General features: G+C 34.2%; 4 protein-coding genes across 4 annotated transcripts; 1 reads left to right on the top strand and 3 right to left on the bottom strand.

Moving 5' to 3' along the window:
- Nucleotides 1–14706: 14706 nt before the first annotated feature.
- On the bottom strand, nt 14707–23801 carry LOC146164657 (cytochrome P450 2H1-like). Its single transcript, XM_083381823.1, has 9 exons — nt 23634–23801; nt 23102–23247; nt 20770–20872; nt 20515–20624; nt 20118–20239; nt 19074–19189; nt 18082–18226; nt 17843–18006; nt 14707–15148 (listed from the first exon to the last, which is right to left on the bottom strand). The coding sequence occupies exons 1-9, from the start codon at nt 23694–23696 to the stop codon at nt 14828–14830; spliced, it is 1290 nt and encodes a 429-aa protein (XP_083237949.1). The 5' UTR covers nt 23697–23801; the 3' UTR covers nt 14707–14827.
- Nucleotides 23802–37668: 13867 nt separating this feature from the next.
- On the bottom strand, nt 37669–45260 carry LOC146164656 (cytochrome P450 2H1-like). Its single transcript, XM_083380784.1, has 9 exons — nt 44991–45260; nt 44459–44604; nt 42687–42789; nt 42432–42541; nt 42035–42162; nt 40991–41106; nt 39992–40136; nt 39753–39916; nt 37669–38155 (listed from the first exon to the last, which is right to left on the bottom strand). Exons 1-9 carry the CDS (start codon nt 45258–45260, stop codon nt 37835–37837), a joined length of 1503 nt encoding a protein of 500 aa, XP_083236910.1. The 3' UTR covers nt 37669–37834.
- A 6462-nt stretch (nt 45261–51722) lies between these two features.
- On the top strand, nt 51723–55255 carry LOC146164655 (cytochrome P450 2U1-like). The gene is made up of 5 exons (XM_083380783.1): nt 51723–51792; nt 53680–53795; nt 53960–54104; nt 54399–54562; nt 54938–55255. Exons 1-5 carry the CDS (start codon nt 51723–51725, stop codon nt 55253–55255), a joined length of 813 nt encoding a protein of 270 aa, XP_083236909.1.
- Nucleotides 55256–60736: 5481 nt separating this feature from the next.
- Nucleotides 60737–69548, bottom strand: LOC146164654 (cytochrome P450 2H1-like). The gene is made up of 9 exons (XM_083381535.1): nt 69002–69548; nt 68470–68615; nt 66144–66246; nt 65889–65998; nt 65492–65613; nt 64448–64563; nt 63515–63659; nt 63276–63439; nt 60737–61674 (listed from the first exon to the last, which is right to left on the bottom strand). The coding sequence occupies exons 1-9, from the start codon at nt 69269–69271 to the stop codon at nt 61354–61356; spliced, it is 1497 nt and encodes a 498-aa protein (XP_083237661.1). The 5' UTR covers nt 69272–69548; the 3' UTR covers nt 60737–61353.
- Between the last annotated feature and the right edge of the window lie 2541 nt (nt 69549–72089).

The following is a 72089-nucleotide window of genomic DNA, read 5'->3' as shown; positions in this document are numbered from 1 at the left end:
ACAATATTTGGGTTAGGGTGCGAGTTAGCGTTTGGGTGGGTCAAGTATTATTATATCTATTATTTAATACTTGACCCACCCTAATCCAAAATGCTAACCCGCACCCTAACCCAAATATTGTGCACTGTGGTAGGATTCTAGACCAGTGCCTGCAATTGCCCACAGAGGTAATAGAGCTTGTTTTTCTATGTTAGATGAAAATTAGTGGAGGCTTTGAAGTCATTTATTCAGTAAATTATTTTGTTTCCTACTTAAAATAAAAGTTATAAATAAAACTACAAATACAGCTTAGACTATTTAACCTGAAAATATATTTGATAACAAAGCCTAATCTTTTTATGTAACCCTAATCTTCATGGTTTAAGGAAAACAACCTAAATATCTAACAAGCACTCTAGCGCTGAGCTGCCAAAACTTATTTTGAATTCCAATGTCCTGATACCCAGTCAAAAATTTATCTTGGGCCCTTACTTCATTTACGATTGATTACCTACTAAATACATATGGCCCAAGTACCACATTATTACGTTATGCCTGCATATATATCGGGCGTATATGTTTCAAATGTTACAAGGGCCCATATATATGCGCCACACATAAAACTTCTTACTTGATTCCTGTGTGATCAAGTGTGGTTCTTGTAATATTCTAACACTACTTATCTCACAAACTTCTACACTTTGCCACAAAAATCACTTTAGCACAGTTGGTTTTATTGATACACAATAAACACTCAATGTTGGTCAGTAGCTCGAAGTTGTCGGCCACCATCCCAATCCCTAACACCGTTGAATACTCTTTTTATTGCAAGGGCAATCTCTTCATATTTAGTACTCTTGTGGGCAGTGAACTGCAACAATTCTAAACAACGCAAGAGTAAAACGTGTTAAATTATTTTTTTTTTTTTTGATTTTTCACTGTAGTCTGTAATATACTTAAAAAACTTATTACATAAAAAAATACTAGTGCAACGTAACAATTCTTAAATTATTTTTAGTCACTTTATTATAAGCTAACTTTTATAGAGGTGAATTGTTAAATTGAGTTTGACATAAGGTGTATAAACAGACGACCATTTATTGGAACTACAAGAAAAATCAATTGGTTATATGGTATAATTTGTTGCTAGTATGCATGTGGGTGTGTTATACATTATAGTTAATCTACTCTTATTTAACTATCCGACTACTACTATAATTGTACATGGAAGTTATCTTAGGACAATTAATTGAGCAACCTATTAGCGGGCAACAGTATGATAGGTAGTTTAACAATTATTTTAAAACAACTAGCCAATTTAACTATTTGTTCCTTTGAAAGGTGTAACGCTTTAAAACTAACTTTGCCAGGAACACCAAAGTGATTAGTGTATTAATAAACCTTGCTAACCATAAAAAGCAAAGCTTTGTCACAATACACAATCAGTCCAGAAATTTTTGTAAAAATTGAAATGAAATATTGCACCAGTAGAGCATTATTTGTTTAATTAGAATAAATAATTTGATAGACATTGCTTACCATGAAACATTAAATGGAGTTGGTGCTGTTTAAATGAGGCTTTCACAGCCTTTCTCCCATTTCCGAGCCCAGACCAGGAAAATTTTTCTGCTAGATCCTTTGTCATAAAAGTCCTTAAAAAGTTTTTGAAAGTGCCTCTCAAACATCGCACTTCTACCTTTCTTGCAAGAGCTTTAAGATCCTATGAAAAGAAACAACATTTAAACTTAAAGAGAAACACACAACAGGAACTACAAATCAACAAAATCCTTAGTATTAAAATCATCAAATATTATGGCTTTAGTATTTCTATTGAAGACAGAACATCTAAACTTGTCTAAATAAGACCTAAACCTGTCGGAATACTTTCTAAATTCATCGAAATAAGGCCTAAATGGACAAAATAATGCCTAACACTGTAGGGAGAGGGTATGGGACGATTGGGGGACACCTGTCTGGCATTGGCCGCTTTGGTTTCAACATACGGGTGCCCTAGTTTGAATGGGGGCGTTTGCCTCTGTTTGGGATTAGGGACAGTTAATGGGTGAGGATGAAGATTGTGTTTGGGTTGAAATTGAGTATTATTATTAATATTATTCTGATTTAGACACTAATAAAACTTATTAGGTATTAGACCTATTTTGGTCTTTTCCTAAATTGTGTTTTATCCGAGATTATTGTTGTTTAAAATCTTATGGCCGGAGTCCCTTACAGAGCCACTAATATACAAGACTTACAAAATTATTCTTTAGGTTTTCATTTAATTGATCTGTACTGTTTGCTTGTTGGATTTCCCATCGATCACTTGAGGATACAGTGCTGATGGATTGGTTTAGGTCTGATAATTTGTCCAATTTTTCATTTAGTGCACTAAACTCCTTTCGAATAAATGAATAACCCTTGCGTATTTCTAGAAGTAAAACCTCATGATCTGCTGTGGATTGATTTGGCCCTTTTGTTCGGTAATCTATACTGTTGGAACTCTTCCTGCATAATAAAAATGGTCTGAAACCTATTCTATAAAATATATTACAAGAAACAAACCTTTTCTGGCTTGGAGCACTTTTTACATTCTGAATGTAAATGCTATCACTATCTGTTCTGACAAGTGGTGGTGGATTCCAATCTTCATCACCAGAAGTATCACTTAATAGGCATGATTTATATGCTCTATCTTCACACTTTTTGTATTTACCTTAAAAAATGAAGTTAATTTGCTTAATTGCTCTGTAAATTAACTTCACATAAAAATAAAACTTACTTGATTGGCATACAACAGTACATGAACTAATTGTCCAATTTTCTTCTGGGTCACTTTCTTGCAATGCAATCTGTTGCACGTTCGCTGATAAAGGAGGCCACTTACAACTCTCAAGGCTCAGCATCCATGATCGAGGTACAATATCAGTTGTACCATCTTGAAATTTAACACACAAAAACCTCTTCATTCTTAATTAGCTATATATTTCTAAATGCACATAAATATACATTAGTGAAGCATAAGACACACAACAAAAACATCTTCATATGGAAAAATAACATACTTTTTAACATTATTTTCAATCTGCACAACACTATATTCAGCATCAAGGACTGAAACTTTCCAAATTCCAACTTCTGTAGAGCATATCGGCTCTTCAAAAAAAGGTTCCATCTTTAGGAATTTTCGAACAATGAAAAACAAAACAGCTCCTTGTTTGACAATATCAAAAACTTTGTAAAATACACTGTTCAGAAAAATTGTTGAATCGGCACAAGTGTTTGGTTTAATGACACACTTATTGGATAAAAAAATTTCTTTTACGATTGAAACTGTTTGATTTTTAAATAATTGCTCAATTATGCTGCATGCAACTCTTGTTTTTTTTAAAGGCAACACTTCAAAATTCCTATCAAAATTTTGAACATGAATGTTTCTGTGATAAGCAAACCATGCACACTGCTGCAATGGTCGAAACCCTGATTTTATATGATTCTTTAACATGCCAAGATAACTTTCAAACGGAAAACAGGACACATTATCCAAATTACCATATCTAATACAATCATAGATAATATGAATAAGCGAGTGCACATTATAACTTACAAAAGCTTTTCCATACAATAAAGTAGAGTCTCTAACAAATCTATACAAGCAATCGGATGACATTTGCAATTTTGCAGTTGAAGAACTAGTCGAAAGTAGAATTCTAAATGCACAGCATAACTTTAAAAAATGCAAATATTTAGTATTACATAAAGCAGTTTTGCTTTTTAGCACAACAGGTCCAACATAAAGCATAAACAAACGAAATTCCATTGCCTTCCAGTGTAAAATATCCTTAAGAGGGCGCAATTTTCTGTTAAACTCTTTAGGTATATATTTCTGGTAATGTAATATTTTTAGAGATATAAAATTTAATGCATTTAGAGACAATTTTGCCTGTAATTGTTGTCGGACACCTTTCCACCACAACAACAAACGTCTCATTACCCCTAAGCAAGCCAAATGCATGTAATCTAATACAAAATTGGACACCATGTAGATATTTCTTTTTGCTAAAATTGATAATCCAGTGTGATGTGTTTTATCGTTTTGTGCCTTGAAATCCTCATCGGTTCGAGATGTACAATCTATTTTCGGAAAACAAACTCGGTGGCAATGATATTCCCCTTTCACTGTACATCTCTCACAGCTGTAATAGCCTGAATGAGACTTAATCAGTTTAAGGCTTGCACGAGCAGGAGCATCACATACATAAATTCCATTATTGCCCAATTTATAAGTAGTAGTATTATTCACAATCGGATGTTGAAAGAGGGCGTCAAGATCACTGAGAAAATTCTTAAGATAAATATCGGGCAATGGGAGTTCTCTGTCAGTAGACTTGTCTGTGCAATAAATTCCAGCACAAAGGCAGTTCATTTCTGTCAAATACACCTTTACTAAAATAGGATACAGCTTATAGTCTGGGGATGATTTAAATAATGGAAGCCCATCAATGTTAATAACCAAGTAATAAGTAAGTTCATGGTCTTCTGTGTCATCCATTGAGATCAATATTTTTTTTAATCCATCTAACCAATTAGGGAAGTGTACATAAGTTCCTTCATTCATTTTATAAAAGTTTAACTTTGGTTGTGGCAATAAAGTGGAAAATGAAACAGGCAAATCATCATGAAATGTTTGGAGTCGTTTCAGTAAATTCGAAATTGCGCTCTTTGGAACATTTGGTTCAGAGAGAGTCCATGCCTGTAAAGAATTATACAAAGTGTTTCTAGCTGTATGCTGCATAACTTGTCTTGAACAAACTAAATGAGAATCCTCATCATACTCAGGTGAAAATGATTCCAGTAAATGTGGGGAATTACTCGCAATACTTGAAATCATATTTTTGTAATTATACTCATAATTAAATTCTTCTTTAGAATCACTATGGTTTGACGATTGTAAAGTGTTAGTCATTTGCAAATTTTCAACTAATACTTTATGCTTTCTCTTTTTCCTCCATTTTTGTTGTCTCGAGAGTTTGGAATATGGCTTATATTCTCGTCTTGGCATTTGAACATACACAAATTAAATAAAGTAACTACGTTTATTCAATGTCAAAAAAGTTCTGAATTTTACGACAGGTTTCGTCTAGGATCCGAATTTTTTTTTCACCGCACTTCAAAAATCAAACGACCACGTGGTTACGCATGAGTAATTATTAAACATTTTGAATATAAAAACGGTTCCGATAAATTTAAACACAAAAAATATAAAAGTCATGGAACTATGGTATGATTATTAAACACATTAGAAAATTATATATACTAAATAATATTTATTTTTATCATTTTAAAGTTGAACTGTCGATCTAAAAAAAAATAGAACAATTTTAGAAGTCGATGCTCCAGTGCACTCCCCGGTCATTTCTTAAACATAGAACATTATATTTCAAATGTTCAAGAATATTTTGTGAAAAAACTTTTTTTCTACATGTTAACTAGGTGGTATGGAGGGCAAGATTACACTTCAAATATAAAGGAATGGCCATACAAGGGCCCAACTTGCAATGTATGGCATATGATGGTTTTATCAACACAGGGCCCTACCTGAGATAAGCCAATGATAAATGACATATGGGCCAAAGATAATCTGTCTAAATTTTTGACTGGGTAGCAAATGTTCAAACTGGACTGTGATGTCATCCGCATATTGGCCAATCACGAGTTTACGCGCCGTTCGAAATCCGCGAAAAAAAAGCAGCAGGGAGCGACATTCTTGTCTATCCAGGAAACTGCGTCTGTAGCGGTCGCTGCGCTAAGTACTTTTTTATGCGATTTGTTTCATGTAAAGACAATGTTACTAAAATGCTATCTTAAATTAAGTCACATATCTATTTTATGTAAGCATAACTAAGTATACTTCTTTACATTTTCTAAAAAAGTTAATCAAAACACATTACAGAAAAAAACAAATATTTTGTACATAGGCTACATAATCCCGACGCATTCCTTAAAAGAGAGCATTTCTATTTAACGAAAATTAAAACTTGGAAAGTTAGTTTTGACGTCAGTAAACAACGTTTTTTATACGACACGTATGACATTTTGATTCGATTGTACTTCAGCTCAGTCGAAAAAACTGTGTATGACACGGAAATTCGTCTAAAATCAGTTACCTTCAACGTAAGTAGGCTAATTGATGTTGTTTCTACCTCACGTTTAACGTTTTAATAGGGTTCCTTTGACGTTTGTAACAACGCTAAACAATATTAATGAAATGTTTTAATTTATGTATAAAATAGTCTAAAACAAGTTGACCTCGATGTCAGGTATATACCTTGTTGTATACGTCACGTTTAACGTTTTAATCCGGTTGCATTGTGGTTTGCCGTAACCTTCGAAATGACTACGATCATTCAAGATGTTGCAAATTTGGTCGCGTTTTAGTTTTTTGTAATGTCAAGAAATAAAGTTATTGGAACTTTTGAAAATAGCATTTAAAATGGTTTCAAATAAGTTATCTTCAGCGACAGTTATCATTGCTTTTTGCATATAGGCAAAGTATGATGTTTTGAATTGGTTATATTGAAGATTGTAATAACGTTGAAAAATAACGTCATATTAACGTTAAAAATGACGTATAAAATAGTCTCATTCTAAACACAAGTAAGCTTCGATGTCAGTATTTACCGTAGTTTTTACGTCACGTGAAGTTCTAATTAGATTGCATTGTTGTTAGTTACAAACCAAAAAATAACGTTGTTAAAACGCTTAAAATAACGTCCAAAATGCTGTCAAAGAAGTTAGCTTTGACCTTGGAATTCAACGTCATTTATACTTCACGCGTGACGTTGTCAGTTAGTTGGATCTTAGTTTGTCGCAACGTCACAGAAATAACGTTATTAAAACGTTTAAAATTACATCCAAAACGGTCTTAAATAAGTTAGCTTTGACGTCAGAAATCACCGTTGATTGTACGTCACGTAGGATTTAATAAATTGGGTCCATTGTGGTTTCTCACGACAACCTATGAAATGAAATCAAGTTTACTTTGACGTGAGTAATTAACGTTGCATGTACGTCACCTATGACATTCTAAATTGGTTACATTAAGGTTTGCAATAAGGTTGAGAAATGACGTTATTAAAACGTTAGAAATGATGTATAAAATAGTCATAAAAAAATTATCCTTGTTACAAAAGGTAACGTTGTTGTTACGTCACGTTTTACGTTTTAATTATATAACATTGTAGTTAGTCAAAACGGTAAAATGACGTTATTATAACGCTTAAAATGGCGTCCTGGTCTCCAAGAAATTAGCTTTGATGTCAGAATTTAATGTTGTTTGTACGTCACGTATCACGTTGTAAATTAGTTACATCAATGGTGGTCACAAAGTTCAAAAATAATGTTAGCAAAATGTTCGCTCTGACGTACAAAATAGCCTAAAACAAGTTATTAGCCTCGAAGTAAGTAATTAACCTTGTTCGTACGTCACCTTTGACGTTATAATCAGGTTACATTGTGGTGCGCCACAATATTTTTAAAGAATACCATTGAATTGAAAAAAAAAAAAAAGATGTTAGTTTTGACGTCAGTAAACAATGTTTTTAGTACGTGATTTATGACGTTTTAAAATAAGTTGTATTTGGTTTGTTTCAACGTTACGAAAGAACGTTAATCAAACGTTTGAAGTTACGTTAAAATTTGTCTATAACAAGTTAATTGTGACGTCAGAAATGAACGTGAATTCTACGTCACGTATGACGTTCTAAGCTGGTTGCGTTATAGTTTTACGGAACGTTAAATATACAGCGTTAATTAAACGTGTAAAAGACGTCTAAACCGGTCTAAAAATGTTAGATTTTACGTCAGTAATAAACGTTATTTGCATGTCACCTATGACGTTGTAAATTTGTTTCATTGTGGTTCGTCAAAACGTTAAAAAATAACGTTCAACAAACGTTCGAAGTGACGTCCAAAATGATGTAAAACATGTTAAGATCGACGTCTGTAATCAACGTTGTTTATACGTTACAAATGACGTTGAAATTTGGTCGCATTGCGGTTTTTCTTAACGTTAATTTTGACGTTAGTGCAACGTTTTACATTACGTTTTGATAACACGGCCTCGACGTATTTTCTTAACGTTCGTTTGGACACATTCCCACAACGTTTACTTAGTTTAAAAAAAAGATCCGAACGTCGAAAAAACGTTGTGTGTTAGCTGGGCGCGCGTCCTTTAAAATACAGACAACTCAAACTATTCAAGAGCACTTTTTTGGTGTATTTTATAAAAAAGACGTCACTTCTGACGTAACTCACGCCCTCGCGATTTGAGGTTGCTTTATGACGTCCTTCCTGATTTTTATTCATGCCCCCCCCCCAAACAAAATGCCTGATACACCCCTGGCCGTAGGCCACATGTTTTTAATCTGAGGTCCGCGAACTATACTCGTCCCTGGCGTAACGTACAGAAAAGTACACTATTATTTTCTTTTCGTAGACAAATTGTTTTAAAATATTTTTTTGTGGATGATATGTTTTAAAACTATTTTTTTGTGGATACGTTTTTATATTCAACACCTTTCAGAGTCAACTTAAAAACGCTGTGTCCAACAACACAAGCAGTGCTGTCTTCGGGCAACGTTACGAGTACAGCGACAAGGAATTTGACAAAGCCGTTAAAAATTCGGATTTTGGTTTACCAAGTTATTGTTTATTTTATTTCCTAAAACTTAGAAAAAAGCAGTTATGTCTAAAAAGCGTGGAATGAAAGACTATGTGAAATATGGGTTCACTTGCTTGACGGAAAAAATGGAACTGAGAGACCGCAGTACATTTTATGCAGAAAAGTATTCGCAAATGCAAATCTCAAACCTTCAAGGCTTAATGAGCATTTCGATAATCGACATGGGGGTGAAAAGTCAGGAAATAATTTAAGTACTTTGAAGATCATAAGGGCACGTTTTCATCAGAGTTGTACCTTAGTAAAGCATGGATTTTTACCGATTGAAAAGCCATTGTTGCTAGCATCTTATCAAGTTGCGTTTTTGTGTGCCAAAAATAATAAGTCACATACAGAAGCAGAAGAGTTAGTGAAACCATGCGCAATGAAAATGGCAGAAATAGTACTGGGGACTGAGGCAGAAAAAAAACTAAGTTTAGTGCCATTGTCAAATGACATCATTAGTTCCAGGATTCGTGATATGAGCGAAGATATTTTGCAACAGGTGATGATTGCTGACATCAAATCCAGTCCTATCAAAGTGAGTCTACAGTTGGATGAGTCAGTGTTGTAATGACTTAAGTCATTGACTTGACTTAAGTGCACTTAAGTCACTGTTTTCAAATGACTTGACTTGACTTAAGTCTTTTGACCAAAATGACTTGACTTGACTTAAGTCTTTTGGACAAATGACTTGACTTGGACTTAAGTCATTATGTCAAATAACTTGGGATTAAATTAAGTGTTTTTCATTAAAATTTATTTTAAGTTTTGCACATTAAACACTTTAAGTGCTGTATATTGCGTTTGTGTTAGTTTTTTAGTTAAATTGTTGCTTATGATCGGACAATTTTACCAATTTCAATAGTTTAACAATTTACTTTTACGTCAAGACATGACTTGAAATTGACTTGCTCTCATAATGACTTGACTGGGACTTGACTTGTGCAACCGATGACTTGAGTTATTTTTCAAATGACTTGACTGGGACTTTAGTTATTTCAAAATGACTTGTTTACAACACTGGGATGAGTCAACAGACGTCATTTGTTATAGTCAGTTATTAGTTTTTGTGCGGTATGTGATAGAGAAAGAAGTTCTGGAAGAATTTTTATTTTGTGAACCATTGACAACAACCACAAAGGCAATTGACGTATTCAATATCGTCAAGGAGTTCTTTTTGAAAAATAAAATGACTTTTGACATGTGTGGTTCACTCTGCACCGATGGTGCACCTGCCATGCTTGGAAATAAATCAGGCTTCGCTGCCCTCGTGAAAAATGAGGTATCTTACATCACAGTCACACACTGTATGCTACATCGTCATGCACTTGTAGCCAAGTCATTACCAGACCAACTTAAAAATGTGTTATCAATTTCTGTGAGTACAGTCAAATACATCTGAGGAAATGCCTCCAATCATCGTCTGTTTAAAGTTTTTTGTAACGAGCTTGGGGCTAAGCACAGCGTACTTCTATACCACACCGAGGTGAGGTGACTTTCCCGTGGCAGAGTGCTTACTAGTGTGTTTGAACTCCACAAAGAAATTGAGCTTTTTCTTGGACAGAAGGGCTGTAGCATTGTAAAACATTTTAAAAAGGAGGATTTCATTTTGTCCCTGGCCTACTTGGCAGATATATTCAGCCACCTAAACGACTTAAACACCTCCATCCAGGGTACAGGGGTAAACATGATCATTGCCAGAGAAAGGGTATCTGCCTTTACTAACAAACTTCCAATCTGGAAACATCGAATTACATGTGGGAACTATGCAAATATTCCGAATCTTGATAAACTTTCCAATTCAACAAATTCATTTCCTGAACATTTTGTGACTCAAATAAAAGAACACTTGCAGGGGCTCAGAGAATCTTTCCAGGGATACTTTCATCATGGAGAGGTTTCTGTTTCTCAAGAATGGATACAAGACCCATTTATTTTCAACCTATGTTTTATGGGTGATAATGACCAAATGAAAGATGACCTCATTGAAATGAAAGCTAGTAGTAAAATCAAAATGGAGTTTGATATAATGCAGTTAGATGCCTTCTGGTGTGCACAACTTGACTCATTTCCCCAGTTAGCAAAAAAAGCTTTAGAAATTCTTGTGCCTTTTGCGACAATCTACCTATGTGATACGGGGTTCCCAACTCTTTTAAACATCAAAACTAAGCCGAGAAACCGATTGGATCCAAGAGATGATATGCGTGTGTCTATCTCAAAGAAAGAACCTCGATTAAATATGATCATTTACGAAAAGCAACAGCAAAAAAACCATTAGTAAATTGACTGATTGTTTGTGTGTTGTAAATATTCTTGAACATTACAAGACTGTTTTTAATGCATTTATTCAACACGTTTTATAAAATACACTTAGTTTAATTTTTATTATTTTATTTACTTTCGACGTCGATTGTAGACAGGGGGTACGAAAAAATTTCATAAACGCTCAAGGGGTACGAGCGCCAAAAAGGTTAAGAACGACTGCTGGGAAAGGGTATGGGATGATTGGGGACACCTGTCTGGCATTTTGGGCGCCGCTGTTTTGGCCCTGGATTTTTTGCTCCTGTTTGGGCTAGTGGGCGGGTAGTTTGTAGTGTTAGCAATTGGGTTAGGTTTGAAAATATTTGGGGAGTAATAGTTATGGGTGGGGTTAGATAAAAAGTTGTATAGGCCTTTTGGCCATTTAGGTATGATTCCGATTTCGTCATTATCGCTACTGTTAGGTATTACTCCATTTTTGCCTTATTCCAAAATCTTTTGTTCCGAAGTTGATATTGCTTTTATTTTGGTCTCAAGGGTGAAGTCCCTTTAAAGACATGCAACTAGAAAGCCTATATAACAACAAATGCAAGCAATTTAAGAGAAATATAGGTAAACCTAAAAAAAAATTTCGCGCTCGAAGGTGCGGCGCCACTTTTTCAAATGTCTTTAGGTACGCCCAAGTAAAAAAGGTTGAGAAACACTGTTATAGAAGTTAATAGGAGTAAATTAATTTCCGAAAAAGGACGTTTATAGCGGTCTCATGCCTGATAAACTTTTCCACTGCCTATTTAATTATATACAGTTCAAGCTTCAACGATAGTCATTTATTGTTGACAAAAACAATACACACACATTTTATTTGAGATTTTTTATTCGGGCGTTTATCTAGAATGAAATAAACGCTGAACTGATTCTTTCCATTGCCACTGACAATCGAAAACAAATAGAAAAAATGTTAGTGATAATAAATTTTTTAAGTTCCAAAAGTTTACCGCAGATAAATTAACTTTATTTTATTTTTATTATTTATATAACAGCAGAAAACAAAAAAATCACTTTCGACAAGGTATATTGCTTTTCAAACATAAGCATTAGTAGCCTAATATTTTTTTATTTTTACATACAAGAGGAATGCTTCACCTACTATTCTTCGTTTCCATCTAGATATTTCTCATTGAGATCTGAAACAAACACTTGTTTAACAAACTTTGAATTACAGACAAGGTAAAGCGTGGCATTGTTATTTGAGCACCATATATAATTGTAAATTTAATAAAAAAAAAACAGAGCATACCAAAGTCATTATTTTCGGCGAAATCTTCCATTATTTCAGGAATCAGTAGTTGGCTTAAAAAGTAAAAAAGGATGTTAAAAATAGGCCTAATATTGGTGCCACGCCATAATACAGATGGTTAAGAACATTGATTGGCGAAATAAGTTGGTCAAATCAGGATTGTAGTGTAAACATGCAAGGCTTAAGTCTGTCCTGCGGTAAAATTGCAGTAAGATTTAACACAAAAACTAAATAATACATTTGTAGAGTTTCAATAAAACTCAATCTTACAACAGTATACAAAGCAGTTTACACTTACGCAGAACAAGTTTAACGACTCTATCCCACGCTACTAACAATGGTTTCAGGGTTGCCAGATGAAAAAAATAAAAAAAGCCAAACTTACTCTAAAAAAAGGCCAAAAAAAAACAAATCTACTACAAACTCTAACAACCCTATGTTTTTCGTTAAATAAATAAAAAATGCATTAAATGGCCATGCTGGTACATTGAATTTCTCTTTTTGTGGCAAATTTTCTTAATTTTTTTCTCTTTTTGGAATTTTCTATTGGCAATTTTTTTTGTTTCCGCAAATTTTTCTTAGCAATTTTTCTCTTTTCGTGATATTTTTTGGAAATTTTTTCTCTTTTTGTTAGTTTGATCTCTTCTTAACATAACACTCATGACATTTTGAAATAAAACGAAAAAAACCTAAAAAGCCAAATTTCATTAAGATTTTTTTTTGAAAAAATAAAATCCAAACAGGTTAAAAAAAAGCCTAAATTTTCAAATTTGGCTTTAAAAAATCCTAACTGGCAACCATGAATGGTTTATTTTTTGGCAATTTGTTGAATTTGGCATATTTTACGAGGCGGCTCGCATGATTCTATATTGTGTTTTTTGTTTGGCTCGGGCAGTTTTAAAGTTTGGCAACTTATCGTATTTTTCGTGTGTGCGCGATTTTTTTCCTGTTTTTGTTAAAAATCAAAGCGGTCATTTTTTTAAACATACAAATGTTAAATGAAGAGCGTTTTTAAACATTATATTAGATAATAATATTTTTATACTAACAATGCAATTTATCCAGCCTTAACTTTTTTCTCCACTTTACTGTGACCACTCCATATCCTAACGCCTATACGTGACTCCTTCGAAATAGAAACTTCAAACAAATTTATCTGGTCAAAGCGCAAATCAATAACATCTTTACATCATTCTAATGTACCCTTTGGATAATTGTAAATAACACATATCAAACAAATAATTTAACAATTACACCGTATATGTTTTTTTTTTTGTTTTTTTTTTATCACCTGTTTGCTACGCCATGTTTTGACTCGTATCAAATAAAGGCACTTAAATATTTATAGTATATATAAATGCATGTGACCACTGATTAACTTTCACAGACAAGTGCTACTTTGTGGTTCTAAAGTTTACCTTATTTACCATCAGGGCGCAACACGACAGGGTGGTGAATGTTGGGAGTAATTTCCCTAAACTTGCTTCTTTGGTGTGCTGCCTTAATATACCACTTGATTAAGATTTTGGGTAGGGGCGGGAATAAAGAAAAACCACAATGCCCAACTCGGCTATCATTTCAACTTTTTTGGCAAAGAGTATACTGGAGCAGGGTGTTCCGGTGTTTTCTTTACTTCTACTATGACTACCTGCATTTTTCGCTAACCTATTTAAATATCCCTGCATCAGTTTTATCAACACGAAAATATATACCGTTATATATTTTTCGATTTATGTTTACCTTACATCGTCCAATACAAACCACATTTATAACGTTCGTTATATGCGCAGAACGCTATATGAGGCTAAATTCTTGTAGCGAAACGCGGCTCCTATTTCAGCCTCTTAAACAACAACACACAGTTTGAATTTGAAACTTGTTGTTGAACTGAAGAAAGAATCAAAGAAGGAGACGGTTTCTATACAAAAGGCAATGTGTCAAAAACAATTAACTCGTGGTACAAATATTATGCTCACCAACTATTTGGAGAACCGGGGAATGTGAAGCAAACAGCGTCAGTTTGAAAAATAACATTTCAAACGCCTAAATAAAACAAGCAATTTAACAAACAATGCTTCATTATGACGTCACACGCACACACTTACCAAGAGTTAAGGCAAATGCAGTCAACAAAGAGCAAATTTACACTCTTTTAAAGTTCACAAGAAAAGGCACTGCAAAACAAGAGCAGCGTAAATACTACATAAAGGATGTTATTATATACACAAGGCAAATAATGCTGGGCGAACTGACTACTTGTGTCATCGTAGAAACATTAGCAAAGGTTACATTTACATAATATAGACATATTACCAGGGCTGCAAACTCATATTTTTCACAACGCAACTCACCAAGAATAATCTTTCGAGTGACAAATTCGTCCTGCTACACAAAAAACAGCAATACAAACTTGCGCCACCACAGTCAGGCGAAAATGAAAGACCACATGTATCAAAAAGTTAGTTCACAACGGTACAGCATCAATGTCTCATAGAAATCGGTAATTACTGGCAAATACGATGTAACAACATTGTTTAGGAATCCAAGTAAACTTGTTTAAAAAAACCAAAAATTCATGATCTTTCTTTTGCGACCACTGAATATGGATGTGGAACAAAAACCCGACTGCCAACCCCATCTACAATTTCCGGGAGCTGCTCAATGGCTGGGTCGGGATAAAAATCAAATTTCTGGACGAGAGAAACGATAAAAATAAAGATTTCCATCCGGGCAAGTTGCTCTCCGAGACAGTGACGTGGCCCCAACGAGAAGGGAATGACGTGTTTCGATTTGACGAACTGTCCCTTTTCGTTCAGATAACGACCTGGATTGAACATGTCAGGTTCGGGAAATACACTGGGATCGTTATGTACGGCCCAAATGTTCGGGACAATCTGCGAGGAAAAAAGAAGTAAAGATAGACAAACGATGCCTATATGGGGCCAAATTAAATTTACTAAAGTTATGCCCCAAACAGAAAACCTGGATCCTGCAATTTTATCTGTAGAAATTTGTTAAATACAGTTCGCGAGCGTAAGCTACATCAACGATTTACGAAGATTTGCTAAAGGGCTTCTAATTTTTTTTTTTGAAAACTTACCCAACTATAGGCAGGATATAGGCTATAAAAACAGACCACGGAAAGACTTGACGCGCAAGTTTGACTTTAACAAACAAATTGCATTTGTATATTTACATTTACCTAAATCCCTATATTTACGCAATAGTTTATATATTCTTAGCAAATTTTCAGATTGCTGTGTCCGCACACACTTGTGAAAAAAGATTATAAGTGGGCCTGTGTGTAGAAAACCACCGTACATTGTAGCTTGCAAAAGTGGTTTATACTGCAAGTGTAAAGTGAAACGATTTTTTCAAGTTATCGAATATCCATTATAGATGTCGTCATTAAATCATGTTTTACCCTAATATAGGTCTGTAGCTGAGACGATATCTAACAACGTAATGTTTTTTTGAAAATGCCGAAGCGTATCCTTTTTCAGCAAGGGCTGAAAGTAAGCCGAAATGGTCCGGAACGGCGTTTCGGTAAAGTAAGTATTGTCAGGTCGCCTTACCGGGCAACAAATATAGGCACTTTTATACTATAGTTCAAGGGTCTCAAACTTAAATTGCTCTGAGGGCCAAATGAGGACGTGTAAAATGCCCACGGGCCGCAATTCACAATAAAATTTCAACCATTAAGAACCCATAATAAGAACACAATAAAATATAAACAAATGTAGGCTGATTTTAGGCTATAGTTATTTGTTCTCGTTACTTTACTGGCAGAGTTTTTCAAGGACAAGGACCTCGATATTGGGCTTCAAATTGTCAGCAGAAACAAATCTTAGAGTTGCTTACAGATGTAGACTGCCTAATATTTGCAAAGAAACTTCTTTGTTTGCAAAATGCTGGTTTCAGTTGTTTAACTTTTTATTTTCTTACTTTGCCCTGGTAAGCATCTTATTTATCGCGGTGCATTGTTTCGAAGTGCAACCCCTTGTTATACTTCTTCATAACAGTTATTTTCTGCCGGCAAAGAAGGCAATAACTAGTATCTCTGACCGCGGTGACAAAATATAACTCTTCCCACTTATCTTGAAAAACGTTTCTTTCGTCTGTGATTTTTCTCATTTTTGAAGCAAAAGACGTAATTTAGCGTAGCTTTTTGAAGTACAGCAATTTGTTCAATACTAGGCTAGCCTACAACTCGACAAATCAATTTATACATTATGAGCAGGGCTGCCACTCTGATTTTCAATTTATCCCAAGGTTTCATGTCTAAAAATCCCAAGAATTGAAAAAAAATCCCAAGATTAAAAAAGTTGACTGTGGCGGACTTTGTGGTGTGCATCCATGTGTATTGAAGCTCTAACACAGGTTTTGGCAACCTTTTTTCTAGTCGCGGGCCAATACCAAACTGATAAAGGTCTCTGCGGGCCGCAAACAAAGTTAACGAAGAAGCGTGATATTAAAATGTTAGAACAACTGTGAATCAGGCGGGCCTCAATTTTTTGCACTTGAGGACGTGTTTGATTACATTCAAGGAGGCAGTAAATTGTTTTTCCGAGTTCACACCTCGTCATCATACTACTAATGAAAAGTGTAATAAACCTACTTCGAAGAAACTCAATACCTCTAGCGAAGCGAGCTTGACCTCTAGCAAAGCAAGCTTGATTTTTTTTTAGATATACCGGTATTTTTCATAAATTTCTTGTAAGTTTTTTATTACATTGCCAAAAATACTAAAATGTTGATATTTTAGAATCCGTTTTTCGTTTGTCCGCAACGCAATTGCCAGCCTTCCACGTCGCAACGATAAAGAAGCGCTGTGTTCTATAGTTTAAAAGACAGCATCAAAGCATAAACAAACCGAATGCACAAAGATCATTCGCGCGAAGCGCGACACTTTTTTGCACTAACGTATAGTTAAAATAGTCAAAAAGTAAAATTGACTCGTGTTTAGTTTGTCAAATAGACGGCGGGACGGATGAATTACATTTGCGGGCCGGATCCGGCGGTAGGTTGCCGACCCCTTCTCTAATAGCTCTCATTATTATCGTCGATTGGGTCTGTTGCATTAACGTCACACAAGCTAGTAAATGAACAGTTTCGTCTAACAAGCAAGTAATAGCATTGTTACGTCACATAAGAAATGTATGCGTACGCCAACAAGCCAGGCAAATAGCTACTTCCTTATTTATATTAGGAAATTAGTCCTTAACTACAAGCAAAAAAATATTTGCAATTTCAACCTGCTAATGAATTAAAATTCCCAAGATATGGAACAGATATCGCCAGATCCCAAGGTCTAGGCTGAAATCCCAAGATCTTGGGAAAAATCCCGAGGAGTGGCAGCCCTGATTATGAGATGACCAAATCAGCGTTATTGTGACAACTGTACAGAGTTGAATAGGCAATGTGACGTAATAGTAGATCTTTTACCGCATAAGTAGTAGCGTTTGAAAGTAATACGACAGTGGAGTTTGATGAGTAGTTCCCGCACAAAATTCGCGGGCCGCATGCGCCTGCTTGTTATAGACACGTGTAAACAGAGCCAAACTACAAACGTCTACAAATGAGTTCACCCTTGTATTTCGCGGAATGAAGTATCCGTTGAGATTGGCATCTTCAGTCGTTTTATGGTGAAGGGAAAGCGGGGACATCGTCCGAAATCGAAAGACCTCTTCAATAAACGCGGAAGTATAAGGCATATTAGCCTTGTCAGACATTGTGGCAGGTCGGTCAATTCCTAAAATGAAGTGAAGAACAATAATTGGGAAAAACAAGTTTAAACTTGGAAAATGAATTTACTATAATCGCATACCGATGACCGTTCTTATTTCCTCAAATAATCTGATTTGGGTTTCAGGATAGTGTAGAAAGACTAAAATTGCCCAGCGAATCGTATTAGTTGATGTTTCTGTTCCTGCCACGAAAAGGTCACGCACGCATTGCAGAAGTTGCTTGTCCTGTTAAAATAAATCGCACTTTTACTTACTTGTGGTGTAAGCATTGACAGACATAATTAGCCGTCGGTGTAAAACCACAAATGAGAACGTTCTTTTAAAAGTACTGATAAATTTACACGGAATTAATTTTTCGGCACAAGATGGCACGAAACTGGATAAAATAAGCGTTTGGCTGTGTTAAGTTAGTACTCTGACCAGTGTTGCAAACAAGCCATTTTAAAATGACTTAAGTCCAAGTCAAGTCATTTGTAAAACAACTTAAGTCCAAGTCAAGTCTTTTTGAATAAATAACAAGTCAAGTCCCAGTCCAAGTCATCACTTTCGCAAGTCAAGTCCCTGCCAAGTCTTAATTAGAGCAGTTAACTTCAATGTCTTTGTCAAACAATAAAATGTTAAACTATATTTTTAAACTCGTTCGATTATGAACAATAACTGAACTAAAAAATAAGAAAAAACGCTACATATAGCAAGCAATTTGTTTTACGTTCAAAAATTTGGATAAATAGCTCAATTTTATAAAACAATACTTCAAGAAAACGCTTCATGTTAACCCAAGTCATTTGTCCAAATGACTTAGGCCAAGTCAAGTCATTTGTCTAAAAGACTTAAGTCAAATCAAGTCTTTTTTTCACAAATGACTTAAGTCAAGTCATTTCAAAACAGTGACTTAAGTGCACTTAAGTCAAGTCATTGACTTTAGTCGATCATTACAACACTGACTCCGACGCCTATACAACATCACTGCAATGGCCACAATATAAACATGTAAAAGAAAAAACATTAGTTAAAACAAATTAACCAACTATAGGTAAAAACCTCAACTCCTTATTTTTATAGTAGTCTTTACCGTGAAAAAATTCTCTTCTTTTCCGTCCATATTTGCGATAAAGGCATCAATAAAATCTCTCAAACTGTTTGGATCAAAGCTAGTCTTATGTTTGGTTATTATCACTTTTAGAAAATCTAAAAAATAGAATGACTGTTTACTCAAAGTATTGCCATTTTCTTACATTCACAGTATTATACAGTGTACTAACACAGGGGTGTACAACCTATAGCGACGGGTTAAATATGTTTACCCTAATCGGACAGCAAGCCAAACATGTGAAACCGAAATAAACCACGAGTCAAAGGCATTTGTTATCTACCAGATTTGCCCTAAACGTCATTTTACAGATGTTTAGTTGCTTATTAATGAGGGTACTTAATTTTGGGGGAAAATGCTTTTTCACGTACGTTAAAAAATGTCAATGTACAGCCACAAAAGATTTTAGACCATATACCGAAGCAATTTAAGTAAGCGGCAACAAATAAATAACAAAGTTTAGTGCTCGTATTCCCGGGATATTTGAATAAAAAAAAAACTTGACGAATACACTTAATATTCTGTCGCGGGCTTAAAACAAAAGCGTGTCGCTGGCCACATACGTTCGCTCTTCGGGCAGCAGGTTGCATACCCCTTCTTTAACATAATAAAAGACTATTGTTTTTCAAACATTGTTAATATAAAGTTTGCGGAGAGTGATATTAATTTAGAAAAGAGTTTGTTACATGGTTATTTCTGCATGGAAACAATTTTCACCTTACTAACAATAAAATCTATTTAGTGAGCAATTTCGATAATGCTAAGACAAGAGGTTTTAATAATTTTTTTTAGTTGTGTCCATGGACTGTCAACAAGTTGTGCCCCTTTGCTCATGTTTAGAAAAAATACGTCATGAAACTTCCGTTAAATTATAATAAGATCCAGAAACGTCTGTTTAACTTATAATATTGTTCAAATTCTATATTATTGTGCCCGTCTGAGTGACGACAACTCAATGAAATATAGTCGATTTATTTGACCCTTTATATAAATGAAAGTTTGCAGTTTTTTTTTATAAATACTGACCAAGCACAGCTTTTATGTCCGAGACAAATCTATCCCTTGATGAAAAAAATGGAGGTAGCTTCATCAAATTCGGTTCGAACAACATTAGTCTAATCATTCGAGCCTGGTTGGAGTCTATGAACCTTCGTTGTAATAAATATGTTTACAGGTTGATTTTTATTTCTTGTTTTTCGCTTTAGCTGTTATACATAATCTAAAAAAATATACAATATCAGTTTTGCTCATGCATCTAATTTTCTTAACTTTTAAACGCAAAAACTTATTGTTATTTAAATTTAGTTTCAGTTTAACAATTTTTATAACAGTCTTTAGTATTGTTGGCATAAAACTTAAACACTTGCAAAGAGGGTTCGAAAATTGAACACCGACAAATAAATGTTATTCAAAATTAAAATACCCAAAATCCAACTTGTGGACTAATTCAGCAAATTCCTTGTCACTGTAATCGTACCGGTTTCCAAAGACGATACTACATATGTTGTTGGCTACAGCGTGTGTTAGGTCCTTCTAAAGAATTTATAATAATATTCAATTATAGCACAGTGAGGTTCTATAATTTTGAAATTTATCAAAAACAAAAAAAGCTTTCAATTTGAAGAAGAAATGTGTATTATAGCCCACACGACATATTCATGAACAGTTGGATTGTTACCAGTATGTTGAATGGCTGTTCATTTTGTTGTTGAATTTGCTTGCACAGATAGTGCACCTCTTCTGATACGCGCTCTTCCATACTCTTTTTACCAACACCAAACCTAAACCATTGTTAATATTATAAAAAAAAACAATTCTACTGTTAGTAACCAAAGATTTCCAAAAATTGGCAACTGAAAATTATTCACGCCGGGAAACTTTTGAGTGTAGATTATATGCGTCGAAGGCATTTATAGTACAAACAATACTATTTTTAACGATAATATACTCCTGAAATAATACACGTTGTATCCATTTATAAAACATCTCGTCAGATCGTGCAACATTTATTTACTTCAAGTAGAAACTATAATGTATCGTTTGAGGCAATCTGTTTTTAATTAGGATGCAGTATAATATCTTCAAAATACAGTGTTGTAAACAAGTCATTTTGAAATGACTTAAGTCCCAGTCAAGTCATTCGTACAATAATTGAAGTCCAAGTCAAGTCTTTTTAAATAAATAACAAGTCAAGTCCCAGTCAAGTCAAGTCATAGTTAGAGCAAGTCAACTTCAAGTCCTGCCCTTGTCAAAAAAATGGCAAACTCCTCCGATAATTATAAGCAACTCAAGTAAAAAATAACATAAAAGCAACATATTACAAGCAAATTGTTTTATGTGCAAAGATTGGGATAAATAACACAATTTTATAAATAATTGCTTAATTAAAACAATTTATTTTAACCCAAGTCATTTGTCCAAATGACTTAAGTCAAGTCAAGTCAAGTCATTTGCCCAAAAGAAGTCAAGTCATTGACTTAAGTGTTTACAACACTGTCAAAATAATAAACACACCTTATTCTTCTTCGTTAGACCTACGTGGTTACTTCAATTTTCGCATTTATTTATTACTTTAAACCAGTGGTCGAGACTTCTCCTATAGTCGCGGGTCAAAGCTAAAATCCGAAAGACCTATAAAATGTAACTTAATTACCACGTTTTTGTTAAAACGAGTTATTTTAGCATTTTAATATAACAACTGTTAATAACAGCGCACCTAGGCCTTTCTTACAATCATTACAAACACGCGACGCGTGCAGCCCGAACAACTAAGGTTTGTTTGGATTAAAATTTGAGTCCACACGGCGTCAACCACGATCAAAATGAAAGCAAACCGTTTCGAGCAGCAACTGACTGACCGTTAACGCATATTCAAAAACCTATCAAAGAGCAAAAACTGACTAAAAGTAGTAAAACTGTACATTAATGCAGTGTTTCTTAACCTTTTTTACTTGGTGGCGCACGAATTTTTTGAGGTGCACCGGTATTTCTCATAAATTGCTTGCAATTTTTTGTTATATAGGCTTTATAGTTGCATATCTTTAAAGGAACTCTAGCCTTGAGACCAAAATAAGAACAACAGCAACTTCGGAATTAAAGTCAGTTAGGTATATGGCGAAGATAGGACTAATACCTAATATCCCCCCCTATAACTATCACTAACTCCCCTAATATTTTCGACCCTAACCCAATTGCTAACACCACCTACCCGCCCACAAGCCCAAACAGGGGCCAAAACAGCGGCGACCAAGAGTCGACAGCAAACGGCCAAAGCGCCCGCGGCGCACTGGTTGAGAAACGCTGCATTAATGTATAGCAAACGTTATTAACTACATCATTTGTGACGTAACAGTGCATGCCAATTGAAGGTGTGGCATGCCTGTGATCGACTGTTGTGGTACTGCTCATCAATGCTAAAAAAACAAATAATTAGGAGGGGCATGGCCCCTGCATTCCCCCTGGCTGCGCCTACGGGGCTGTAGGAATGAAGTAACTCACAAGGGTAGTTTAATGTACGTCTTTCACCGGGAGCTTTGAATCAACTAATATGGTTCTTAAATCCCATTTTCATGAATCTAAAACCTTTTTATTTATTTTTTTAGTTTTATTCATGGCTTTGCAACGCGTAAATAGTTTTTATAATCATAAAAAATACATATATGAATTTTCGCTAAAACAATAGCAAAACAATACCAGATTGTAAAATATAGTCCAGAACGACACCGGTTAGTATCACGATTTACGACCAGCGTTAAAGGGTAGTCGTACACATTCGCGAGATATTTGTTTGTAATGGTCTACACATGGCAAACAGTAGAATTGGTGATTTGGAACCATATGAAATGTTGTGTACTTAACCTGAATTTATTTGTACTAAAACACGCATGGGTTTGAAGGCCTAGTTTGCGTTTGAAGGCGAACTTTCTGGTTAACATGCAATGGTGGCAGCTTTGTTAAATCAGTGTTTAGCACGATCGACTGATAAATATTAAAGTTATTAATTGACTTACCCTCGTAAGGTCGTGGTGCCAAACTTTCTTTGAGATTTCCAACAAGTATTGTAGTCCATAAATACTATTCCATGTCCTCCTGTGATTTGTTTAAACAACGGGTGTATCGGTCGTCCGGAAAACTTCTCTTTTTGCTTTACCAGAGCCTGTAAATATATACCATTGGCATGAAAATATAGGCTAAACATATTTTGAAAGTGCGGATCACATATTTTCAAAATAGTTAGTTTAAGTAAAATATGTTTTTAATGGTAATGCTATGTCCCAGGTTAAGTTATTTAAACTGTTGTTAAGTCACGATTAGTTTTTAATTTGAACTTATACCGACAATATTCCAATTGTGAATATTCATACTTTAAGTTAGGACATTTATAGTTTGAAATATTAGTTAAATCAGTGATTTATTTAGGTTTATGCAATAAAAAGTAAAAAATGAAAGGTAATTAAAATAGCTTAACTATAACCTTCTACAATTTAAATGAACTGCAGAAGTTGTTATTTGCCTATTAATGAGTTACTATACTAGCGGTACCTCGGAAATACTTTGGTAATCGTTAAGAACCACCCACTCGTTTCGACCGATTCTGGCCGACATTACGGGTCCGTATTTTTCGCTCCACTTTTGAAAGCGTCGTTCGGGAAATTTTCCTGTAAACGGAAGTACTCCGACGATGGGCAGACCTCTTGGGCCTGGTGGGAAATGTTGTGGTCGCCTGAACCACAGGTAGAACAAGAAAAATATCGCAAGAGGAATTCCATTTGAGGCCGAAATTTCGGGAAAATAAACGCCAAAAAATTCCATTGTATTTTTTTAAAGGGACCTAGTTTTAAAGTGAGGGTGTTTCAGTAACACTTGTGTAAAGTAACATACTGAAGATGCCACTGTATGATCGAAAAAACATATTTAAAGTCTTATTTTTTGGGATAAGGTTTAACAGCAGGTTGTCAACAAAATGCCATTATACTATCGAACTTACTGTATTGTTCATTATGCCAAATTTATCTTTGATTAAGTATATTTTGTTTGGCAACAACTTTCTATTATTTTGTTGCATTTTACAATTAAAACTGATATTGGCATTAAATTTTAGCACGCTTTATCAACAAGTGTCTTGATCTCGGTGTATTTGCTCTTGCAGTTTTAAAGCGTATATTGCTTTATTTAAAGTGACTACCAAGGTTCTTTTTGGATTATGAAACACCAGATTTCAAAGATAATAGTTCTAATATTTCATGAAATATTTAGTATCTATATGAACCATAAACATCGACTTGAATGGATGTGAGATCATAGTCTTTAGGGAAAACCAAAGATAAAGCATATGAAAATCTATAGAATGCGCAAATTTGCCTTTTTGAATTTTCAACCACGCGTTGACATGTAGAGCAAATATAAGTTTATGCTGACCCATTTTTCTCAACAATAGCAAGACAAAAATTCAATAAATACCATCAAACGTATATAAACTCACATCAAGGGTGGTCCTAGGGTAAGCGGTCATAAGGCAAGGCCAAGCACACTATATTTCTGCCAACTAACTATTTCAATAATAAGAACCTTATTCCGCATTGACTCTATATTTTACAGTTGTTTAGCTTTGGCATTACATATAGACAACGTTAAGATAATAACTTATTAGTAGAATCATTGCTATCTCTACAGCAGTGGTCGGCAACCGCCCGTCCGCGGACCGGTACCGGTTCGCGAGATGTTTGCTACCGGTCCGCAGCAGGGTTGTCAAATTAAAATTTTAATTTGAAGCAAGCGGGTTAATTTTGAGAATCATTAATGTGTTTACTTAACTTTACTTGTTCAAGGTAAAATCTTATTCAAATACAATTGTTCATCTTCTGCTTCGTATTAAGCCTTAATAGCTCAGAAAACAACCACTCGACTTTTTGCTTCTGGGTTACTGGACGTACTGGGCTATATTGATATAAGCTTTCGCACATACAAGTTGAAGTTTGCATGAAAGAGAAAAGGCGACACGAAAAAGCGGAAATGAATCATAACCCGGAGCCTTTCTGGCTGGCGGGAACAGTGACAGTCACGCCCATGGAACACGTCTTGGCAGAAAAACGTTTTATTTTGGATTAGAACTTAAAATCACGTTTTCGGTTTGAATTTGACGTCTTTAAAACGTCTTGTGCCGTCTTTAAAAATGCAGAAAATTTGCAATATTGCTTGGTCTTAAGAAGATGTCTACAAGTTGTATAATATTCGTTTATCTACAAAACGTTTTTTATAAAACCGATGAAAAACGAGTAAATGCAACCTAAATAAAGATGTTTCCATATTGCATCGAAAAAAGGTTTATTAAACGTTAAACAACAACGTCTCAAAAACGTTTTGTTTGAACTAATTTTAAAACGTATTTGTTTGGAGAAAAATAAGAGGGTTTTCGCTCTGCCTTTCTAAAACGTTATTTAAGATTTTTTTTTTTAAGATTTTTTATAAACCAAAAAAAAAATATATATATATAAAAAAAATAAAAGTTTAAAATAATATCCTGAAAAAATCTTGACAAGAGGCGTACACATTGCCAATATGAAGTAATATAATAACAGTAGTAGCCTATCTTTTGTTAAAGGTTTTGTGAAACTTTAGTCCTTAAAATAATAAAATCCGTCACGCCACACGTAATTTGTTATGACGGATTTTGCGCTTTTTATTCAAAAAAATCAGTCAGTTTTTCTAAAAAAAAACAGTCAGCGTTTGGGTTTTAATGGGTTAAGCATATTATTATAATTAAATAATAATACTAGGGCACTGGTCTAGAATCCTACCACATTTTCGTCTGGGGGTTTATACTGTTAGCAATATTTGGGTGAGGGTGCGAGTTACGGAGTTAGCGCTTGGGTTTGGGTGGGTCAAGTGTTATTGTTATATTTATTCTTATACATATTTATGCCTTTTTTGAAATTTCAACGTTGACAATTCGTTTGGTTACTTTAAAAATGAATGTGTTAGGATTGTAGACAAGCGCAACGAAGAGTTACAAAACAAGATAGACAAAATTAAAAACTGGGAGAACAAATTTATCGAAACTTCACCCATACCCGAACCAAAATAATGTTTGGTAGGATTGTAGACCAGCGCCCGAATTATGATTTTCTCAGTCGAGTTATGCTATGTTGGAAATTAAAAAAAAAAAATATGCGTTGAACAAACTATTGTTTTTATTTTTTTAGCTAATCCAACAAAGAGTTGCTTGTGGTTTAATAAGTCATGAAAATTAAATTAAATTAGATGTTACTTTTATAATTTTTCTATACATTGTTAACGCAACAATTGTTACGGACCATAACTTCATAAACCATAAATTTAGTCAAACTGACAAAAATTCAATAAATACCATCAAACCTATATAAACTCACATCAAGGGTGGTCCTAGGGTAAGCGGTCATAAGGCATGGCCAAGCACAATATATTTCTGCCAACTAACTATTTCAATAATAAGAACCCTATTCCACATTGTCTCTATATTTTACAGTTGTTTAGCTTTGGCATTACATATAGACAACGTTAAGATAATAACTTCTTAGTAGAATCATTGCTAAATATCTACAGCAGTGGTCGGCAACCGCCCGTCCGCGGACCGGTACCGGTTCGCGAGATGTTTGCCACCGGTCCGCAGCAGGGTTGTCTAATTAAAATTTTAATTTGAAGCAAGCGGGTTAATTTTGAGAATCATTTCTTACTGCCTCGTGAATTAACTTTACTTGTTCAAGGTAAAATCTTATTCAAATAGGATTGTTCATCTTCTGCTTCGTATTAAGCCTTTATAGCTCAGAAAACAACCACTCGACTTTTTGCTTCAGGGTTACTGGACGTACTGGGCTATATTGATATAAGCTTTCGTACATACAAGTTGAAGTTTGCATGAAAGAGAAAAGGCGACACGAAAAAGTGGAAATGATTCATAACCCGGAGCCTTTCTGGCTGGCGGGAACAGTGACAGTCACGCCCATGGAACACGTCTTGGCAGAAAAACGTTTTATTTTGGATTAGAACTTAAAATCACGTTTTCGGTTTGAATTTGACGTCTTTAAAACGTCTTGTGCCGTCTTTAAAAATGCAGAAAATTTGCAATATTGCTTGGTCTTAAGAAGATGTCTACAAGTTGTATAATATTCGTTTATCTACAAAACGTTTTTTATAAAACCGATGAAAAACGAGTAAATGCAACCTAAATAAAGATGTTTCCATATTGCATCGAAAAAAGGTTTATTAAACGTTAAAAAACAACGTCTCAAAAACGTTTTGTTTGAACTAATTTTAAAACGTATTTGTTTGGAGAAAAACAAGAGGGTTTTCGCTCTGCCTTTCTAAAACGTTATTTAAGATTTTTTTTTTAAGATTTTTTATAAACCAAAAAAAAAATATATATATATAAAAAAAATAAAAGTTTAAAATAATATCCTGAAAAAATCTTGACAAGAGGCGTACACATTGGCAATATGAAGTAATATAATAACAGTAGTAGCCTATCTTTTGTAAAAGGTTTTGTGAAACTTTAGTCCTTAAAATAATAAAATCCGTCACGCCACACGTAATTTGTTATGACGGATTTTGCGCTTTTTATTCAAAAAAATCAGTCAGTTTTTCTAAAAAAAAACAGTCAGCGTTTGGGTTTTAATGGGTTAAGCATATTATTATAATTAAATAATAAAATTAGGGCACTGGTCTAGAATCCTACCACATTTTCGTCTTGGGGTTTATATTGTTAGCAATATTTGGGTGAGGGTGCGAGTTACGGAGTTAGCGCTTGGGTTTGGGTGGGTCAAGTGTTATTGTTATATTTATTCTTATACATATTTATGCCTTTTTTGAAATTTCAACGTTGACAATTCGTTTGGTTACTTTAAAAATGAATGTGTTAGGATTGTAGACAAGCGCAACGAAGAGTTACAAAACAAGATAGTCAAAATTAAAAACTGGGAGAACAAATTTATTGAAACTTCACCCATACCCGAACCAAAATAATGTTTGGTAGGATTGTAGACCAGCGCCCGAATTATGATTTTCTCAGTCGAGTTATGCTATGTTCGAAATTAAAAAAACAAACAAATATGCATTGAATAAACTATTGTTTATATTTTTTTAGATAATCCAACAAAGAGTTGCTTGTGGTTTAATAAGTCATGAAAATTAAATTATATCAGATGTTACTTTTATAATTTTTCTATACATTGTTAACGCAACAATTGTTACGAACCATAACTTCATAAACCTGTTTTGAAAATAAATTTAGTCAAACTGGAGCTGATAGAGATTTTTTAAATTGCCCGAACCAAAACTGGAACTAAACTGAATTGCAAAAAATTTTCGAACTACAATAAACTGATCTAAATTCCTTCTTAAAATTGTAAAAGTACGCAATGTTTTCAAGATTTTTGTCATGATTATTTACCTGGTTTTCTTATATTTATTTATTATACTTCTTAGCTGAAGATTCCACTCGTCAAACTGTGTTAAATATATATATTTCTTCTGTGTTCAATATATGTATGTCTAAATTAGTTTTAGTTTTCTACTAAAAAGATTTAGTTGAAAAAAAACATAGTGTAGTTCATATATAACTTGGTGCGTGCGTAGGGTATGCCAATTATAAACAAAGGAGATTAAGCGGTGTGAATAAAAACATTGGCGCTTGTCTAGAATCCTACCACATTATTTAATCAATGCACAATATTTATGTTAGGGTTAGAGGTAGTGTTTGGGTGTGGGTGGGTCAAGTATTATTATATTCATTATTTATTAATAATACTTGACCCACCCTAACTCAAACGCTAACCCGGACCCAAACCAAAATATTGTTTGTGGTGGTAGGATTCTAGACCAGTGCCAAAACATTATCTGTGTTATGCGTGGAAGCTAATTAATGTATACATGAAGCCAGTGTCGATGAATATATGATGTACGGTATAATTACTCCATAGTTAACATTGGAAAGCTAAGAAGGGAGAAAAACTTCATGATAGAGTATTAAATATCTCTTGTAGGTTTATTTTGCAAACTCTAGGTTTTTATATTAAATGATTAATTATCTAGGTTTTTCTATAAATTGTTGCTGGCAACCCTGGGCGTAAGTTAACTTTCTCAAGCTGTGGGAGGAAAAATCCAAATCCTTGTTCAAAACAACTTTTACAAAAAACGTAAGTTATTATTAATTTAATATAGTCTAACTTAAAATGATTTCTTTTTTCTCATAATGGATTATGTTTTTTTAGAAATGTTGTTCATCTGTTAATTTGCCAAAAGGAAATGCTTTCAGAAACCATTACTGGTAAGTTACATGTGTTTTCTATGGCCGTTATAAAGCTTTATTATGTTTGATTTTAGGGTACTGGGCTAGGATGCTACCACATTTTTAGGTACTATTACAAAACTAGTCATTAAAATTGAAATTGCAAACTGAGAAAATAAATCTTATAACACTTGACCTACTTTACCGAAATGCTATAGTTCCCGAATAAGGTTAGTTGATTTAATTATTATTTTAATGTGGTAGGATTCTAGCCAATTTTGTTCCTTATTAGGAGAGTTCAAAGTGGAATCACAGGGGATTTTAGAAGTTTAGGTTTATGATCCAGAATATCCTAGTATATATTTTTAAAATTATTTAACCTCGATTTTGTTTTGGGGAGAGATTAATCTAATGAAACCTGCAGGGCCTAAAAAATCCCAAAACAATTTGCTAACATGTATGTTCAAAGTAGAATCTTGGGTCCTTAGATCCAAATCCTAATTAAATTTCTATGTAATTTTGAGAGTTTATATCGGGTAGTTGAAACCGATATAATTTTTCGTTTTACAGCGGAAGATCGCACCTAATTGTACAACTGAAAGTGGCAAGTTTGGATTAGGGCATGTAGCGGTGGGAAAAAAACTATTGTGCTTGCTTTAAATGTAGCCCGGCGTCAGCATTTTTTCAGGCATCCAAATACTTGCCGATAACTTTTACTTTATTCATTAAGTTTCAATCAAATGCAATTGGGCGTGCGGCTACCGTGTAATGCCAGGTCCAGACATTACGTAATGGCTGGTGTTGAAAACATACGCTACAGGTTACTCATGGTCAACGTTATGTCGATTTATTCACCCTGTGGTGAACCAGTCATCTGATTAAGAAACACTGGTGTGTCCAACAAACGTACGCGTGTCATTTGCACGTCTTACACGTGTCAAACAATGTACGCGGATTACACCGCTGGATAAACGTATTGCGTATCGATTAGCTTCGGCGTACCTGAAGTACATAGTCTTCAGCTTTGTATTAACCAGTACATTAGGGCTGCGTTCAACTAACGAATATATTTTTGTTTAAGTAACAAGTAATTCTTACCAACTTACTTAACTAAGTAATTCCAGTAAATGTTGAGCAAGACAATTAGGCTTAAAAACATCGATATTATTAAAACGTACACATATACAATCATAACCAATGAGCAAATATGTAGTTCTTTTTAAAGTAACTTTGTGCAAACAGATTCTGTCAATCAAAATGAAGACCTGAGCTTAGATGTGAGCAATTCAGCTGCACTGAAGCATTAAAATTATAGGACCTCAATTTAAACTAATCCAAAAAATTATCGAAATAAAAACATTCATTCTGATATTTAAAATGTTACGTGGCTCAGCTGTCTTCCAATAAATAAACGCTTAAATTTCATGCTGACAAAAAGCCTTAATGTCATGCTAACTTTCAAATAACGCACAACTTAAATTTGCACTGGTATTTCAATTAATGATCATATTGCATTGAAGTAACAAAAGTTATTATCGCCAAAATACATATATTTAAGATTTAGAAAATAGTAAATTAACATTTAAAGGTAGATTTTCAACCTTGAAATATTGTCTTATGTACTTTTTAGTTTTACTGGTTTTAAATAATAGACCTTCTAATGCAATAAAAAATATTGACAAACTAACTGTGTCCCGTAGGGCATATAGCCCCTAAAACTGTATTATTTTTAAATGACAATTTAACAAATATATATGTTATGTTTATAAAATGTTTTACCTCATTTTGTTTAACTTGGATTAACACGAATAGTTGTCGTGCGTCCTTTAAAATACAAACAACTCAAACTATTCAAGAGCACTTTTTTGGTGTATTTTATAAAAAAGACGTCACTTCTGACGTAACTCACGCCCTTGCGATTGAAGGTTGCTTTATGACGTCCTTCCTGATTTTTATTCATGCCCCCCCCCAAACAAAATGCCTGATACACCCCTGGCCGTAGGCCACATGTTTTTAATCTGAGGTCCGCGAACTATACTCGTCCCTGGCGTAACGTACAGAAAAGTACACTATTATTTTCTTTTCGTAGACAAATTGTTTTAAAATATTTTTTTGTGGATGATATGTTTTAAAACTATTTTTTATGGATACGTTTTTATATTCAACACCTTTCAGAGTCAACTTAAAAACGCTGTGTCCAACAACACAAGCAGTGTTGTCTTCGGGCAACGACGTTACGAGTACAGCGACAAGGAATTTGACAAAGCCGTTAAAAATTCGGATTTTGGGTTTACCAAGTTATTGTTTATTTTATTTCCTAAAACTTAGAAAAAAGCAGTTATGTCTAAAAAACGTGGAATGAAAGACTATGTGAAATATGGGTTCACTTGCTTGACGGAAAAAGATGGAACTGAGAGACCGCAGTACATTTTATGCAGAAAAGTATTCGCAAATGCAAATCTCAAACCTTCAAGGCTTAATGAGCATTTCGATAATCGACATGGGGGTGAAAAGTCAGGAAATAATTTAAGTACTTTGAAGATCATAAGGGCACGTTTTCATCAGAGTTGTACCTTAGTAAAGCATGGATTTTTACCGATTGAAAAGCCATTGTTGCTAGCATCTTATCAAGTTGCGTTTTTGTGTGCCAAAAATAATAAGTCACATACAGAAGCAGAAGAGTTAGTGAAACCATGCGCAATGAAAATGGCAGAAATAGTACTGGGGACTGAGGCAGAAAAAAAACTAAGTTTAGTGCCATTGTCAAATGACATCATTAGTTCCAGGATTCGTGATATGAGCGAAGATATTTTGCAACAGGTGATTGCTGACATCAAATCCAGTTCTATCAAAGTGAGTCTACAGTTGGATGAGTCAGTGTTGTAATGACTTAAGTCATTGACTTGATTTAAGTGCACTTAAGTCACTGTTTTCAAATGACTTGACTTGACTTAAGTCTTTTGACCAAAATGACTTGACTTGACTCAAGTCTTTTGGACAAATGACTTGACTTGGACTTAAGTCATTATGTCAAATAACTTGGGATTAAATTAAGTGTTTTTCATTAAAATTTATTTTAAGTTTTGCACATTAAACACTTTAAGTGCTGTATATTGCGTTTGTGTTAGTTTTTTAGTTAAATTGTTGCTTATGATCGGACAATTTTACCAATTTCAATAGTTTAACAATTTACTTTTACGTCAAGACATGACTTGAAATTGACTTGCTCTCATAATGACTTGACTGGGACTTGACTTGTGCAACCGATGACTTGAGTTATTTTTCAAATGACTTGACTGGGACTTTAGTTATTTCAAAATGACTTGTTTACAACACTGGGATGAGTCAACAGACGTCATTTGTTATAGTCAGTTATTAGTTTTTGTGCGGTATGTGAAAGAGAAAGAAGTTCTGGAAGAATTTTTATTTTGTGAACCATTGACAACAACCACAAAGGCAATTGACGTATTCAATATCGTCAAGGAGTTCTTTTTGAAAAATAAAATGACTTTTGACATGTGTGGTTCACTCTGCACCGATGGTGCACCTGCCATGCTTGGAAATAAATCAGGCTTCGCTGCCCTCGTGAAAAATGAGGTATCTTACATCACAGTCACACACTGTATGCTACATCGTCATGCACTTGTAGCCAAGTCATTACCAGACCAACTTAAAAATGTGTTATCAATTTCTGTGAGTACAGTCAAATACATCTGAGGAAATGCCTCCAATCATCGTCTGTTTAAAGTTTTTTGTAACGAGCTTGGGGCTAAGCACAGCGTACTTCTATACCACACCGAGGTGAGGTGACTTTCCCGTGGCAGAGTGCTTACTAGTGTGTTTGAACTCCACAAAGAAATTGAGCTTTTTCTTGGACAGAAGGGCTGTAGCATTGTAAAACATTTTAAAAAGGAGGATTTCATTTTGTCCCTGGCCTACTTGGCAGATATATTCAGCCACCTAAACGACTTAAACACCTCCATCCAGGGTACAGGGGTAAACATGATCATTGCCAGAGAAAGGGTATCTGCCTTTACTAACAAACTTCCAATCTGGAAACATCGAATTACATGTGGGAACTATGCAAATTTTCCGAATCTTGATAAACTTTCCAATTCAACAAATTCATTTCCTGAACATTTTGTGACTCAAATAAAAGAACACTTGCAGGGGCTCAGAGAATCTTTCCAGGGATACTTTCATCATGGAGAGGTTTCTGTTTCTCAAGAATGGATACAAGACCCATTTATTTTCAACCTATGTTTTATGGGTGATAATGACCAAATGAAAGATGACCTCATTGAAATGAAAGCTAGTAGTAAAATCAAAATGGAGTTTGATATAATGCAGTTAGATGCCTTCTGGTGTGCACAACTTGACTCATTTCCCCAGTTAGCAAAAAAAGCTTTAGAAATTCTTGTGCCTTTTGCGACAATCTACCTATGTGATACGGGGTTCCCAACTCTTTTAAACATCAAAACTAAGCCGAGAAACCGATTGGATCCAAGAGATGATATGCGTGTGTCTATCTCAAAGAAAGAACCTCGATTAAATATGATCATTTACGAAAAGCAACAGCAAAAAAACCATTAGTAAATTGACTGATTGTTTGTGTGTTGTAAATATTCTTGAACATTACAAGACTGTTTTTAATGCATTTATTCAACACGTTTTATAAAATACACTTAGTTTAATTTTTATTATTTTATTTACTTTCGACGTCGATTGTAGACAGGGGGTACGAAAAAATTTCATAAACGCTCAAGGGGTACGAGCGCCAAAAAGGTTAAGAACGACTGCTGGGAAAGGGTATGGGATGATTGGGGACACCTGTCTGGCATTTTGGGCGCCGCTGTTTTGGCCCTGGATTTTTTGCTCCTGTTTGGGCTAGTGGGCGGGTAGTTTGTAGTGTTAGCAATTGGGTTAGGTTTGAAAATATTTGGGGAGTAATAGTTATGGGTGGGGTTAGATAAAAAGTTGTATAGGCCTTTTGGCCATTTAGGTATGATTCCGATTTCGTCATTATCGCTACTGTTAGGTATTACTCCATTTTTGCCTTATTCCAAAATCTTTTGTTCCGAAGTTGATATTGCTTTTATTTTGGTCTCAAGGGTGAAGTCCCTTTAAAGACATGCAACTAGAAAGCCTATATAACAACAAATGCAAGCAATTTAAGAGAAATATAGGTAAACCTAAAAAAAAATTTCGCGCTCGAAGGTGCGGCGCCACTTTTTCAAATGTCTTTAGGTACGCCCAAGTAAAAAAGGTTGAGAAACACTGTTATAGTCGGTCCATACTCCAAAAATGTTATTCAGACGCACGGAAGTTAATAGGAGTAAATTAATTTCCGAAAAAGGACGTTTATAGCGGTCTCATGCCTGATAAACTTTTCCACTGCCTATTTAATTATATACAGTTCAAGCTTCAACGATAGTCATTTATTGTTGACAAAAACAATACACACACATTTTATTTGAGATTTTTTATTCGGGCGTTTATCTAGAATGAAATAAACGCTGAACTGATTCTTTCCATTGCCACTGACAATCGAAAACAAATAGAAAAAATGTTAGTGATAATAAATTTTTTAAGTTCCAAAAGTTTACCGCAGATAAATTAACTTTATTTTATTTTTATTATTTATATAACAGCAGAAAACAAAAAAATCACTTTCGACAAGGTATATTGCTTTTCAAACATAAGCATTAGTAGCCTAATATTTTTTTATTTTTACATACAAGAGGAATGCTTCACCTACTATTCTTCGTTTCCATCTAGATATTTCTCATTGAGATCTGAAACAAACACTTGTTTAACAAACTTTGAATTACAGACAAGGTAAAGCGTGGCATTGTTATTTGAGCACCATATATAATTGTAAATTTAATAAAAAAAAAACAGAGCATACCAAAGTCATTATTTTCGGCGAAATCTTCCATTATTTCAGGAATCAGTAGTTGGCTTAAAAAGTAAAAAAGGATGTTAAAAATAGGCCTAATATTGGTGCCACGCCATAATACAGATGGTTAAGAACATTGATTGGCGAAATAAGTTGGTCAAATCAGGATTGTAGTGTAAACATGCAAGGCTTAAGTCTGTCCTGCGGTAAAATTGCAGTAAGATTTAACACAAAAACTAAATAATACATTTGTAGAGTTTCAATAAAACTCAATCTTACAACAGTATACAAAGCAGTTTACACTTACGCAGAACAAGTTTAACGACTCTATCCCACGCTACTAACAATGGTTTCAGGGTTGCCAGATGAAAAAAATAAAAAAAGCCAAACTTACTCTAAAAAAAGGCCAAAAAAAACCAAATCTACTACAAACTCTAACAACCCTATGTTTTTCGTTAAATAAATAAAAAATGCATTAAATGGCCATGCTGGTACATTGAATTTCTCTTTTTGTGGCAAATTTTCTTAATTTTTTTCTCTTTTTGGAATTTTCTATTGGCAATTTTTTTTGTTTCCGCAAATTTTTCTTAGCAATTTTTCTCTTTTCGTGATATTTTTTGGAAATTTTTTCTCTTTTTGTTAGTTTGATCTCTTCTTAACATAACACTCATGACATTTTGAAATAAAACGAAAAAAACCTAAAAAGCCAAATTTCTTTAAGATTTTTTTTTGAAAAAATAAAATCCAAACAGGTTAAAAAAAAGCCTAAATTTTCAAATTTGGCTTTAAAAAATCCTAACTGGCAACCATGAATGGTTTATTTTTTGGCAATTTGTTGAATTTGGCATATTTTACGAGGCGGCTCGCATGATTCTATATTGTGTTTTTTGTTTGGCTCGGGCAGTTTTAAAGTTTGGCAACTTATCGTATTTTTCGTGTGTGCGCGATTTTTTTCCTGTTTTTGTTAAAAATCAAAGCGGTCATTTTTTTAAACATACAAATGTTAAATGAAGAGCGTTTTTAAACATTATATTAGATAATAATATTTTTATACTAACAATGCAATTTATCCAGCCTTAACTTTTTTCTCCACTTTACTGTGACCACTCCATATCCTAACGCCTATACGTGACTCCTTCGAAATAGAAACTTCAAACAAATTTATCTGGTCAAAGCGCAAATCAATAACATCTTCACATCATTCTAATGTACCCTTTGGATAATTGTAAATAACACATATCAAACAAATAATTTAACAATTACACCGTATATGTTTTTTTTTTTTTTTTTTTTTTTATCACCTGTTTGCTACGCCATGTTTTGACTCGTATCAAATAAAGGCACTTAAATATTTATAGTATATATAAATGCATGTGACCACTGATTAACTTTCACAGACAAGTGCTACTTTGTGGTTCTAAAGTTTACCTTATTTACCATCAGGGCGCAACACGACAGGGTGGTGAATGTTGGGAGTAATTTCCCTAAACTTGCTTCTTTGGTGTGCTGCCTTAATATACCACTTGATTAAGATTTTGGGTAGGGGCGGGAATAAAGAAAAACCACAATGCCCAACTCGGCTATCATTTCAACTTTTTTGGCAAAGAGTATACTGGAGCAGGGTGTTCCGGTGTTTTCTTTACTTCTACTATGACTACCTGCATTTTTCGCTAACCTATTTAAATATCCCTGCATCAGTTTTATCAACACGAAAATATATACCGTTATATATTTTTCGATTTATGTTTACCTTACATCGTCCAATACAAACCACATTTATAACGTTCGTTATATGCGCAGAACGCTATATGAGGCTAAATTCTTGTAGCGAAACGCGGCTCCTATTTCAGCCTCTTAAACAACAACACACAGTTTGAATTTGAAACTTGTTGTTGAACTGAAGAAAGAATCAAAGAAGGAGACGGTTTCTATACAAAAGGCAATGTGTCAAAAACAATTAACTCGTGGTACAAATATTATGCTCACCAACTATTTGGAGAACCGGGGAATGTGAAGCAAACAGCGTCAGTTTGAAAAATAACATTTCAAACGCCTAAATAAAACAAGCAATTTAACAAACAATGCTTCATTATGACGTCACACGCACACACTTACCAAGAGTTAAGGCAAATGCAGTCAACAAAGAGCAAATTTACACTCTTTTAAAGTTCACAAGAAAAGGCACTGCAAAACAAGAGCAGCGTAAATACTACATAAAGGATGTTATTATATACACAAGGCAAATAATGCTGGGCGAACTGACTACTTGTGTCATCGTAGAAACATTAGCAAAGGTTACATTTACATAATATAGACATATTACCAGGGCTGCAAACTCATATTTTTCACAACGCAACTCACCAAGAATAATCTTTCGAGTGACAAATTCGTCCTGCTACACAAAAAACAGCAATACAAACTTGCGCCACGACAGTCAGGCGAAAATGAAAGACCACATGTATCAAAAAGTTAGTTCACAACGGTACAGCATCAATGTCTCATAGAAATCGGTAATTACTGGCAAATACGATGTAACAACATTGTTTAGGAATCCAAGTAAACTTGTTTAAAAAAACCAAAAATTCATGATCTTTCTTTTGCGACCACTGAATATGGATGTGGAACAAAAACCCGACTGCCAACCCCATCTACAATTTCCGGGAGCTGCTCAATGGCTGGGTCGGGATAAAAATCAAATTTCTGGACGAGAGAAACTATGAAAATAAAGATTTCCATCCGGGCAAGTTGCTCTCCGAGACAGTGACGTGGCCCCAACGAGAAGGGAATGACGTGTTTCGATTTGACGAACTGTCCCTCTTCGTTCAGATAACGACCTGGATTGAACATGTCAGGTTCGGGAAATACACTGGGATCGTTATGTACGGCCCAAATGTTCGGGACAATCTGCGAGGAAAAAATAAGTAAAGATAGACAAACGATGCCTATATGGGGCCAAATTAAATTTACTAAAGTTATGCCCCAAACAGAAAACCTGGATCCTACAATTTTATCTGTAGAAATTTGTTAAATACAGTTCGCGAGCGTAAGCTGCATCAACGATTTACGAAGATTTGCTAAAGGGCTTCTAATTTTTTTTTAAAACTTAGCCAACTATAGGCAAGATAGGCTATAAAAACAGACCACGGAAAGGCTTGACGCGCAAGTTTGACTTTAACAAACAAATTGCATTTGTATATTTACATTTACCTAAATCCCTATAGTTACGCAATAGTTTATATATTCTTAGCAAATTTTCAGACTGCTGTGTCCGCAAACACTTGTGAAAAAAGATTATAAGTGGGCCCGTGTGTAGAAAACCACCGTACATTGTAGCGTGCAAAAGTGGTTTATACTGCAAGTGTAAAGTGAAACGATTTTTTCAAGTTATCGAATATCCATTATAGATGTCGTCATTAAATCATGTTTTACCCTAATAAAGGTCTGTAGCTGAGACGATATCTAACAACGTAATGTTTTTTTGAAAATGCCGAAGCGTATCCTTTTTCAGCAAGGGCTGAAAGTAAGCCGAAATGGTCCGGAACGGCATTTCGGTAAAGTAAGTATTGTCAGGTCGCCTTACCGTGCAACAAATGTAGGCACTTTTATACTATAGTTCAAGGGTCTCAAACTTAAATTGCTCTGAGGATCAAATGAGGACGTGTAAAATGCCCACGGGCCGCAATTCACAATAAAATTTCAACCATTAAGAACCCATAATAAGAACACAATAAAATATAAACAAATGTAGGCTGATTTTAGGCTATAGTTATTTGTTCTCGTTACTTTACTGGCAGCGTTTTTCAAGGACAAGGACCTCGATATTGGGCTTCAAATTGTCAGCACAAACAAATCTTAGAGTTGCTTACAGATGGAGACTGCCTATAATAGGCAAACAAACTTCTTTGTTTGCAAAATGCTGGTTTCAGTTGTTTAACTTTTTATTTTCTTACTTTGAAGGCAAAGAAGGCAATAACTAGTATCTCTGACCGCGGTGACAAAATATAACTCTTCCCAAAACGTTTCTTTCGTCTGTGATTTTTCTCATTTTTGAAGCAAAATACGTAATTTAGCGCAATTTTGCTTTTTAAACTATTTTTAAACTAGCAATTTGTTCAATACTAGGCTAGCCTACAACTCGACAAATCAATTTATACATTATGTCTTATGAGATGACCAAATCAGCGTTATTGTGAGAACTGTACAGAGTTGAATAGGAAATGTGACGTAATAGTAGATCTTTTACCGCATAAGTAGTAGCGTTTGAAAGTAATATGACAGTGAAGTTTGATGAGTAGTTCCAGGTTTTTGAAGCAATTTTAGAGTGAATTTTAACTTTCAAATCTGATAAAAAAAGATATGTGACACCTAAATATTGTCAAATACTTCAAAATCCAAAATTTCGACACGGGCCGCACAAAATGTTCTCGCGGGCCGCATGCGCCTGCTTGTTATAGACACGTGTAAACAGAGCCAAACTACAAACGTCTACAAATAAATTCACCCTTGTATTTCGCGGAATAAAGTATCCGTTGAGATTGGCATCTTCAGTCGTTTTATGGTGAAGGGAAAGCGGGGACATCGTCCGAAATCGAAAGACCTCTTCAATAAACGCGGAAGTATAAGGCATATTAGCCTTGTCAGACATTGTGGCACGTCGGTCAATTCCTAAAATGAAGTGAAGAACACTAATTGGTAAAAACAAGTTTAAACTTGGAAAATGAATTTACTATAATCGCATACCGATAACCGTTCTTATTTCCTCAAATAATCTGATTTGGGTTTCAGGATAGTGTAGAAAGACTAAAATTGCCCAGCGAATCGTATTAGTTGATGTTTCTGTTCCTCCCACGAAAAGGTCACGCACGCATTGCAGAAGTTGCTTGTCCTGTTAAAATAAATCGCACTTTTACTTACTTGTGGTGTAAGCATTGACAGACATAATTAGCCGTCGGTGTAAAACCACAAATAAGAATGTTTTTTTAAAAGTACTGATAAATTTACACGGAATTAATTTTTCGGCACAAGATGGCACGAAACTGGATAGAATAAGCGTTTCGCTGTGTTAAGTTAGTACTCTGACCAGTGTTGCAAACAAGTCATTTTAAAATGACTTAAGTCCAAGTCAAGTCATTTGTAAAACAACTTAAGTCCAAGTCAAGTCTTTTTGAATAAATAACAAGTCAAGTCCCAGTCCAAGTCATCACTTTCGCAAGTCAAGTCCCTGTCAAGTCATAATTAGAGCAGTCAACTTCCAGTCATGTCTTTGTCAAACAATAAAATGTTAAACTATATTTTTAAACTCGTTCGATTATGAACAATAACTGAACTAAAAAATAAGTAAAACGCAACATATAGCAAGCAATTTGTTTAACGTTCAAAAATTTGGATAAATAGCTCAATTTTATAAAAAAATACTTAAAGAAAACGCTTCATGTTAACCCAAGTCATTTGTCCAAATGACTTAGGTCAAGTCAAGTCATTTGTCTAAAAGACTTAAGTCAAATCAAGTCTTTTTTCACAAATGACTTAAGTCAAGTCAAGTCATTTCAAAACAGTGATTTATGTGCACTTAAGTCAAGTCATTGGCTTAAGTCGATCATTACAACACTGACTCCGACGCCTATACAACATCACTGCAATGGCCACAATATAAACATGTAAAAGAAAAAACATTAGTTAAAACAAATTAACCAACTATAGGTAAAAACCTCAACTCCTTATTTTTATAGTAGTCTTTACCGTGAAAAAATTCTCTTCTTTTCCGTCCATATTTGCGATAAAGGCATCAATAAAATCTCTCAAACTGTTTGGATCAAAGCTAGTCTTATGTTTGGTTATTATCACTTTGAGAAAATCTAAAAAATAGAATGACTGTTTACTCAAAGTATTGCCATTTTCTTACATTCACAGTATTATACAGTGTACTAACACAGGGGTGTGCAACCTATAGCGACGGGTTAAATATGTTTACCCTAATCGGACAGCAAGCCAAACATGTGAATCCGAAATAAACCACGAGTCAAAGGCATTTGTTATCTACCAGATTTGCCCTAAACGTCATTTTACAGATGTTTAGTTGCTTATTAATGAGGGTACTTAATTTTGGGGGAAAATGCTTTTTCACGTACGTTAAAAAATGTCAATGTACAGCCACTAAACATTTTAGACCATATACCGAAGCAATTTAAGTAAGCGGCAACAAATAAATAACAAAGTTTAGTGCTCGTATTCCCTGGATATTTGAATAAAAAAACAAACTTGACGAATACACTTAATATTCTGTCGCGGGCTTAAAACTAAAGCGTGTCGCTGGCCACATACGTTCGCTCTTCGGGCAGCAGGTTGCATACCCCTTCTATAACATAATAAAAGACTATTGTTTTTCAAACATTGTTAACATAAAGTTTGCGGAGAGTGATATTAATTTAGAAAAGAGTTTGTTACATGGTTATTTCTGCATGGAAACAATTTTCACCTTACTAACAATAAAATCTATTTAGTGAGCAATTTCGATAATGCTAAGACAAGAGGTTTTAATGATTTTTTTTTAGTTGTGTCCATGGACTGTCAACAAGTTGTGCCCCTTTGCTCATGTTTAGAAAAAATACGTCACGAAACGTCCGTTAAATTATAATAAGATCCAGAAACGTCTGTTTAACTTATAATATTGTTCAAATTCTATATTATTGTGCCCGTCTGAGTGACGACAACTCAATGAAATATAGTCGATTTATTTGACCCTTTATATAAATGAAAGTTTGCAGTTTTTTTATAAATACTGACCATGCACAGCTTTTATGTCCGAGACAAATCTATCCCTTGATGAAAAAAATGGAGGTAGCTTCATCAAATTCGGTTCGAACAACATTAGTCTAATCATTCGAGCCTGGTTGGAGTCTATGAACCTTCGTTGTAATAAACATGTTTACAGGTTGATTTTTATTTCTTGTTTTTCGCTTTAGCTGTTATACATAATCTAAAAAAATATACAATATCAGTTTTGCTCATGCATCTAATTTTCTTAACTTTTAAACGCAAAAACCTATTGTTATTTAAATTTAGTTTCAGTTTAACAATTTTTATAACAGTCTTTAGTATTGTTGGCATAAAACTTAAACACTTGCAAAGAGGGTTCGAAAATTTAACACCGACAAATAAATGTTATTCAAAATTAAAATACCCAAAATCCATCTTGTGGACAAATTCAGTAAATTCCTTGTCACTGTAATCGTACCGGTTTCCAAAGACGATACTACATATGTTGTTGGCTACAGCGTGTGTTAGGTCCTTCTAAAGAATTTATAATAATATTCAGTTATAGCACAGTGAGGTTCTATAATTTTGAAATTTATCAAAAACAAAAAAAGCTTCCAATTTGGCGAAGAAATGTGTATTATAGCCCACACGACATATTCATGAACAATTGGATTGTTACCAATATGTTGAATGGCTGTTCATTTTGTTGTTGAATTTGCTTGCACAGATAGTGCACCTCTTCTGATACGCGCTCTTCCAGACTCTTTTTACCAACACCAAACCTAAACCATGGTAAATATTATAAAAAATCCAATTCTACTGTTAGTAACCAAAGATTTCCAAAAATGGGCAATTGAAAATTATTCATGCCGGGAAAATTTTGAGTGTAGATTACATGTGTCGAAGGCATTTATTGTACAAACAATACTATTTTTAACGATAATATACTCCTGAAATAATACACGTTGTATCCATTTATAAAACATCTCGTCAGATCGTGCAACATTTATGTACTTCAAATTGAAACTATAATGTATAGTTTGAGGCAATCAGTTTTTAATTAGTATGCAGTATAATATTTTCAAAATAATAAACACACCTTATTGTTCTTCGTTAGGCCTACGTGGTTACTCAAATTTTCACATTTATTTATTACTTTAAACCAGTGGTCGAGACTTCTCCTATAGTCGCAGGTCAAAACTAAAATCCGAAAGACCTATAAAATGTAACTTCTTTTTTTTGGTTAAAACGAGTTATTTTAGCATTTTAATATAACAACTGTTTATGACAGCGCACCTAGGCCTTTTTTGCAATCATTACAAACACGCGATGCGTGCAGCCCGAAAAACTAAGGTTTGTTTGGATTAAAATTTGAGTCCACACGGCGTCAACCACGATCAAAATGAAAAAAGAAAAGGTACCTTAAAAGTCATTTCGATAAATTACCGCCAAATGCATATAACAACAATCATGATTATGGCAACTACGTTACGATTCTGATGTTTGCAAACTTTAGCAAAGTGTTGGTCCTCTAAATGTAACGGGTTGTACAGCGACGTAGCCAGCCTTTTTTTTTTTTAGGGGGGGGGGGTGGCTTTTACCATCGTTTTAACTGTCGCAACCAACACAAATAACAATGCTAGCAAACCGTTTCGAGCAGCAACTGACTGAGCGTTAACGCATATTCAAAAACCTATCAAAGAGCAAAAAATGACTAAAAGTAGTAAAACTGTACATTAATGCAGTGTTTCTTAACCTTTTTTACTTGGTGGCGCACGAATTTTTTGAGGTGCACCGGTATTTCTCATAAATTGCTTGCAATTTTTTGTTATATAGGCTTTATAGTTGCATATCTTTAAAGGAACTCTAGCCTTGAGTCCAAAATAAGAACAACAGCAACTTCGGAATGAAAGTCAGTTAGGAATATGGCGAAGATAGGACTAATACCTAATATCCTCCCCTATAACTATCACTAACTCTCCTAATATTTTCAACCCTAACCCAATTGCTAACACCACCAACTGTTTGTAATGGTCTACACATGGCAAACAGTAGAATTGGTGATTTGGAACCATATGAAATGTTATGTACTCAACCTGAATTTATTTGTACCAAAACACGCATGGGTTTAAAGGCCTCGCATGGGTTTAAAGGCCTAGTTTGCGTTTGAAGGCAAACTTTCTGGTTAACATGAAATGGTCGCAGCTTTGTTAAATCAGTGTTTAGCACGATCATAAAAGACTTGAACCTCTCCTGTTAATGCTTACTTAAGGGGACAAAATAAAGTTACGAAAGAACGTCCTATGCAGTACTCAAGAAAAGAGTAAATGCATATTTGATTTTGGAAAAAAATAGTCCCCGGACGGTTTATGACAGCAATTGGACATTTCGTATTAAAAAGGGTATATATATATTTCGACTGATAAATATTAAAGTTATTAATTGACTTACCCTCGTAAGGTCGTGGTGCCAAACTTTCTTTGAGATTTCCAACAAGTATTGTAGTCCATAAATACTATTCCATGTCCTCCTGTGATTTGTTTATACAACGGGTGTATCGGTCGTCCGGAAAACTTCTCTTTTTGCTTTACCAGAGCCTGTAAATATATACCATTGGCATGAAAATATAGGCTAAACATATTTTGAAAGTGCGGATCACATATTTTAAAAATAGTTAGTTTAAGTAAAATATGTCTTTAATGGTAATGCTATGTCACAGGTTAAGTTATTTAAACTGTTGTTAAGTCACGATTAGTTTTCAATTTGAACTTATACCGACAATATTCCAATTGTGAATATTCATACTTTAAGTTAGGACATTTATAGTTTGAAATATTGGTTAAATCAGTGATTTATTTAGGTTTATGCAATAAAAAGTAAAAAATGAAAGGTAATTAAAATTGCTTAACTATAACTTCCTACAATTTAAATAAACTGCAGAAGTTGTTATTTGCCTATTAATAAGTTACTATACTAGCGGTACCTCGGAAATACTTTGGTAATCGTTAAGAACCACCCACTCGTTTCGACCGATTCTGGCCGACATTACGGGTCCGTATTTTTCGCTCCACTTTTGAAAGCGTCGTTCGGGAAATTTTCCTGTAAACGGAAGTACTCCGACGATGGGCAGACCTCTTGGGCCTGGTGGGAAATGTTGTGGTCGCCTGAACCACAGGTAGAACAAGAAAAATATCGCAAGAGGAATTCCATTTGAGGCCGAAATTTCGGGAAAATAAACGCCAAAAAATTCCATTGTATTTTTTTAAAGGGATCTAGTTTTAAAGTGAGGGTGTTTCAATAACACTTGTGTAAAGTAACATACTGAAGATGCCACTGTTTGATCGAAAAAACATATTTAAAGTCCTATTTTTTGGGATAAGGTTTAACAGCAGGTTGTCAACAAAATGCCATTATACTATCGAACTTACTGTATGGTTCATTATGCTTTCTTTTATTTTGTTGCATTTTACAATTAAAACTGACATTGGCATAAAATTTTGGCACGCTTTATAAACAAGTTTCTTGATCTCGGTGTATTTGCTCGTCCAGTTTTAAAGCGTATATTGCTTTATTTAAAGTGACTACCAAGGTTCCTTTTGGATTATGAAACACCAGATTTCAAAGATAATATAGTTCTAATATTTCATGAAATATTTAGTATCTATATGAACCATAAACATCGACTTGAATGGATGTGCGATCATAGTCTTTAGGGAAAACCAGAGATAAAGCATATGAAAATCTATAGAATGCGCAAATTTGCCTTTTTAAATTTTCAACCACGCGTTGACATGTAGAGCAAATATAAGTTTATGCTGACCCACTTTTCTTCACAATAGCAAGACAAAAATTCAATAAATACCATCAAACGTATAAAAACTCACATCAAGGTTGGTCCTAGGGTAAGCGGTCATAAGGCATGGCCAAGCACACTATATTTCTTCCAACTAACTATTTCAATAATAAGAACCCTATTCCACATTGTCTCTATATTTTACAGTTGTTTAGCTTTGGCATTACATATAGACAACGTTAAGATAATAACTTCTTAGTAGAATCATTGCTAAATCTCTACAGCAGTGGTGGGCAACCGCCCGTCCGCGGACCGGTACCGGTTCGCGAGATGTTTGCTACCGGTCCGCAGCAGGGTTGTCAAATTAAAATTTTAATTTGTAGCAAGCGGGTTAATTTTGAGAATCATTAATGTGTTTACTTAACTTTACTTGTTCAAGGTAAAATCTTATTCAAATACAATTGTTCATCTTCTACTTCGTATTAAGCCTTAATAGCTCAGAAAACAACCACTCGACTTTTTGCTTCTGGGTTACTGGACGTACTGGGCTATATTGATATAAGCTTTCGCACATACAAGTTGAAGTTTGCATGAAAGAGAAAAGGCGACACGAAAAAGCGGAAATGAATCATAACCCGGAGCATTTCTGGCTGGCGGGAACAGTGACAGTCACGCCCATGGAACACGTCTTGCCAGAAAAACGTTTTATTTTGGATTAGAACTTGAAATCACGTTTTCGGTTTGAATTTGACGTCTTTAAAACGTCTTGTGTCGTCTTTAAAAATGCAGAAAATTTGCAATATTGCTTGGTCTTAAGAAGATGTCTACAAGTTGTATAATATTCGTTTATCTACAAAACGTTTTTTATAAAACCGATGAAAAACGAGTAAATGCAACCTAAATAAAGATGTTTCCTTATTGCATCGAAAAAAGGTTTATTAAACGTTGAAAAACAACGTCTCAAAAACGTTTTGTTTGAACTAATTTTAAAACGTATTTGTTTGGAGAAAAATAAGAGGGTTTTCGCTCTGCCTTTCTTTAACGTTATTTAAGCGTATTGAAATCGAAATCTTAAAAACGTATAAATTTAAACGACCACAAACGTAGTTTGGAAACCCTAAGTAGACGTCTATATATTTGATAAATGTTCCAAGACAAATAGTTTAAAACGTTCGTTTTCAAACTAATGTAAAATGAATGATAAAAAAAAATTTAATTGTTTTTATTTTATTTTGACAATCGTAGGCCTATAGCAAAAAAAAACTACGGTCAGGCAATGGGGCGGTTTTTGACATTGCGACGAAACCTAGTTTTAAACTACTGGCCTGTAAAATAGCCATTTTTGAAAATTTTAACTTGGTAAAAATGTAAAGATTTTTTATAAACTAAAAAATAAAGTATATATAAAAAAAAATAAAAGTTTAAAATAATATCCTGAAAAAATCTTGACAAGAGGCGTACACATTGGCAATATGAAGTAATATAATAACAGCCTATCTTTTGTTAAAGGTTTTGTGAAACTTTAGTCCTTAAAATAATAAAATCCGTCACGCCACACGTAATTTGTTATGACGGATTTTGCGCTTTTATTCAAAAAAATCAGTCAGTTTTTCTAAAAAAAAACAGTCAGCGTTTGGGTTTTAATGGGTTAAGCATATTATTATAATTACATAATTAATACTAGGGCACTGGTCTACAATCATACCACATTTTCGTCTGGGGGTTTATATTGTTAGCAATATTTGGGTGAGGGTGCGAGTTACGGAGTTAGCGCTTGGGTTTGGGTGGGTCAAGTGTTATTGTTATATTTATTCTTATACATATTTATGCCTATTTGAAACTTCAACGTTGACAATTCGTTTGGTTACTTTAAAAATGAATGTGTTAGGATTGTAGACAAGCGCAACGAAGAGTTACAAAACAAGATAGTCAAAATTAAAAACTGGGAGAACAAATTTATTGAAACTTCACCCATACCCGAACCAAAATAATGTTTGGTAGGATTGTAGACCAGCGCCCGAATTATGATTTTCTCAGTCAAGTTATGCTATGTTCGAAATTAAAAAAAAAAATATGCGTTGAATAAACTATTGTTTTTATTTTTTTAGCTAATCCAACAAAGAGTTGCTTGTGGTTTAATAAGTCATGAAAATTAAATTAAATTAGATGTTACTTTTATAATTTTTCTATACATTGTTAACGCAACAATTGTTACGAACCATAACTTCATAAACCATAAATTTAGTCAAACTGACAAAAATTCAATAAATACCATCAAACCTATATAAACTCACATCAAGGGTGGTCCTAGGGTAAGCGGTCATAAGGCATGGCCAAGCACAATATATTTCTGCCAACTAACTATTTCAATAATAAGAACCCTATTCCACATTGTCTCTATATTTTACAGTTGATTAGCTTTGGCATTACATATAGACAACGTTAAGATAATAACTTCTTAGTAGAATCATTGCTAAATATCTACAGCAGTGGTCGGCAACCGCCCGTCAGCGGACCGGTACCGGTTCGCGAGATGTTTGCCACCGGTCCGCAGCAGGGTTGTCTAATTAAAATTTTAATTTGAAGCAAGCGGGTTAATTTTGAGAATCATTTCTTACTGCCTCGTGAATTAACTTTACTTGTTCAAGGTAAAATCTTATTCAAATAGGATTGTTCATCTTCTGCTTCGTATTAAGCCTTTATAGCTCAGAAAACAATCACTCGACTTTTTGCTTCAGGGTTACTGGACGTACTGGGCTATATTGATATAAGCTTTCGCACATACAAGTTGAAGTTTGCATGAAAGAGAAAAGGCGACACGAAAAAGTGGAAATGATTCATAACCCGGAGCCTTTCTGGCTGGCGGGAACAGTGACAGTCACGCCCATGGAACACGTCTTGGCAGAAAAACGTTTTATTTTGGATTAGAACTTAAAATCACGTTTTCGGTTTGAATTTGACGTCTTTAAAACGTCTAGTGTCGTCTTTAAAAATGCAGAAAATTTGCAATATTGCTTGGTCTTAAGAAGATGTCTACAAGTTGTATAATATTCGTTTATCTACAAAACGTTTTTTATAAAACCGATGAAAAACGAGTAAATGCAACCTAAATAAAGATGTTTCCATATTGCATCGAAAAAAGGTTTATTAAACGTTAAAAAACAACGTCTCAAAAACGTTTTGTTTGAACTAATTTTAAAAACGTATTTGTTTGGAGAAAAATAAGAGGGTTTTCGCTCTGCCTTTCTAAAACGTTATTTAAGATTTTTTTTTAAGATTTTTTATAAACCAAAAAAAAAATATATATATATAAAAAAAATAAAAGTTTAAAATAATATCCTGAAAAAATCTTGACAAGAGGCGTACACATTGGCAATATGAAGTAATATAATAACAGTAGTAGCCTATCTTTTATAAAAGGTTTTGTGAAACTTTAGTCCTTAAAATAATAAAATCCGTCACGCAACACGTAATTTGTTATGACGTATTTTGCTCTTTTATTCAAAAAAATCAGTCAGTTTTTATTAAAAAACAGTCAGCGTTTGGGTTTTAATGGGTTAAGCATATTATTATAATTAAATAATTAATACTAGGGCATTGGTCTAGAATCATACCACATTTTCGTCTGGGGGTTTATATTGTTAGCAATATTTGGGTGAGGGTGCGAGTTACGGAGTTAGCGCTTGGGTTTGGGTGGGTCAAGTGTTATTGTTATATTTATTCTTGTACATATTTATGCCTTTTTTGAAATTTCAACGTTGACAATTCGTTTGGTTACTTTAAAAATGAATGTGTTAGGATTGTAGACAAGCGCAACGAAGAGTTACAAAACAAGATAGTCAAAATTAAAAACTGGGAGAACAAATTTATTGAAACTTCACCCATACCCGAACCAAAATAATGTTTGGTAGGATTGTAGACCAGCGCCCGAATTATGATTTTCTCAGTCGAGTTATGCTATGTTGGAAATTAAAAAAACAAACAAATATGCATTGAATAAACTATTGTTTATATTTTTTTAGCTAATCCAACAAAGAGTTGCTTGTGGTTTAATAAGTCATGAAAATTAAATTAAATCAGATGTTACTTTTATAATTTTTCTATACATTGTTAACGCAACAATTGTTACGAACCATAATTTCATAAACCTGTTATGAAAATAAGTTTAGTCAAACTGGAGCTGATAGAGATTTTTTAAATTGCCCGAACCAAAACTGGAACTAAACTGAATTGCAAAAAATTTCGAACTACAATAAACTGATCTAAATTCCTTCTTAAAATTGTAAAAGTACGCAATATTTTCAAGATTTTTGTCATGATTATTTACCTGGTTTTCTTATATTTATTTATTATACTTCTTAGCTGAAGATTCCACTCGTCAAACTGTGTTAAATATATATATTTCTTCTGTGTTCAATATATGTATGTCTAAATTAGTTTTAGTTTTCTACTAAAAAGATTTAGTTGAAAAAAAACATAGTGTAGTTCATATATAACTTGGTGCGTGCGTAGGGTATGCCAATTATAAACAATGGAGAAGCGGTGTGAATAAAAACATTGGCGCTTGTCTAGAATCCTACCACATTATTTAATCAATGCACAATATTTGTGTTAGGGTGAGAGGTAGTGTTTGGGTGTGGGTGGGTCAAGTATTATTATATTCATTATTTATTAATAATACTTGACCCACCCTAACTCAAACGCTAACCCGGACCCAAACCAAAATATTGTTTGTGGTGGTAGGATTCTAGACCAGTGCCAAAACATTATCTGTGTTATGTGTGGAAGCTAATTAATGTATACATGAAGCCACTGTTGATGAATATATGATGTACGGTATAATTACTTCATAGTTAACATTGTAAAGCTAAGAAGGGAGAAAAACTTCATGATAGAGTATTAAATATCTCTAGGTTTTTATATTAAATGATTAATTATCTAGGTTTTTCTATAATATGTTGCTGGCAACCCTGGGCGTAAGTTAACTTTCTCAAACTGTGGGAGGAAAAATCCAAATCCTTGTTCAAAACAACTTTAACAAAAAACGTAAGTTATTATTAATTTAATATAGTCTAACTTAAAATGATTTCTTTTTTCTCATAATGGATTATGTTTTTTTAGAAATGTTGTTCATCTGTTAATTTGCCAAAAGGAAATGCTTTCAGAAACCATTACTGGTAAGTTACATGTGTTTTCTATGGCCGTTATAAAGCTTTATTATGTTTGATTTTAGGGTACTGGGCTAGGATGCTACCACATTTTTAGGTACTATTACAAAACTAGTCATTAAAATTGAAATTGCAAACTGAGAAAATAAATCTTATAACACTTGACCTACTTTACCGAAATGCTATAGTTCCCGAATAAGGTTAGTTGATTTAATTATTATTTTAATGTGATAGGATTCTAGCCAATTTTGTTCCTTATTAGGAGAGTTCAAAGTGGAATCACAGGGGATTTTAGAAGTTTAGGTTTATGATCCAGAATATCCTAGTATATATTTTTTGAATTATTTAACCTCGATTTTGTTTTGGGGAGAGATTAATCTAATGAAACCTACAGGGCCTAAAAAATCCCAAAACAATTTGCTAACATGTATGTTCAAAGTAGAATCTTGGGTCCTTAGATCCAAATTAAATTTCTATGTAATTTTGACGTTTATATTGGGTAGTTGAAACCGATATAATTTTTCGTTTTACAGCGGAAGATCGCACCTAATTGTACAACTGAAAGTGGCAAGTTTGGATTAGGGCATGTAGCGGTGGGAAAAAAACTATTGTGCTTCCTTTAAATGTAGCCCGGCGTCAGCATTTTTTCAGGCATCCAAATACTTGCCGATAACTTTTACTTTATTCATTAAGTTTCAATCAAATGCAATTGGGCGTGCGGCTGCCGTGTAATGCCAGGTCCAGACATTACGTAATGGCTGGTGTTGAAAAAATACGCTACAGGTTACTCATGGTCAACGTTATGTCGATTTATTCACCCTGTGGTGAACCATTCATCTGATTAAGAAACACTGGTGTGTCCAACAAACGTACGCGTGTCATTTGCACGTCTTACACGTGTCAAACAAATGTACGCGGATTACACCGCTGGATAAACGTATTGCGTATCGATTAGCTTCGGCGTACCTGAAGTACATAGTCTTCAGCTTTGTATTAACCAGTACATTAGGGCTGCGTTCAACTAACGAATATATTTTTGTTTAAGTAACAAGTAATTCTTACCAACCTACTTAACTAAGTAATTCCAGTAAATGTTGAGCAAGACAATTAGGCTTAAAAACATCGATATTATTAAAACGTACACATATACAATCATAACCAATGAGCAAATATGTAGTTCTTTTTAAAGTAACTTTGTGCAAACAGATTCTGTCAATCAAAATGAAGACCTGAGCTTAGATGTGAACAATTCAGCTGCACTGAAGCATTAAAATTATAGGACCTCAATTTAAACTAATCCAAAAAATTATCGAAATAAAAACATTCATTCTGATATTTAAAATGTTACGTGGCTCAGCTGTCTTCCAATAAATAAACGCTTAAATTTCATGCTGACAAAAAGCCTTAATGTCATGCTAACTTTCAAATAACGCACAACTTAAATTTGCACTGGTAGTTCAATTAATGATCATATTGCATTGAAGTTCCAAAAGTTATTATCGCCAAAATACATATATTTAAGATTTAGAAAATAGTAAATTAACATTTAAAGGTAACTAGATTTTCAACCTTGAAATATTGTCTTATGTACTTTTTAGTTTTACAGGTTTTAAATAATAGACCTTCTAATGCAATAAAAAAATATTGACAAACTAACTGTGTCCCGTAGGGCATATAGCCCCTAAAACTGTATTATTTTTAAATGACAATTTAACAAATATATATGTTATGTTTACAAAATGTTTTACCTCATTTTGTTTAACTTGGATTAACACGAACAGTTGTCGTGCATCCTTTAAAATACAGACAACTCAAACTATTCAAGAGCACTTTTTTGGTGTATTTTATAAAAAAGACGTCACGTAAAGTAACTCACGCCCTCGCGGTTTGAGGTTGCTTTATGACGTCCTTCCTGATTTTTATTCATGCCGCCCCCCAAACAAAATCCCTGATACACCCCTGGCCGTAGGCCACGTGTTTTTAATCTAAGGGCCGCGAACTATACTCGTCCCTGGCGTAACTAACAAAATACTATACTATTATTTTATTTTCGTAGAAAAATTGTTTTAAATAGAAAAAATTGTTTTTAATATTTGTTTGTGGATGAATTGTTTTAAAACTATTTTTTGTGGATACGTTTTTATATTCAACACCTTTCAGAGTCAACTGAAAAACGCTGTGTCCAACAACACAAGCAGTGTTGTCTTCGGACAACGTTACGAGTACAGCGACAAGGAATTTGACAAAACGGTTGAAAATTCGGATTTTGGGTATACCAAGTTATTGTTTAATTTATTTCTGTGAAAACTATGTTGTGAAAACATGTCAAAAAATGATAAAATTTTTCTTTAATAAAGGTTTAGCGATCCCAAACAGAGTCGAATAACTAGATTAATAACGTTTGAACCGGCTTTGATGAAGATTCCTCTGTTTTATTCAGCAGTAAACAGATTTGTGTCAGATTTGCATTCCGTAGAAGGTAACTATAGTTGCAAGCTTAATTTGTTTACTTACCGAAACGCTTTACTTCGGATAAATGCTATATATAGAGACCATACGTTTCAATACTGACAAACCTGCTGCATAAGCAATTCAAATGCCTTTATAAATTTGACTATAGTCCTACAAAGTATAAGTTTTGTTAGTCTACCAATTACAATAATTAAAAAAAATGAACTACCATTTGTAGTGATGATTTTCTTACCTTTTAGAGGTCCTAAAAAAAATTATTGCCCAACACAAGGCTACATTTGATCCAAACAATTTGAGGGATTTCATTGATGCTTTCATTGAGAAAATGGGTGAAAAAGGAGATGAACAGTTTACGGTAAACACAGCATAAAAGTTCAAATTTCCGTTGACCCACGATGAGTTGGTTGTTATATACATTTTATGTGGTTAAACAAAAAAAGTTTATAATCGAAACAATTTGCTTTAACCTTAAATTCTTAATCTTATGTAGTAGGATATATGACAAACAATGTCTAACAGGACAAGCAAGTGCTGCATTTTGTTCGGGAACTTTTTGTTGCTGGAACAGTTGCATCATTAAGTGTGCTAGGTTGGGCGATTTTAGTCTTGTTGCATTATCCGGAAACTCAAACAACAATATTTAAAGAAATCACAAGGGTTATTGGTGCGTTGCTTATGTATTATAAATCTTTGCATTATATCATGTTTTTAAGTGTGCCGTGTCTGTTCATTTTAAGTTACAAAATACTGAAGACAAGTGCACTGTTTTTTGAGATTGAGTTAAATAACACAAATACGCCTATAAACCAAGATTGCTAAAAGCAAAATAAAATAGTCATCATAATATAAACGTTTTAACTGCTTTATTTTTGTGTATTGTGCCAATCTATTACTTGCCGTTTTCTCATCAACTTTATCGTTACTGCACATTACTTAATTTTACCCCTATTTTTTGCAGGATTATACAGAAATGGTACGATGGCTGACAAACAAAATATGCCTTACACTTCTGCTTTCATCGAAGAGCTTTATCGATTTCGTACATTGGCCCCTTTAAACATTCTTCACAAAACAAACGAGGACACGACTATTAATGGATACTTTATTCCTAAAAATACTAGGGTAAGCAATAAGCATCATCAATATCAAACGTACGTCTTTGTTTCTGAAATGCAAGACTTGTAAGGTTTCTCGTTGATAATGTTGTTTAAACGCAATCACCCGTGTCCTTCAAATAATCAACTTGATGCAAAACATGTCTGTAATGTTTACCCTTATTGCACTTTATTAACATTATATAAGTATCGATTGGATAGCCTGATAAAAATCTTCTGATTTAAATGGTTAAAATATAAAAGGCTTAAATTTTCAATTTGCAATGCTGTACAGTTGCACTAGCATATTACCTTAATGGCTAATGTGAGAAATTATATTACACCTAAAGCTAATTAAAAATAATATATTAAAGTGAATTTATACGCGCTAATGCTTTCACAGATATCTACCAACCTATGGGCGGTGCACAACAATCCAAAGGTTTTTGATGAACCCGGAAAATTCAACCCAGGACGCCATTTAGACGAAAAGGGTCATTTCGTCAAATCGAAACAAGTGATTCCATTTTCGATTGGACCGCGCCACTGTATCGCAGAGCAACTTGCGCGAATGGAAATCTTTATTTTTCTAGTTTCTATCGTCCAGAAGTTTGATTTTCAGCCCGATCCTAACAGTGACTGTTTGCCGGAAATTGTTGACGGAGTTGTTGGTAATTTGTTTCTCCCGTTGCCTTATTTGGTTGTGGCAAAAGAAAGATGAACATTTCGTTGGTGAACAACTGCTGTAAAATATACTAAAATAAGCAAAGTGTATGTAAATATTTATGCTTGTAAAATCCTTAAATAAATATTATACAATACCGTAAAACTCTCCAACTTAGAATTATATTTGCACAATGTAGCGTTTTGAAAGTTTTCATAAAAATCGTATATTTTAAAGGAGCATTTCAGAAAAATAATTGGTACAAGTTCGGCCCATAGTGTTAACATGGCCTTTGCCTTACGGGGAGATTGCAAAAAAATACGTAAACTGCTTAGCGAGACGAGGTAAATTTGTTGAATTCACAATAAGAATAGCGTAAATATTTTGAGTCATTAAAAGAAAAAGGAAGGTTTGGCGTTTCCTAAATTTTAGGTCATAATAATCTGCAAAAGTATACGTTACGTAAACACATTACAGGTTGCTGTAAATGGATTTTATTACCCCATTTAAATTGAGGGTACTCCTGTAACGTCTTAAACAACATTAAATAATATCAGTCACACGGCGATGGTTTAAAAAGCAAATTGCAATAGCGATTTATCACTTTCAAGGGGGTCGAGGGTGTTCGCAACATTGAACCAAGCTTTTTGATGGACATAAACCATGCAGTTGTTTACTAGTTCGCTTAAGCAAACTTATACGGGAACTGCATAACATAGTTTCAAATACTACTTTAAAATTCCCCTTAGCATTTTGTTTAACCAAGCAAAATATCGCGTTTGATTCTAGAAAATTATTTTCCATGTAGCCACATGTAACTTTGTCACAATCACATTTCTTATAATTGTAAACTATATCACGCGGCTTCAGCTATTTCCACAGGGAATGTACAACAGCTGTGAAAGTTAACAGGACACATCATATTGTTTTACCAGGCAAAATGAGTAGTGTTCGCAAAATATTGCTTCATTGCAATAATAACCGAGAAAAATGTCAGGCATAAATGAATTTTTTAATGAATTAAAAAGTAACGAAGTGGGAAATATACTGACCTTGTCAAAGACGTAATGCCCAACGTTTTCATTATTTCAAACATTAAAGGCACATATTATCTCATGGGATATTCCTTAGATTTAATCATATGTGGTGGTAAACCATGTTTTGAATACGCTACCGGCCACATGCCGAGCGATGTATATCGCTTTGTGTCGCATTCCGCAATATTTAACCTTCACGTTTTCTTTGCGGCAAAATCGTAGAAACGGGAAATTGCATAATTTTAAACTACCGTGAAGTGGAGAAAAAAGCCATTCGATTATCATATCAAAAAAATGTATTTGGTGTACAATATCTCAAAATACATGTATTATTATAACCTTTAAAATAAAAGCAGTTGATTGACGTGGTCGGTTGAAAATTAAGCATACGGAATTACACTAGACAGAAGGTGTTTTACAAACGCACAATTTGTTTGTGGGAAACTTGTTACACATTATGTAATGTCTTTGGAATTTCAAACTCCACTGGAGGTACTCTTTTTTGCGAGTTTGTCTATGTGCAAAATAATCCTCTGATAAAAACATTTTGGTGCTCTAACAATAGACCCAAGATTACTGACTGACAGTTTTTAGAATTTGCATTGGTCTGGTATTGACCAAGCACGTTACCAAATTGAAACTGACTGGTATATTAATCTATCCATAATCATTTTTGAGGTCGTTGTTTTACAAAACAACTGTGTATCTTATTTCTCGTTTAAATTTTTACCCCTGAACAGTACGAAACGTCGGTTTAACTTAAAAACCTATCTTACACAACAATATATTTTAACGGATTATTATGGCTGACAAAGAAATATTTTTGGGGATTTAGTGCACTGCGTTGCCTCGATTAGCTTAATAGAATCATTCTCTTGCAATAATTAGATTTCAAGCTGTAATATACTGCTGAAAAAAGCTATCTAGCTCTATCCACCAATTTGTTTTTCTCCACAAATAACCCTTTATTTGTGAATTAAAACGTTTTTACCCGCTTTCGAGTATAGCCCTAATTTTCTGTCATTGTATCAATTGTTTTGCAAAATAATTAAAGCTTATAGTCCAGCGCTTCTCAACTGGTGCGCCATGGAAGGCTGCCAGGTGCGCCGCGAGCAAAATAAAAAATAATTTAATATATATAAAACATGATTTTACTTTCCTATTAGGCTTAGCCTATTGATTCCACAGTACTTTCAAGTGGAAAACAGAATAAGACCTATAAAGCAACAATATATGACCTACAAAGCAATAATCAGCAGCGACCTAATAACGCCTATTACCACGACAGACTAAAATATAAAATAGTCTAGATAAGACCTATACATGTCGAAATAAGTCCAAAATTAATCGGAATATGACTAAACTGGACAAATTAAGACCTAGACTGTGGGAAAGGGTATGGGATGATTGGGGACACCTGTCTGGCATTTTGGGCGCCGCTGTTTTGGCCCTGGATTGTTTGCCCCTGTTTGGGCTAATGGGCGGGTAGTTTGTAGTGTTAGCAATTGGGTGAGGTTTGAAAATATTTGGGGAGTTAGTGATAGTTATGGCTGGGGTTTGGGGTTAGATAAAAAGTTGTATAGGCCTTATTTTGGCCATTTAGGTCTGATTCCTATTTCGCCATTATTGCGACTATTAGGTATTAGTCCATTTTTGCCTTATTCCTAACTGTCTTTTGTTCCGAAGTTGATATTGTTTTTATTTTGGTCTCAAGGGTGAAGTCCCTTTAAAGATATGCATCTATAAAGCCTATATAACAAAAAATGCAAGCAATTTAAAAGAAATACAGGTAAACCTAAAATAATTAGAGCTCACTTCGCTCGAAAGTGCGGCGCCAGTTTTTCAAATGTTTCTAGATGCGCCCCAAGTGAAGAGAAAACATACATACTTCCAAATTTTTATTCAGATGCACGGAAGTTAATAGGAGTAGATTAATTTCCGAAAAAGGACGTTTTATAGCGGTCTCAGGCCTAATAAACTTTTCCACTGCATATTTAATTATATACAGTTCAAGATTCAGCGATAGTCATGTATCGTTGACACAAACAATACGCACACATTTTATTTTGAGATTTTTGATTCTTTTCATTGCCACAGACAATCTAAAAACAAATAGCAAAAAAATGTTAGTGATAATAAAATTTTTAAGTTTCAAAAGTTTACCGCAGATAAATTAACTTTATTTTATTTTTATTATTTATATTACAGCAGAAAACAAAAAAGTCACTTTCGACAGGGTACTATTACTTTTCAAACATAAGCATTCGTAATATTTTTGTTTTTTACATACAAGAGGAATGCTTCACCTACTATTCTTCGTTTCCATCTAGATATTTCTCATTGAGATCTGAAACAAACACTTGTTTAACAAACTTTGAATTGCAGACAAGGTAAAGCGTGACATTGTTATTTGAGTAACATATTTGTAAATTCAATATACAAAAAACAGAGCATACCAAAGTCATCATTTTCGGCGAAATCTTCCATTATTTCAGGAATCAGTTATTGGCTTAAAAAGTAAAAAAGGATGTTAAAAATAGGCCTAATATTGGTGCCACGCCATAATACAGCTGGTTAAGAACATTGATTGGCGAAATAAGTTGGTCAAATCAGGATTGTAGTGCAAACATGCAAGGCTTAAGTCTGTCCTGCGGTAAAGTTGCAGTGAGATTTAACACAAAAACGGAATAATACATTTGTAGAGTTTCAATAAAACTAAATCTTACAACAGTATACAAAGCAGTTTCCCTTACTCGGAGCGGCGTCGATAATAATGGCGTCAGTAATAAACACGACGACGAGAGGATGACGAGACATCGGTTTCCACCATAAGTAAAACGGCACACAAGAGAGACAAAAGAGTCAACTTGTTCATGGTAGCTGATTTAGTTCCTAAAAAACAGGCAAGACACAGGATATCGCTCCTTATAAAAAAGTATCAAATGCAACTTAATGACTATAGAATTAAATAGAGGACTAGAACTTAGGCTAATCATTTTAAGTAACTTTAAATAATGTCAAACTAACTCTAACAAAATAGCTTTTTTGATCAATCAGTAGCACTTTGCCGGGTTATTATTGTAAGACGGCTATCGATGGACTTTTACTCCGTTTAAATACTATTTTGGAAGTTGGAAATTTTCAATTCACTTAGATTCGTTATAGTGGAAACGGAAACAGGTCGTGCTGCTAAGCAACCAAATGTTTCGCTGTAAAAGAAACAATTTTGGTGCATTTGCCCGATTCTATGGTGATCCCAACGCCATCAACAGTTGGGAAAATGTCGCCCCATACACTTAAACTGCCATACGAACTGCAATCACATATTTCCTGAGATAATGGTCAGTCAAGCGATGCCCATACGGCGCAGAACAAGTTTAACGACTCTATTCCACGCTACTAACAATTGTTTGGTTGGTGTGAATTTTGCAGATTTTACGAGGCGGTTCGCAAAATTCTACATTGTGTTTTTTGTATGGCTTAGGCAGTTTTAAAGTGTGGCAACTTAGCGTATTTTTTATGTGTGCGCGATTGTTTTTCCTGTTTTTGTTAAAAATCAAAGCGGTCATTTTTTTAAACATACAAACGTTAAATAAAGGGCGTTTTTACACTACACATTATATTAGATAATAATATTTTTATACTAACGATACGATTTATCCAGCCTTAACTTTTTTCTCCACTTTACTGTGACCACTCCATATCCTAACGCCTATACGTGACTCCTTCGAAATAGAAACTTCAGACAAATTTATCTGGTCAAAGCGCAAATCAATCACATCTTTACATCATTCTAATGTACCCTTTGGATAATTGTAAATAACACATATCAACCAAATAATTTAACAATTACACCGTATATGTTTTTTTTTATCACCTGTTTGCTACGTCATGTTTTGACTCGTATCAAATAAAGGCACTTAAATATTTATAGTATATATAAATGCATGTGACCACTGATTAACTTTCGCAGACAAGTGCTATTTTGTGGTTCCAAAGTTTACCTTATTTACCATCAGGGCGCAACACGACAGGGTGGTGAATGTTGGGAGTAATTTCCCTAAACTTGCTTCTTTGGTGTGCTGCCTTAATATACCACTTGATTAAGATTTTGGGTAGGGGCGGGAATAAAGAAAAACCGCAATGCCCAACTCGGCTATCATTTCAACTTTTTTGGCAAAGAGTATACTGGAGCAGGGTGTTCCGGTGTTTTCTTTACTTCTACTATGGCTACCTGCATTTTTCGCTAACCTATTTAAATATCCCTGCATCAGTTTTATCAACACGAAAATATATACCGTTATATATTTTTCGATTTATGTTTACCTTACATCGTCCAATATAAACCACATTTATAACGTTCGTTATATGCGCAGAACGCTATATGAGGCTAAATTCTTGTAGCGAAACGCGGCTCCTATTTCAGCCTCTTAAACAACAACACACAGTTTGAATTTGAAACTTGTTGTTGAACTGAAGAAAGAATCAAAGAAGCTGGCACAATACGGGAAGGAGACGGTTTCACCAAACTATTTGGGGAACCGGGGAATGTGAAGCAAACAGCGTCAGTACATAACATTTCAAACGCCTAAATAAAACAAGCAATTTAACAAACAATGCTTCATTATGACGTCACACGCATACACTTACCAAGAGTTAAGGCAAATGCAGTCAACAAAGAGCAAATTTACACTCTTTTAAAGTTCACAAGAAAAGGCACTGCAAAACAAGAGCAGCGTAAATACTACATAAAGGATGTTATTATATACACAAGGCAAATAATGCTGGGCGAACTGACTACTTGTGTCATCGTAGAAACATTAGCAAAGGTTACATTTACATAATATAGACATATTACCAGGGCTGCAAACTCATATTATTCACAACGCAACTCACCAAGAATAATCTTTCGAGTGATAAATTCGTCCTGCTACACAAAAAACAGCAATACAAACTTGCGCCACGACAGTCAGGCGAAAATGAAAGACCACATGTATCAAAAAGTTAGTTCACAACGGTACAGCATCAATGTCTCATAGAAATCGGTAATTACTGGCAAATACGATGTAACAACATTGTTTAGGAATCCAAGTAAACTTGTTTAAAAAAACCAAAAATTCATGATCTTTCTTTTGCGACCACTGAATATGGATGTGGAACAAAAACCCGACTGCCAACCCCATCTACAATTTCCGGGAGCTGCTCAATGGCTGGGTCGGGATAAAAATCAAATTTCTGGACGAGAGAAACGATAAAAATAAAGATTTCCATCCGGGCAAGTTGCTCTCCGAGACAGTGACGTGGCCCCAACGAGAAGGGAATGACGTGTTTCGATTTGACGAACTGTCCATTTTCGTTCAGATAACGACCTGGATTGAACATGTCAGGTTCGGGAAATACACTGGGATCGTTATGTACGGCCCAAATGTTCGGGACAATCTGCGAGGAAAAAAGAAGTAAAGATAGACAAACGATGCCTATATGGGGCCAAATTAAATTTACTAAAGTTATGCCCCAAACAGAAAACCTGGATCCTGCAATTTTATCTGTAGAAATTTGTTAAATACAGTTCGCGAGCGTAAGCTACATCAACGATTTACGAAGATTTGCTAAAGGGCTTCTAATTTTTTTTTTTTGAAAACTTACCCAACGATAGGCAGGATAGGCTATAAAAACAGACCACGGAAAGACTTGACGCGCAAGTTTGACTTTAACAAACAAATTGCATTTGTATATTTACATTTACCTAAATCCCTATAGTTACGCAATAGTTTATATATTCTTAGCAAATTTTCAGACTGCTGTGTCCGCACACACTTGTGAAAAAATATTATAAGTGGGCCCATGTGTAGAAAACCACCGTACATTGTAGCGTGCAAAAGTGGTTTATACTGCAAGTGTAAAGTGAAACGATTTTTTCAAGTTATCGAATATCCATTATAGATGTCGTCATTAAATCATGTTTTACCCTAATATAGGTCTGTAGCTGAGACGATATCTAACAACGTAATGTTTTTTTGAAAATGCCGAAGCGTATCCTTTTTCAGCAAGGGCTGAAAGTAAGCCGAAATGGTCCGGAACGGCATTTCGGTAAAGTAAGTATTGTCAGGTCGCCTTACCGTGCAACAAATGTAGGCACTTTTATACTATAGTTCAAGGGTCTCAAACTTAAATTGCTCTGAGGATCAAATGAGGACGTGTAAAATGCCCCCGGGCCGCAATTCACAATAAAATTTCAACCATTAAGAACCCATAATAAGAACACAATAAAATATAAACAAATGTAGGCTGATTTTAGGTTATAGTTATTTGTTCTCGTTACTTTACTGGCAGCGTTTTTCAAGGACAAGGACCTCGATATTGGGCTTTAAATTGTCAGCACAAACAAATCTTAGAGTTGCTTACAGATGGAGACTGCCTATAATAGGCAAACAAACTTCTTTGTTTGCAAAATGCTGGTTTCAGTTGTTTAACTTTTTATTTTCTTACTTTGAAGGCAAAGAAGGCAATAACTAGTATCTCTGACCGCGGTGACAAAATATAACTCTTCCCAAAACGTTTCTTTCGTCTGTGATTTTTCTCATTTTTGAAGCAAAATACGTAATTTAGCGCAATTTTGCTTTTTAAACTATTTTTAAACTAGCAATTTGTTCAATACTAGGCTAGCCTACAACTCGACAAATCAATTTATACATTATGTCTTATGAGATGACCAAATCAGCGTTATTGTGAGAACTGTACAGAGTTGAATAGGAAATGTGACGTAATAGTAGATCTTTTACCGCATAAGTAGTAGCGTTTGAAAGTAATATGACAGTGAAGTTTGATGAGTAGTTCCAGGTTTTTGAAGCAATTTTAGAGTGAATTTTAACTTTCAAATCTGATAAAAAAAGATCTGTGACACCTAAATATTGTCAAATACTTGAAAATCCAAAATTTCGACACGGGCCGCACAAAATGTTCTCGCGGGCCGCATGCGCCTGCTTGTTATAGACACGTGTAAACAGAGCCAAACTACAAACGTCTACAAATAAATTCACCCTTGTATTTCGCGGAATAAAGTATCCGTTGAGATTGGCATCTTCAGTCGTTTTATGGTGAAGGGAAAGCGGGGACATCGTCCGAAATCGAAAGACCTCTTCAATAAACGCGGAAGTATAAGGCATATTAGCCTTGTCAGACATTGTGGCACGTCGGTCAATTCCTAAAATGAAGTGAAGAACACTAATTGGGAAAAACAAGTTTAAACTTGGAAAATGAATTTACTATAATCGCATACCGATAACCGTTCTTATTTCCTCAAATAATCTGATTTGGGTTTCAGGATAGTGTAGAAAGACTAAAATTGCCCAGCGAATCGTATTAGTTGATGTTTCTGTTCCTGCCACGAAAAGGTCACGCACGCATTGCAGAAGTTGCTTGTCCTGTTAAAATAAATCGCACTTTTACTTACTTGTGGAGTAAGCATTGACAGACATAATTAGCCGTCGGTGTAAAACCACAAATAGGAATGTTCTTTTAAAAGTACTGATAAATTTACACGGAATTAATTTTTCGGCACAAGATGGCACGAAACTGGATAGAATAAGCGTTTCGCTGTGTTAAGTTAGTACTCTGACCAGTGTTGCAAACAAGCCATTTTAAAATGACTTAAGTCCAAGTCAAGTCATTTGTAAAACAACTTAAGTCCAAGTCAAGTCTTTTTGAATAAATAACAAGTCAAGTCCCAGTCCAAGTCATCACTTTCGCAAGTCAAGTCCCTGCCAAGTCTTAATTAGAGCAGTCAACTTCAAGTCATGTCTTTGTCAAACAATAAAATGTTAAACTATATTTTTAAACTCGTTCGATTATGAACAATAACTGAACTAAAAAATAAGAAAAAACGCAACATATAGCAAGCAATTTGTTTTACGTTCAAAAATCATTTGTCCAAATGACTTAGGCCAAGTCAAGTCATTTGTCTAAAAGACTTAAGTCAAATCAAGTCTTTTTTTCACAAATGACTTAAGTCAAGTCATTTCAAAACAGTGATTTATGTGCACTTAAGTCAAGTCATTGGCTTAATTCGATCATTACAACACTGACTCCGACGCCTATACAACATCACTGCAATGGCCACAATATAAACATGTAAAAGAAAAAACATTAGTTAAAACAAATTAACCAACTATAGGTAAAAACCTCAACTCCTTATTTTTATAGTAGTCTTTACCGTGAAAAAATTATCTTCTTTTCCGTCCATATTTGCGATAAAGGCATCAATAAAATCTCTCAAACTGTTTGGATCAAAGCTAGTCTTATGTTTGGTTATTATCACTTTTAGAAAATCTAAAAAATAGAATGACTGTTTACTCAAAGTATTGCCATTTTCTTACATTCACAGTATTATACAGTGTACTAACACAGGGGTGTACAACCTATAGCGACGGGTTAAATATGTTTACCCTAATCGGACAGCAAGCCAAACATGTGAAACCGAAATAAACCACGAGTCAAAGGCATTTGTTATCTACCAGATTTGCCCTAAACGTCATTTTACAGATGTTTAGTTGCTTATTAATGAGGGTATTTAATTTTTGGGGAAAATGCTTTTTCACGTACGTTAAAAAATGTCAATGTACAGCCACAAAAGATTTTAGACCATATACCGAAGCAATTTAAGTAAGCGGCAACAAATAAATAACAAAGTTTAGTGCTCGTATTCCCGGGATATTTGAATAAAAAAACAAACTTGACGAATACACTTAATATTCTGTCGCGGGCTTGAAACTAAAGCGTGTCGCTGGCCACATACGTTCGCTCTTCGGGCAGCAGGTTGCATACCCCTTCTTTAACATAATAAAAGACTATTGTTTTTCAAACATTGATAATATAAAGTTTGCGGAGAGTGATATTAATTTAAAAAAGAGTTTGTTACATGGTTATTTCTGCATGGAAACAATTTTCACCTTACTAACAATAAAATCTATTTAGTGAGCAATTTCGATAATGCTAAGACAAGAGGTTTTAATAATTTTTTTTAGTTGTGTCCATGGACTGTCAACAAGTTGTGCCCCTTTGCTCATGTTTAGAAAAAATACGTCATGAAACTTCCGTTAAATTATAATAAGATCCAGAAACGTCTGTTTAACTTATAATATTGTTCAAATTCTATATTATTGTGCCCGTCTGAGTGACGACAATTCAATGAAATATAGTCGATTTATTTGACCCTTTATATAAATGAAAGTTTGCAGTTTTTTTTATAAATACTGACCAAGCACAGCTTTTATGTCCGAGACAAATCTATCCCTTGATGAAAAAAATGGAGGTAGCTTCATCAAATTCGGTTCGAACAACATTAGTCTAATCATTCGAGCCTGGTTGGAGTCTATGAACCTTCGTTGTAATAAACATGTTTACAGGTTGATTTTTATTTCTTGTTTTTCGCTTTAGCTGTTATACATAATCTAAAAAAATATACAATATCAGTTTTGCTCATGCATCTAATTTTCTTAACTTTTAAACGCAAAAACCTATTGTTATTTAAATTTAGTTTCAGTTTAACAATTTTTATAACAGTCTTTAGTATTGTTGGCATAAAACTTAAACACTTGCAAAGAGGGTTCGAAAATTGAACACCGACAAATAAACGTTATTCAAAATTAAAATACCCAAAATCCAACTTGTGGACTAATTCAGCAAATTCCTTGTCACTGTAATCGTACCGGTTTCCAAAGACGATACTACATATGTTGTTGGCTACAGCGTTTGTTAGGTCCTTCTAAAGAATTTATAATAATATTCAATTATAGCACAGTGAGGTTCTATAATTTTGAAATTTATCAAAAACAAAAAAAGCTTTCAATTTGAAGAAGAAATGTGTATTATAGCCCACACGACATATTCATGAACAGTTGGATTGTTACCAGTATGTTGAATGGCTGTTCATTTTGTTGTTGAATTTGCTTGCACAGATAGTGCACCTCTTCTGATACGCGCTCTTCCATACTCTTTTTACCAACACCAAACCTAAACCATGGTTAATATTATAAAAAAAAACAATTCTACTGTTAGTAACCAAAGATTTCCAAAAATTGGCAACTGAAAATTATTCATGCCGGGAAACTTTTGAGTGTAGATTATATGCGTCGAAGGCATTTATAGTACAAACAATACTATTTTTAACGATAATATACTCCTGAAATAATACACGTTGTATCCATTTATAAAACATCTCGTCAGATCGTGCAACATTTATTTACTTCAAATAGAAACTATAATGTATAGTTTGAGGCAATCTGTTTTTAATTAGGATGCAGTATAATATCTTCAAAATACAGTGTTGTAAACAAGTCATTTTGAAATGACTTAAGTCCCAGTCAAGTCATTCGTACAATAATTGAAGTCCAAGTCAAGTCTTTTTAAATAAATAACAAGTCAAGTCCCAGTCAAGTCATAGTTAGAGCAAGTCAACTTCAAGTCCTGCCCTTGTCAAAAAAATGGCAAACTCCTCCGATAATTATAAGCAACTCAAGTAAAAAATAACATAAAAGCAACATATTACAAGCAAATTGTTTTATGTGCAAAGATTGGGATAAATAACACAATTTTATAAATAATTGCTTAATTAAAACAATTTATTTTAACCCAAGTCATTTGTCCAAATGACTTAAGTCAAGTCAAGTCAAGTCATTTGCCCAAAAGAAGTCAAGTCATTGACTTAAGTCATTACAACGCTGTCAAAATAATAAACACACCTTATTCTTCTTCGTTAGACCTACGTGGTTACTTCAATTTTCGCATTTATTTATTACTTTAAACCAGTGGTCGAGACTTCTCCTATAGTCGCGGGTCAAAACTAAAATCCGAAAGACCTATAAAATGTGACTTAATTACCACGTTTTTGTTAAAACGAGTTATTTTAGCATTTTAATATAACAACTGTTAATAACAGCGCACCTAGGCCTTTCTGACAATCATTACAAACACGCGACGCGTGCAGCCCGAACAACTAAGGTTTGTTTGGATTAAAATTTGAGTCCACACGGCGTCAACCACGATCAAAATGAAAGCAAACCGTTTCGAGCAGCAACTGACTGAGCGTTAACGCATATTCAAAAACCTATCAAAGAGCAAAAACTGACTAAAAGTAGTAAAACTGTACATTAATGCAGTGTTTCTTAACCTTTTTTACTTGGTGGCGCACGAATTTTTTGAGGTGCACCGGTATTTCTCATAAATTGCTTGCAATTTTTTGTTATATAGGCTTTATAGTTGCATATCTTTAAAGGAACTCTAGCCTTGAGACCAAAATGAGAACAACAGCAACTTCGGAATGAAAGTCAGTTAGGTATATGGCGAAGATAGGACTAATACCTAATATCCCCCCCTATAACTATCACTAACTCCCCTAATATTTTCGACCCTAACCCAATTGCTAACACCACCTACCCGCCCACAAGCCCAAACAGGGGCCAAAACAGCGGCGACCAAGAGTCGACAGCAAACGGCCAAAGCGCCCGCGGCGCACTGGTTGAGAAACGCTGCATTAATGTATAGCAAACGTTATTAACTACATCATTTGTGACGTAACAGTGCATGCCAATTGAAGGTGTGGCATGCCTGTGATCGACTGTTGTGGTACTGCTCATCAATGCTAAAAAAACAAATAATTAGGAGGGGCATGGCCCCTGCATTCCCCCTGGCTGCGCCTACGGGGCTGTAGGAATGAAGTAACTCACAAGGGTAGTTTAATGTACGTCTTTCACCGGGAGCTTTGAATCAACTAATATGGTTCTTAAATCCCATTTTCATGAATCTAAAACCTTTTTATTTATTTTTTTAGTTTTATTCATGGCTTTGCAACGCGTAAATAGTTTTTATAATCATAAAAAATACATATTTGAATTTTCGCTAAAACAATAGCAAAACAATACCAGATTGTAAAATATAGTCCAGATGACACCGGTTAGTATCACGATTTACGACCAGCGTTTAAGGGTAGTCGTACACATTCGCGAGATATTTGTTTGTAATGGTCTACACATGGCAAACAGTAGAATTGGTGATTTGGAACCATATGAAATGTTGTGTACTTAACCTGAATTTATTTGTACTAAAACACGCATGGGTTTAAAGGCCTAGTTTGCGTTTGAAGGCGAACTTTCTGGTTAACATGCAATGGTCGCAGCTTTGTTAAATCAGTGTTTAGCACGATCGACTGATAAATATTAAAGTTATTAATTGACTTACCCTCGTAAGGTCGTGGTGCCAAACTTTCTTTGAGATTTCCAACAAGTATTGTAGTCCATAAATACTATTCCATGTCCTCCTGTGATTTGTTTAAACAACGGGTGTATCGGTCGTCCGGAAAACTTCTCTTTTTGCTTTACCAGAGCCTGTAAATATATACCATTGGCATGAAAATATAGGCTAAACATATTTTGAAAGTGCGGATCACATATTTTCAAAATAGTTAGTTTAAGTAAAATATGTTTTTAATGGTAATGCTGTGTCCCAGGTTAAGTTATTTAAACTGTTGTTAAGTCACGATTAGTTTTTAATTTGAACTTATACCGACAATATTCCAATTGTGAATATTCATACTTTAAGTTAGGACATTTATAGTTTGAAATATTAGTTAAATCAGTGATTTATTTAGGTTTATGCAATAAAAAGTAAAAAATGAAAGGTAATTAAAATTGCTTAACTATAACTTCCTACAATTTAAATGAACTGCAGAAGTTGTTATTTGCCTATTAATGAGTTACTATACTAGCGGTACCTCGGAAATACTTTGGTAATCGTTAAGAACCACCCACTCGTTTCGACCGATTCTGGCCGACATTACGGGTCCGTATTTTTCGCTCCACTTTTGAAAGCGTCGTTCGGGAAATTTTCCTGTAAACGGAAGTACTCCGACGATGGGCAGACCTCTTGGGCCTGGTGGGAAATGTTGTGGTCGCCTGAACCACAGGTAGAACAAGAAAAATATCGCAAGAGGAATTCCATTTGAGGCCGAAATTTCGGGAAAATAAACGCCAAAAAATTCCATTGTATTTTTTTAAAGGGATCTAGTTTTAAAGTGAGGGTGTTTCAATAACACTTGTGTAAAGTAACATACTGAAGATGCCACTGTATGATCGAAAAAACATATTTAAAGTCTTATTTTTTGGGATAAGGTTTAACAGCAGGTTGTCAACAAAATGCCATTATACTATCGAACTTACTGTATTGTTCATTATGCCAAATTTATCTTTGATTAAGTATATTTTGTTTGGCAACAACTTTCTATTATTTTGTTGCATTTTACAATTAAAACTGATATTGGCATTAAATTTTAGCACGCTTTGTAAACAAGTGTCTTGATCTCGGTGTATTTGCTCTTGCAGTTTTAAAGCGTATATTGCTTTATTTAAAGTGACTACCAAGGTTCTTTTTGGATTATGAAACACCAGATTTCAAAGATAATAGTTCTAATATTTCATGAAATATTTAGTATCTATATGAACCATAAACATCGACTTGAATGGATGTGAGATCATAGTCTTTAGGGAAAACCAAAGATAAAGCATATGAAAATCTATAGAATGCGCAAATTTGCCTTTTTGAATTTTCAACCACGCGTTGACATGTAGAGCAAATATAAGTTTATGCTGACCCATTTTTCTTAACAATAGCAAGACAAAAAATCAATAAATACCATCAAACGTATATAAATTCACATCAAGGGTGGTCCTAGGGTAAGCGGTCATAAGGCATGGCCAAGCACACTATATTTCTGCCAACTAACTATTTCAATAATAAGAACCTTATTCCGCATTGACTCTATATTTTACAGTTGTTTAGCTTTGGCATTACATGTAGACAACGTTAAGATAATAACTTCTTAGTAGAATCATTGCTATCTCTACAGCAGTGGTCGGCAACCGCCCGTCCGCGGACCGGTACCGGTTCGCGAGATGTTTGCTACCGGTCCGCAGCAGGGTTGTCAAATTAAAATTTTAATTTGAAGCAAGCGGGTTAATTTTGAGAATCATTAATGTCTTACTGCCTCGTGAATTAACTTTACTTGTTCAAGGTAAAATCTTATTCAAATAGGATTGTTCATCTTCTGCTTCGTATTAATTAAGCCTTTATAGCTCAGAAAACAACCACTCGACTTTTTGCTTCAGGGTTACTGGACGTACTGGGCTAGATTGATATAAGCTTTCGCACATACAAGTTGAAGTTTGCATGAAAGAGAAAGGGCGACACGAAAAAGCGAAAATGAATCATAACCCGGAGCCTTTCTGGCTGGCGGGAACAGTGACAGTCACGCCCATGGAACACGTCTTGGCAGAAAAACGTTTTATTTTGGATTAGAACTTGAAATCACGTTTTCGGTTTGAATTTGACGTCTTTAAAACGTCTTGTGTCGTCTTTAAAAATGCAGAAAATTTGCAATATTGCTTGGTCTTAAGAAGATGTCTACAAGTTGTATAATATTCGTTTATCTACAAAACGTTTTTATAAAACCGATGAAAAACGAGTAAATGCAACCTAAATAAAGATGTTTCCTTATTGCATCGAAAAAAGGTTTATTAAACGTTAAAAAACAACGTCTCAAAAACGTTTTGTTTGAACTAATTTTAAAACGTATTTGTTTGGAGAAAAATAAGAGGGTTTTCGCTCTGCCTTTCTAAAACGTTATTTAAGCGTATTGAAATCGAAATCTTAAAAACGTATAAATTTAAACGACCACAAACGTAGTTTGGAAACCCTAAGTAGACGTCTATATATTTGATAAATGTTCCAAGACAAATAGTTTAAAACGTTCGTTTTCAAACTAATGTAAAATGAATGATAAAAAAAAAATTTAATTGTTTTTATTTTATTTTGACAATCGTAGGCCTATAGCAAATAAAAAAACTACGGACAGGCAATGAGGCGGTTTTTGACATTGCGACGAAACCTAGTTTTAAACTATTGGCCTGTAAAATAGCCATTTTTGAAATTTTTAACTTGGTAAAAATGTAAAGATTTTTTATAAACCAAAAAATAAAATATATATATAAAAAAAATAAAAGTTTAAAATAATATCCTGAAAAAATCTTGACAAGAGGCGTACACATTGGCAATATGAAGTAATATAATAACAGTAGTAGCCTATCTTTTGTAAAAGGTTTTGTGAAACTTTAGTCCTTAAAATAATAAAATCCGTCACGCCACACGTAATTTGTTATGACGGATTTTGCTCTTTTATTCAAAAAACTCAGTCAGTTTTTATTAAAAAACATTCAGCGTTTGGGTTTTAATGGGTTAAGCATATTATTATAATTAAATAATTAATACTAGGGCACTGGTCTAGAATCATACCACATTTTCGTCTGGGGGTTTATATTGTTAGCAATATTTGGGTGAGGGTGCGAGTTACGGAGTTAGCGCTTGGGTTTGGGTGGGTCAAGTGTTATTGTTATATTTATTCTTATACATATTTATGCCTTTTTTGAAATTTCAACGTTGACAATTCGTTTGGTTACTTTAAAAATGAATGTGTTAGGATTGTAGACAAGCGCAACGAAGAGTTACAAAACAAGATAGTCAAAATTAAAAACTGGGAGAACAAATTTATTGAAACTTCACCCATACCCGAACCAAAATAATGTTTGGTAGGATTGTAGACCAGCGCCCGAATTATGATTTTCTCAGTCGAGTTATGCTATGTTCGAAATTAAAAAAAAAAAAATATGCGTTGAATAAACTATTGTTTTTCTTTTTTTAGCTAATCCAACAAACAGTTGCTTGTGGTTTAATAAGTCATGAAAATTAAATTAAATTAGATGTTACTTTTATAATTTTTCTATACATTGTTAACGCAACAATTGTTACGA

Source organism: Ascidiella aspersa, chromosome 2 (genome assembly GCF_963924565.1).
Source record: "Ascidiella aspersa chromosome 2, kaAscAspe10.2, whole genome shotgun sequence".
Taxonomy (NCBI): domain Eukaryota; kingdom Metazoa; phylum Chordata; class Ascidiacea; order Phlebobranchia; family Ascidiidae; genus Ascidiella; species Ascidiella aspersa.
The sequence above is the reverse complement of the archived record's forward strand: the minus strand, read 5'-3'. Positions and strand labels throughout refer to the sequence as shown.

Coding starts and splice junctions, on each gene's coding strand:
- LOC146164657 (XM_083381823.1), bottom strand. CDS start 23,696: ATGTCGGCCAGAATCGGTCGAAACGAGTGGGTGGTTCTTAACGATTAC. Junction 20,625..20,769: donor AACAGCCATTCAACATACTG/GTAACAATCCAA, acceptor TAAATTCTTTAG/AAGGACCTAACACACGCTGT. Junction 18,007..18,081: donor GGAAATAAGAACGGTCATCG/GTATGCGATTAT, acceptor ACTTCATTTTAG/GAATTGACCGACCTGCCACA.
- LOC146164654 (XM_083381535.1), bottom strand. CDS start 69,271: ATGGAATTTTTTGGCGTTTATTTTCCCGAAATTTCGGCCTCAAATGGA. Junction 65,999..66,143: donor AACAGCCATTCAACATACTG/GTAACAATCCAA, acceptor TAAATTCTTTAG/AAGGACCTAACAAACGCTGT. Junction 64,564..65,491: donor GGACATAAAAGCTGTGCTTG/GTCAGTATTTAT, acceptor TCTATTTTTTAG/ATTTTCTAAAAGTGATAATA.
- LOC146164656 (XM_083380784.1), bottom strand. CDS start 45,260: ATGGAATTTTTTGGCGTTTATTTTCCCGAAATTTCGGCCTCAAATGGA. Junction 44,605..44,990: donor ATTACCAAAGTATTTCCGAG/GTACCGCTAGTA, acceptor ATATATTTACAG/GCTCTGGTAAAGCAAAAAGA. Junction 41,107..42,034: donor GGACATAAAAGCTGTGCATG/GTCAGTATTTAT, acceptor TCTATTTTTTAG/ATTTTCTCAAAGTGATAATA.
- LOC146164655 (XM_083380783.1), top strand. CDS start 51,723: ATGGCTGGTGTTGAAAAAATACGCTACAGGTTACTCATGGTCAACGTT. Junction 54,105..54,398: donor AGAAATCACAAGGGTTATTG/GTGCGTTGCTTA, acceptor TATTTTTTGCAG/GATTATACAGAAATGGTACG. Junction 54,563..54,937: donor TTATTCCTAAAAATACTAGG/GTAAGCAATAAG, acceptor ATGCTTTCACAG/ATATCTACCAACCTATGGGC.